Below are 72,089 nucleotides of genomic sequence, written 5' to 3'. Positions count from 1 at the left end.
TCTGAGGATTCTCTCATTTTGTTTTGGTTGGTGGGTTTTGATTTGCAGATGTTGAGTTTGTTTAGGTTTTTTTTTCCCTTTTTCCTCTGCAACTCATTATGAATTCTGTTCTTCATTGTTAAACCTGGTAGAATATTTCTGTAGTAATGTTAAGAAAACTTGCAACCCTTGCATAGGACGTGTCTATTACTTTGTAGGACATAATAGGAGTCTTGTTCAGTCAATAATCTGACGAGCTATTTTATATGTCACTTTACATGGTTGACTGAGTCTGAGGATGGTATTCTCTAACTGGTCACTGGGCAAAGTCCAGTGATGATTTTTTTGCAAAGATATTTCCCATTCTCCTGCCAGAATATCTTAGCTAGGAATTCCACTAAAGCTGGTGCAGGTGCTACACCAAAAGGTACTGTTCATTTTGTTATCTTTAGTTGGCAGAAAATGTATGTCACTCGCATGCATAACAAGCAGTAACCATGACTGGTTGCAGAACTATGAATCTATTAGGCAGTTGAAATTCTTCGTCTCAGATGGAGCAGATTTCATTCTAAACTGTTAAATAATTTCATGACATCCATGTAAACAATTTTTGAATTAATTTTTTTAGAAATGTGACTTACATGTTGCTACATTTACATATTTGTAGATCATAATGAATAATGCACCACAATTGATTATTTTTCCTCTTGATTTACAGCATTATGAAGTTCAGAAATTTTTAATTAACGTTGTGTTTTAAATAGGCTGAATATTGCATATGCCGTCTTCAGTGCAAGTGTACAGAACTAAGTGGTTATATTCATTGCAGTGAAGTAACCACTGGCTCAAAAAGTAAAGGATAAAAAAATCCTCACAACAACATAAGAGGAACATGATTAAACTATAGAGCTTCTCTGAATTCTGGGTGATATTAAAACAAAACTAAAATTGTCATTACTCCAACTTTTTGTTATTGAAGGGCAGAAGCCTCCGATTTTTTCATCCAGGAAATGCCTCTTTCTAGAAGCTGATTAATCCAGTAAAAGGTTACTTACATTTTATTGCCTGGAATGTTACTAAAGGAAGTTCCTATATTTATCTGCTTATTCTTGATCCCATAGAAGTAGCTTCTTCAATAGCCAGAATTGAAATGATATTGGTATTTATCATAAATGATAAATGCTTCAGTATATGTAAAGGAAATTATATTTCTATGTTAGAGCAGTACATATTAAGTTTATCAGAATTGTGGAAACTTTCTTTTTTCCCTTTTCTTTCTAATTACTATCCCACATATTTTATTATATAATATTTAGTATTTAGGAAGCAAGTGATAAGGCTATGATCTTCTGCCAAAGGGTTGTGAAGTAATGAAGAACATTAAGAAAATTGCATGTATCCTAGAAGTACCTGCTCCTAAGATTATTTTGTGCAGTCTTCAACAGCTTCATTTTACCAGTGCTCCAGAAATTCAATACTATAAAAATCTAATTTCCTCTTGGGAAAAAGAAGTGAAGGTGCAAAGAGTGGATTTCACAATAACAGACAGGTTTGAAGATGTTTTACAAGACAAAATGTGTAAAGTTTCCTCATTGTGCTTGAACTTTCTCTGGTTAGTTGTTTATCTTGTAAATGAGCATTGTTTGGCAGAGATCATGAACTGAGCATTTCAATGCAATCAGTTTTATGGAAAATTATATTAAAGTGCAGGAAAATGGGATGCTGAACAAAAAATGTTGTCAGTCTAGTTGTAGTAAATATCCTCAACACTCTCTGAAGTTCTATTTACCATATTCTTATGATGCACATTTTAAGAAATAAAACCCTGTGAAATAGAATTGCATAGCATATAAAAATGGACTTTGAAAAAGTCTCCAGCAAACTGTCATATAACTGTCATAAAACATACAATTGTCAAACTTCCTGACCTAAACTGTCAGGGCTTAACACCCTAAGGGATATTGACTCATAGCCACGGAGGAAATTTCAGGACATTCTTGTGTTGGCTCACAGTGCCCAGTAAGTTAAGAACAGACCTGGAAATGGTACCAGAACAAGAGGACACAGTCTCAGGCTGTGCCAGGGGAGGTTCAGGTTAGATACTAGGAAGAAGTTCTATACAGAAAGAGTGATTGCCCATCGGAATGGGTTGCCCAGGGAGGTGGTGGAGTCGCCGTCATTGGAGGTATTCAGGAGGGGACTTGATGGGGTACTTGGTGCCATGGGTTAGCTGTTTGGGTGGGTTGGATTGGTTGATGGGTTGGACACGATGATCTTGAAGGTCTCTTCCAACCTGGTTTGGTTTATTCTAAATAAAGGTTTATTCTAAAAAATAAAGATGGTTTGACCATCACTCTGGATCGATATTATGGTGATGAGACAGGGCTGAGGATGAAGCTAGGAGGTCATCTTGAAGGTCAGTGTGAGAATTGGAACTAGTGATCACTGAACGGGTTCACCGTCAATTTAACCTGATCAGTTGCTACATACCAAGGCCAGTTTTGCCTCCATGCAGGATAGAGACCAGTTCCAACCAGCACTGGAAACAGAGAGGCCAAGACCAGGAATGAGGAAGACCAGTCATCCAGGGACTAAAGACCATCATCGGGGTGGACAACAGAGAGGACACCTCTTCAGAGACTCATCAGGATAGACAACCAGAGATGTCACTTCTCCAGAGACTCATTGATGATGGACAACCAGAAGAGCCAACTCCCCATCAGAGATCCACTCAGTGTTGGACAAAAACTGATGGGACTCAGAGCTATATTGCTCTAATTAAGACTCTGCAACAGACTTAGTGGTTGTTGTATGGATGTATAACACGGTTTGAAAAAAATATCTGTATAGTTAAGTAAGTTTTTGTCTGCTATAGGAAGCACATGTAAAGGCAATTAAGTAATAATCATTCCCAGCTTATTAAACACAGAACTGCCCAATGGCATCCGGGTGGAATGTCCTGGATAAGGCATTAACAAGCATTATTATATTTCTGGCTTATTAATTTGACCAAAAACTGTATCATCACATACTGTACTCTGTGAATCATGCAAAACCACAAGAGAAGCTCATTGAAGTTTCCTTCCAGATCCACAATTAATGTTACTTTGTTCATTAAACAACTCTGTTTCTTAGAATATAGTCTATAGCTATTTAGGCCAAAATGTCGGTGAGGATCATCAGCTTCTGCTACACATCCATTTCACTGCATATTCATTTATGTACAAATAAAATACTGCATACTCACTGTGCAGTCTGCACTGCAGTTAGCCTTACTTGAATACATTAAGAATGGCATGTGTAAAATCCAATGATTTGTACTAAATATTGCAGAGGATTCTAACTCCTGATATCACAACAGTATTAAATGTCCCTCAGTTTAGTTTTGCTACCTGATATGAGAAGGAAGGTCCAAAGGTTTTTAGTCTGCTCTTTGCAATCAAATGTTGCTGTGTTGTATTGCTTCTCTCTTGTTAGGTGGAAATCTCATTGATAGCAAGGCAGATGCACTGCACAATGTCCGAAATAGAGATGTAGCTCACTATTTGCATTCACTACGCTGGTCAAAATTCTTTGATCAAAATTCTCTGCTCTGAATAAAGCTACGGTTTTATTTTCCCCTCTGTATGTTGCTGGTAATATGTCACTCTTACACATCAGCATATCATACTATTCTCCTACTAGTCACTAAAGACTGATAGCTGTTTTAAATAACCTCTTATTTGGACCAACAATCTGTTTTGAAGCATAGTATCTTTTGGGGTAAATTTCCAGAGTCTCACACTATTATTTTTACCATTTACATAGAATGCTATAGACACAGTTAGTTCACAAGGAAATGTAATATTTTGAACTTAATAGATCTTAAATTTGAAACTTGTAGAAAGAAGAATCAAGAAAGTCAAAATGTGAGTTTTTGTTTCCTGTAATTTAGATGTCTACTGGTACTTTCTTCAGAGAAAAATATTTTAGATTTTCTTAAATACCAACTATCCTTAGTACCCTTCAGTTGCTTTTGAGAAAGGCAAAGCAATTCAGAATTGATGCTCAAATGGTTGCATACTAAAAATTTCTTTTACACTGAAATATAAACACCTCTTGCATAAGAGGTGAGTGGAGAGTACATTGTAACTCTGGCTAGAGTTAAGCATATAATGATTCACTGATTCTGGGAGTGAGATTTCTATGCTCCATCTGCCATATATTACGTTGTTAGTCACTACTTGAGATAGAAATCTCAATTTAATTTGCCAGGAAATCGAACTGCAGGGAAAGAGAAAACCATAGCAGAGATTTTCAGCTGCTCATTCTCTCTAACAAGCTTATTGAATATTTTAATGGGGGGAAAAAAAAAAAAAAAAAAAAAAAAGTTTATAGTTTGGGGGAAAAGAGAAGCAGTAGTATCTCCATTTTTCATATTTTTAAGATATGATTAGCAAAATCCTGAATGACCCAGTCAGCCACTGCCACTAGCTCTTTTTTGAGCAAGATATTGGACTAAAAGGTATCCGGTGAATTCTTCCAATCTATGTTTTGTAAATTCCTGTCACAGTCCATGCTATGAACCAGAATCTAGGAGTATCCCTAATAAGGCTAGTTCAGGGAGAGACTGAAACCAGGCAACAGCCACAAAGATTACTAGAGGGCTGGAACACCTCTCCTGTGAAGAAAGATTGAGAGAATTGAAGTTGTTCAGCCTGGAGAAAAGAAAGCTCCAGGAACACATAGTTGTGGCATGGTTTTAAACTGAAAGTGGATAGATTCTGATTACATAGAGAATAAACTTTTTATTGTGAGGGTGAAGAGTTACTGGAATATGTTGCCCAGACAAGTTGTGAGTGCCCCATCACTGGAAGCATCAGATCCTGGGCTGCATCAGGAGAAGTGTGACTAGCAGGTCGAGGGAGGTGATCCTCCCCCTCTACTCAGCCCTGCTGAGACCCCACCTGGAGTACTGTGTCCAGTTCTGGAGCCCCTATTACAAGAGGGATGTGGAGGTGCTGGAACGTGTCCAGAGAAGGGCCACAAGGATGATCAGAGGGCTGGAGCACCTCTCCTATGAGGACAGACTGAAGGAGTTGGGGCTGTTCAGTCTGCAGAAGAGAAGGCTCCGAGGTGACCTAATTGTGGCCTTCCAGTATCTGAAGGGGGCCTACAGGAAGGCTGGGGAAGGACTTCTCAGGATCTCAGGGAGTGATAGGACTAGGGGGAATGGAATGAAGCTGGAGGTGGGGAGATTCAGGCTGGATGTGAGGAGGAGGTTCTTCACCATGAGAGTGGTGAAACCCTGGAATGGGTTGTCCAGGGAGGTGGTCGAGGCCTCGTCCCTGGGGGTGTTTAAGAGCAGGCTGGATGAGGCTGTGGCCAGCCTGATGTAGTGTGGGGTGTCCCTGCCCATGGCAGGGGGTTTGGAACTGGATGATCCTTGTGGTCCCTTCCAACCCTGAATGATACTATGATACTATGATACTATGAAAGTCTGGGTGGGTGGGGCTCTGTGCAACCTCACCTAGTGAAAGATGTCCCAGTCCAAGACCAAGGCTTGATCTAGCTGGGCTTTAAAGGTACTTTCTAATCCAAAGTATTGTATGATTCTGTAACTACTTAGTAGTAGCCCACACTGCTTAGGACTAACAGTTTTGCACAGCAGAATTGCTTTGGAGAATCTTAACTAAAGAGATTAAGTGATCTAGTTGCAGGTCGGTGTTCAGGACTGAAAGAAAAAGAGAGTGATACATGCTCACTAAGTAGGGGAACACTGTTCAGGAAAGGCAACTGCTGACGAATGACCAGCATAAGCTGCTACCTGCAACTTGCAAAGCAGCTAACTGATTAGAACGATACACTATGCAAAAGGCAGTATGCATGTGTTAATGCCCTGGTGATGTGGAAAGTAAAACCTTCCCACCTGCAAAACAGTGTTCAATACAGCATGCTGTGACTCACCTGAGGATGAAGGTGCATTGCAACTGGAGGAAAGAATTGTCTCCACACCTGTTGAAAATAGAAAGCTGGGAAACTAGTTACAGATGTGGAAGGAGAGAACATAAAAAGAATTTCACAGAGATCTTTGGTAAGGACACATTTTATATGCATTTTAAACTAAGATTTTATTTCTTGTAATGCACACATGAAATTTACATGACATATCAGTTTCTACCTACTAAAGGGTATAGATTAGATTTTGCTCATATCTTGTCTATCCATTTTTTCACTGTGATTAGAGAACTACTCATTTATCTTGTGGTGTCTTTCAGTGAAAAATAATTGCCTGTCCTATGTTTTTGCCATTTTTTTAATGTCTTTTACACCTCATTTTAGGCTTTAAATTCATACACTAAAACCACCAAGCATATGGAGGTATTAATGCATAAACAAAAAGTGCCCTTGCTAGATATATGGAACCTAAAGTATATATCACTGTCTAAAATTCCTGTCTTTGTTTTCCCCTTTTTCATGTTTAACTCGACTAGCAAGTAAGCACCACTTATCCACTCACCCATACTTCCCTGATGGGATGTGAAAGAGAATCAGAAGAGCAAAGGTGAGAAATCTCATAGCATGAGATAAAAACAGTTTAACAATTACAATGACATAAAATGATAATGAGAACAATAAATTTTAATGAAAAAGGGAAAATAAGAGAGAGAAATAAAACTCAACAGAGAGAAGCAAAGCAAATTAAAACAGTTGCTCACCACAAAGTAACAGATTCCTATCCAGTCAGAAGCATAAGTTGGCCCTCCCGGCCAAAGTTCTCTGTAGTTTTATTGCTGACCATGATATCATAAGGTAAGGAAAGTTTCTTTGTCCACTTGGGGTCAGTTGTCCCAGCTGTGTCCATTCCCAAATTTATTTGCACCCCTAGCTTATATGTTGGTGGGATGCTGTGAGAAGAATAAAAGACCTTGACTCTGTGTAGCCACTGCTCACCAATAACAAAAACAGCTCTGCTTTATTGACACTGTTTTCAGCACAGATCCAGCCCAATCCTAGCTACTATGAAAAATATATACTGTATCCCAGCCAAAACCAGCACATCCTTTCCTTTCCTTTTCTCTTATGACCCCCTCTCCTGTATGGAAAATTTTCACTCATATAAGATTAGGTAGGGAATTAGAAAAATATGAAGTTCAAACATATGAAACATTGTTCACTTGCCAAATATGCTGATTTGATGGGCATATATCATCCTGTGGAAGCTTGGTTATGCATGCAAGTAGGAGCTGTCATTCTGTCCTTGCCAACACTTCCTCGCTACCTGTTCACTGAGAGTTGCTTACTTTTATATAGAAGCAAACAGAAATAAGAAAGACTAACAATATTTTTACAAAATGTCAATCCTGATTTTACTATGTAGAATGTAATCTTTGTTTCTGCTGGAAATTAATATTTGCCCAGACATTTTTAATTCACACAAATCTCCAAAGAAGCCCTCTCTTTCTGTGAATATAGATATCTTTGTGTGAACAACTGTATTTGTTCTGGAAATGTCCACCTGGTTGTCCTAGTTAAATAGATGTGTGTCATTTGGGAGGTGGGCAGAAAGCAGGAGAATGTTTTAAATTCATTGGCTTTCTTTGATATGGAGAACTGCACAATCATTTTAATAGAATTAGAAAGGAGAGCTGATTGTAACACTCAATGAACAAAACAAGTCTACTATCAAGGTTTATCTTTTGGCATTTAATGGGTGTTCAACTACCATGGCATGTGGAAAGGCAATGTCTGTATAAAGATGCTTTGCATTTCAGGTGGCACTAAACAATGCAAAGCTGTTTTTCAAATGTCTGTGTCCAAAGTACTGTAAGACTTTCATTTAAATTTAGAGGATATTTTTTGGTGGTCTTTTTAACATGACAAGGAAGCAATTTAGCTGTCTCATTTATTTCTCCCTTTGTCAAGCTACTCATTTATCAGTATTAAATCCTTCACAAACCTCATGCCACAGACAGCATAACATGGTGTCAGCTGCTCTCTGAGGCTTACACTATGGGTACTTTGACTGTAGCTTCCAGAGAAAGGAACTGAGGGAAGAGCCAGGGAATTAGAAGCAATGATGAATGAAAATATTCTAGGCCCAAAGAGTTCTGAAACAGAGCTTCTTTTTACTTTGGACTTTATTTTTAGGGTTACCTACTTTTCTTCTTACACTTTTTTGCCTTTATGCTGTTTTGGTCACATAGCTATGGAAAACTAGTGTGTGACTTAGATATGTCATGGTCTCCAACTGAAAAAAGGAAATTTATAGATTTATGTTAAAGATGGATAGATTGTCTTCTACTTCACCAACTCTTTCTACATCCAACTTTGAAACTCCTGTACGCAAGATGAGTGTGCCACCTTACTGGCTCCATACTCAAAGAAGAGTTGTTAAAAGCTTTGCTCCCCATATATGACCAAGTCTTCTGGCTTGTTCTCTATTTTCAGATCATATGCTGTCTAATCACAGGACATCAAGGAGTTGAGGGCAGTAATAGGCCTCAATGGCCCTGACCTCTGGGACTCATGAGGAGCCCCATCTCATCCCTCCTGGAGCCATCATTTCCTTTTTCAGTGAGACCACAGGACGGCCAGCCCCAGCTCCCCACATCCCTGCCCTGCCTGGACATTGCCTTGCCACCTGGTAATCACCCATACTCCTATATCCAGGCCCAGCCTCAGCCCAACCCTGTCCCCATGGAAGTGCCTCATGTCTGGGGCTGGGACTGCCTCACTGGCCCCCAGCTGCCCTAATTGTGACTGGGGTAGTGGAACAGGCCTGGGCTCGCAGCTCTCTGTTCTTTCATGATCTGTCAGTTTGCACAGTACCATGACAGAAATTTCCCTCCTATTTAAATCTTGAAACCTCAAACTTGAAATCTCTTGGATGTAGAAATCCACTGGCCCTTCACCAGTCAGTATGATGAATTAGCTGTGTGTTGGATCTAGAGACAGTGTAAATATATTTGCATGGACTCGTTTGGGGATCATCTGTTATAAATACTGCTATTGTCTCTTGATTATTATTGGAATTTTTGATGCCACTCCATCTACCTAGAGGAAAAAAATATCTTGATATCTCCAGAAAGAAGCTTTTGTTTGATAAATTGTCACAGATGTACTTGTTCAGAGAAGAAGAAGGAGGAGAAGGAGAAGGAGAAGGAGGAGGAGGAGGAGGAGAAGGAGAAGGAGGAGGAGAAGGAGAAGGAGAAGGAGAAGGAGAAGGAGAAGGAGAAGGAGAAGGAGAAGGAGAAGGAGAAGGAGAAGGAGAAGGAGAAGGAGAAGGAGAAGGAGAAGGAGAAGGAGAAGGAGAAGGAGAAGGAGAAGGAGAAGGAGAAGGAGAAGGAGAGGGAGGAGGAGATGACGACAATAAACACAGTGACAACACCTTATTGATTAGTTGAAGAGAAAAAGCTGAAAGAACAAAAACAAACGTTGCCTTCAATCATTTAAAAGTGATTCAAATTAATTCTCAAACTTCAATGTCTTTCCTTTGGGGATTTTAACAGAGTTTTCTACTTACCCATACCCTGATGTCAGCTACATATTTTCTGCCCTACTCAACTCACTCATCAGTCTGTCGACATTTCTAAAGCATCAGGTGTGCAAATGTATTGTCATTAAACTTTAAGCTTTATTCTGAACTACTCATCATAGTCTTCCCTTATGATCAATAGAAAGAAAAAAAAAAATACTTCTGGAGAGTAATGAGTTTACCCTATTTCAGGCAGGTGCTTTAGGATTAAATGAATCATTCCCTAAATGTATCCATATCTATCCCTTGACAGTAATGGTTAGCTGATTATAATGATAGCCTGCAGTACCTAACTCAGATGTAAGTATACATTCTAAGCATTTAGAATTAAGATGTGGATTCCATCTGAATTCCAAGAGAGTTCACTGAAACATAGGCAGATCTGGGAAATAAAAAATAGCCAACATCTAATGATGGTGTTCATGATGTTAACATCCATGAAGAGTTTGACTGCTTTTGACCAAGTGACATCCTAGAATTTCACGTGCATTTCTTCAGCAAGAATGATAGTTTAAACAGGTCTCCCTATATGCAGTTTCTGTTTGTAGCTGCTAGGGCAATAGAATGAGTTATATGTGAAATAAATTTTTAAGAATTAAAAAAAGAAAAATATCCTGAACTCAAAAGCAACTCAGAAACTATTGGGTTGTGTAGAATAGTGAGATTTTGTCTTTGCAACTGGTCTTTCATATTAGCTTGGATGCAAATTTCAGGAATGTAGTCAGTCATGTCTGTTAACTCAAAACTTTAGTAGTCCCAGGGTTATTTACTTAACTTTTATTAATTACAGAAATAGTTATTTAAGCTTATGGTCTACAAGAAATCAAATTACATTTACCTTTAATGTGATACTTGGACAACTTCCCTAATTTTCAGATTTGACTATTTTAACTGTGATAGCCTAATTTGTCTTGAAATGTGTGTGGCAGGACCGGGCTGATAACCCGTAATGACTCTATTTTCTGAAACAAGGTGTGACAAAACTGGTCTTGAATAGACAGGGTGATAGCCTTAGTAAGCCTGGAGGATAGCTGCTGGCTTGGCAGATGGCTTAATCAAGAAAAAGGGAAGCTTCTGCAGAGGTGGATATTCCCTCTTTCCTTATTTTAAAACCACTGCAGCAGCGCCATGGGAAGGCCAACGGCAGACATTGCACTGAATTGTTCACCTCTCTGCATACCTCACTTTGCACACCTCTGTGATTTTGAGAGACCAACCCCTCCCCATCAAAAGAATATAAAATGACCACAACTTCTGAGATCCACTCCTTACATCCACTAAAAAAGATACTGCTGGGATGTACATCCAGCACTGAAGGACTTGGACTATGCCTGTGAAAATATCCCTGGATCCAAAGAGTGGTGACATCTTCCGTTTTACCTCTTCTTAATTCTCTCTCTTTCTCTTTCTCTCTCTTTCCTCTCCTTTTTCTTCCCATTTTCCCTCTGCTCTGGTCCAACCAAACATCCTTAAGGCACTCACTCTAATAAACCTAACTCATCAGCTTTTTGGTGTCAGTTCACCCTGATTTACTCCAAGGGAAATTTTTGAATCTTAGCATGACCTCTTCACTGTCCAGGGTTGCCTTGGGACACTGGGTCAAGACAATAACCATAACTCACCATAGCAGCACAAAAAGCAAAGATTGAATGATATCATCTTCATATAAAGTGCTTTAATGATGTTTACTTGCCTCTGCAAAGAATTGAAAGCAAGAAGTGTAATTTTAGGTAAACTCATTGACACATGATCATGTTCTGCCAAATCCTTGTGAAACTTTTGAGAAACCATTTTGTGATAACTGAAGTTAATTACCCCATGCTTAACAACCTAGGTCTGATTTCTATCACTGTGCAGTTTCACAAAAATGACTATGAATGGAATTTGGAACTTTTTCTATGGAAAAAAAACCTGTGGCCCTATCCAGATGATATGTAGGTCAATATGTAGAAGATTATTAAACAAGCTTTATTCCCAAATCCATATTTTTTTTATATAATTACTTAAGTCTATAAATCCAAAGAGCAGAATAACACCATGTCAAGGAAGTTGGGAGACCACCTGGTTTTCCTTCCTTCTTTTATTTCCATAAAAACAAAATTAGAGATAACCGTATGACACATACAAAAAGTTGAATCTGAGGATATTTGGGCACCTCACTACAAGAAGGATGCTGAGATATTTGAGCATGTCTAAAGAATAATAATGAAGCTGGTGAACATTCTAGAGAGTTAGTCTTATGAGGAGTGGATGAGGGAACTGGGGTGAGAGGAGACCTCAACGCTCTCTACAACTACCTGAAAGGAGGTTGTAGTGAGGTGGGGGTTGGTCTCTTTGCTCTAGTATCAGGTGATATAATGAGAGCATATAGTCGGATATTGTACCAGGGGAGATTTAGACTGAACATTAGGAGATTTGTTTTTACTGAAAGAGTGGTCAGGCATTAGAACAGGCTGCCCGGGGAGATTCTGGAGTCACCATCCATGGAAGTATCCAGAAACCATGTGGACGTAGCACTTTGGGACACAGTTTAACAGTCATGGTGGTGTTAGGTCAGCAGTTGGAGCTGATCATCCTAGAGGCCTTTTCCAACGAAAACAATAAGATAGCTCGATGGTTTGATAATACATAATCTGCATACTTAAATATTCTTTTTAAATAGTATATTACCAAATTCCTGCAAGAAATTTATCACTGAGCAGCAGTGTAGATTGGATTTATTTATGGCAACAAAGTGTAATTTTCTACCAAGCCCTCCTCTTTCGTATTTTCTTTGTATGTGTTACTGTAGCATGCTTCATTTCTTAGTAGTTACTTTTAATTCTGCCTCTCCTTTATTTATTTTTTTTCTTTTAAAATAAGTTATTTAGGGTAAAGGAGTAAAGTGCAGATAAGACTTAGCTATCTCTATATGTCAAAGTACAGTATTTTTGTTTCTTTTTGTTTGGTTGCTGTCTACACTTATTTAATCTGAAGCTTATAGCATACTAAACTAACCGAACAGAAACAGTTTCACAACACATTCCAGTCACATAACATTCAACACAGTTTCATTTCACTGTATGCAATCATTAAAATCAAGCCATATATCAGAAGCTTATGTGCTCAATCAACTGCCTTTTCAATTATACAAAAAGGATAATGTCCTGAATATATTTGAGTAGGTCTAGATGGTTTTCTTCATTAAAATACATTTAAAAATAAATTGATTGCTATTCCAAAATATCTAAGAGGGTGTACAAATTGCACAATGTTTATTTTTATTTCATAGACTTTAGTCAACATTGCTATTTAAGTGTAAAGAGGGAGAATTAATATTACAGTTTGGTTTTTTTTTACTTTCTCTTTATGCATTTTATAATTGTCTTGCAATTGTTCCTCATAAAAACAAACCAAAACTGCACACAAATTCAATTCACTAACATTAGAAATTAACTTCAGTTATGTCAGAATCCCTAAGGACTGTGCTTTTATAGAGTGTTGAAACATCAAATTAAACTCTGTAATGGCTCACAGACCTCTTCCAAGTGCACAATCTTTATTGTCTGACAATTAAAAGAAATGCAGGATGATATTAACTTTAAATACCTCTGTTACCAAAGGCAGTACTATGCATGATGTTAAATGCTTAGAGTTAGGGGCATACTTGTAATGTTACAATACATATTTGCTTTAGATGCACAGTAAAAATCATACTTCAAAACTGCTAATAATTCTTGTATTTCAGCAAGACAAGAAAATTCCAACTGTATTTCAAGTCTTCATAAGATACTAAAAATGGAGGTATGATTTGTCCTATCTGATATAATGTGCTTTATGTCGTAATTGCAATAGCTATCCCATCTGAAGCAAAGCATTCTTCATTTTTTCAGTATTTTCCAGGATCATGTAAGCACAATATAACCCTAGAAAGTCAATAGATATGTGAAAATTGGTGTAGTTCACAGGATGTAAAGGTCAAAATTGAAATAGATTCTGGTGGCCTTGATTTAGCCATCGCCAGTAGTCTTCTGTGGCACAAGAAAATAACAAGCAGAAATACTGGTTTTGTTCGAGCAGTTTAGATGTTGATCCAAATTAATGGGCTTTTAAAAAGAAGACACCTAATGGCTGAGGTGAAATAGTATTCTGTGTAATCTCTCCTTGTTGTTAACTCTGTGAGTGGGAAAGATGTACAAAGTAGATATACAAAGTACATCTTTCAATACTATCAGAGAATTCCAGGCTCTGTAAATAATTATTTCATTTTTTTTTCATCTGGGACAGAGTCACAGACCAGCCACAGTCTGCAGATCACTTGCGGTTTTGAATCAGCCAGAGCAGCTGACCTGAGCTGGCTAACAGGTGTATCCCATGCCATAAATAATTATTATTATTACTAATCATCATCATCATCATCATCATCATCATCCAGGTTGGAAGAGACCTTCAAGATCATCACGTCCAACCTATCAACCAATCCAACCCACCTAAACAACTAACCCATGGCACCAAGCACCCCATCAAATCTCCTCCTGAACACCTCCAGTGGTGCTGACGCCACTACCTCCCCGGGCAGTCCATTCCAATGGGCAATCACTCTCTCTGTATAGAACTTTTTCCTAACATCCAACCTAAACCTCCCCTGGAACAGCCTGAGACTGTGTCCTCTTGTTCTGGTACTGGCTGCCTGGGAGAAGAGACCATCATCCGCCTGTTTACAACCCCCCTTCAGGTAGTTGTAGAGAGCAATAAGGTCACCCCTGAGTCTCCTCCTCTCCAGGCTAAGCAACCCCAGCTCCCTCAGTCTCTCCTCATAGGGCTTGTGTTCCAAACCCCTCACCAACTTCGTTGCCCTTCTCTGGACACGTTCCAGCAAGTCAAAGTCCTTCCTAAACTGAGGGGCCCAGAACTGGACACAGTACTCAAGGTGTGGCCTAACCAGTGCAGTGTACAGGGGCAGAATGACCTCCCTGCTCCTGCTGGCCACACTGTTCTTGGTGCAGGCCAGGATGCCATTGGCCCTCTTGGCTGCCTGGGCACACTGCAGGCTCATGTTCAGCCTACCATCGACCAGTACCCCCAGGTCCCTCTCTGCCTGGCCGCTCTCCAGCCACTCTGACCCCAGCCTGTAGCTCTGCATGGGGTTGTTGTGGCCAATGTGCAGAACCTGGCACTTGGATGTGTTAAATCTCATGCTGTTGGATTCTGCCCATCTGTCCAGCCTGTCGAGGTCCCTCTGCAGAGCCTCTCTACCCTCCAGCAGATCAACTCCTGTCCCCAGCTTGGTGTCGTCAGCAAATTTACTGATGATGGACTCAATGCCCTCATCCAGATCATCAATAAAGATGTTAAAGAGCACGGGGCTCAGCACTGATCCTTGGAACATACCACTAGTGACGGGCTGCCAGCTGGATGTGGCACCATTCACCACCACTCTCTGGGCTTGGCCCTCCAGCCAGTTCCTAACCCATCGCAGTGTGCTCCCATCCAAGCCATGGGCTGACAGCTTGGCCAGGAGTTTGCTGTGGGGGATGGTGTCAAAGGCCTTGCTGAGGTCCAGGTAGACTACATCCACAGGCCTCCCCACATTCACCAGGTGGGTCACCTGATCATAGAAGGAGATCAGGTTGGTCAGGCAGGACCTGCCCTTCCTAAATCTATGTTGGCTGAGCCTGATCCCTTGGCCATCCTGTAAGTGCTGTGTGATTGCACTCAGGATGACCTGTTCCATGATCTTGCCTGGCACTGAGGTCAGGCTGACAGGCCTATAATTCCCTGGTTCATTGAATCGGCCCTTCTTGTGGATGGGCACCACGTTGGCCAGCTTCCAGTCTTCTGGGACCTCTCCAGTCATTCATCATAAAGAGGGAAGCATAGCAAAGATTTGGAAGGTAGACAGAGACATGGTTATTCATGAATTATGTTTTCATGTTGTAGTGGTGTGGTGCTTTAATCCACGAGCACCAACAATAAAGCACAGCTAACCCAGTCAGAGAAGTGAATGGAGGCTGTATTTCACAAGAAATAATGAAATGCAATGAATATATACAAAATACACAGTATTTACAATATTATATAAGAATTTACAGGAAAGAACACAACACAGGCAAAATCCCCCTTGCAGGAGTATCCTATCTTGGGTTCCCCTCAAACCTCTCTCTCCCTCCTTCCCTTTCCCTTAGTAGTTAATTATGTGAAAAAGGAAAAAGAGAGAGAAAAGGATATTAAAGGAAAATCTTTAGTTCAAAGCAGTTGTTAAGAAAGTTAGTTTCTCTTATCATATCAAGTTTCAGTCCAGGGTCAGTTGCATGCACTCTGGCCAAGAAATGAAAAGTCAGACAGACTGAGGCTGGAGTGAGTGAGAGAAAACGATGTGAGAGATATTTGCTATGGTACATTTCACATCTGACCAATGAAATTTGTTTAGAATTAATCTTTGTTTTCCTTTTTACAGCCAAACATTGAGCTGGAGAATTCTGCAGCTGTCTTTCTTAAAGGCACAGCCTCAGCTGTCACACATGTTTTTCACAGGTCAAGGATTTGATGTAACTTACTCAATTTCTCATTCATTTTGTCAATTTATAAAGGAGCCAAGACCATATTATGTTAGAATGCAGTGGACAGGTTAAATATTAGGGAATCCTTCAGCCTACTGGGATTTTAGAAATATGTATGAATTTCTTATATTTTTGTCTCAAACTGATTTGCTTATTTTATCTAATCTCAAAATGAGAGAGAGGTGGAGTGTAGGGTAGAGAACTGGAAAAATAGGAACAGTACTTTTTTCCTGCTTAATTATAATGCTTTACTGAATCAATATGTTGGTCAAGAAGAATCAGGATGTTGTAGCTCTAGCTACAGTTCTGTTTCTTTCATTGCTTACTCCCTGGCAGCTTGCTGGGGCACTGGGCTTAGGAAAAATGTGAAGAAGGAAAATAAGAACTCTTTGAAGAGATGTTTTTATTCTATGCTGCAATTAACTCAAATCATATGAAATCCTTATTTCTTCTGACATTTCTCACCACAACCTGAGCATAATGATTTCTAACAATATAAAAATTTAGTTTAATTAAATGAAAGAAAATTATTCTGGGTAGCCACTGCAAATAAACCAACCAAACTACCTGCAACCCTGGTAAATTCTTACTTCAGTGCATAGCTAGTTTAATCTTTAAACAGAATAATAGAATTACATTCAGCTCTATGCTAGTGGTACACGAACAACCGTTGTGTTCTGTCTTATTGCTATAGACCAAAACACAAAAGAATTACAAAAACAACACCACAGCTGTTCACAGTGAGACTTAGGGACCTTGACAGCTATGATCTCCACCCAAGCACTGTTCAAGAAGTTTTCTGTTTTCTCACTGAAGACACATTTCTCTTTCTTCCTTCCAGTCTCTTCTACTGCTGTAGGTTTGCACAATCCTTGTCCAGATGATGTCAGAAGCTGATAGGTTTTGACCGAAATCACCTCCCTTTGACATATTACTTTCCTTTTTCATCCATTTATATAAGAAGGAAGAAGAATGTAAGCATATGTGGAGGGAAAGTGCTGCTATGATAGTTCTGGTCAAGGATATTTTCAATGGTGGAAAAGTCTCAACAATAAATAAACTCCACAATTCAAGGTGAAGCTACTGATCATACTCAGTCTTGTTCAGTAACTTCCAGTACCTCATGATAAGGTAATATAAATGTTATATTTGCCATACAAAAAAAAAAAGAGGAAAAAATAATTTATTCCTACTTGGTACAATACCTTGCAGGTTTGGCCAGATGTGAAATGTTATTTCTATTTTTCAGTTATGCAGCCATCAGTTTTAATGTACAAAAACATCTATAAAGATACCATCATGCATTTATAGTGTGTATACGTGTGCACACTTTCCTGAATACAAGTTGCCAACTTGGTTGGCATTTGGTTTGGCAATTGATACAGTTAAGGAAATGGCCCTGCATGATATTTTATCCTCAGGAATGGCCTTGTTTGTTTGCAAGAAGAGGTAGTTTAGATTTTTGAAGCTTAGATATCTATTTTATTAACTTGCTGGAAATAGAAATTACATTGAAAGTTCTAAGTTTCTTGGACTTCAAAATGTATTTTCTTCTTTTGAATCAATGAACATTTAGTGATGTGTTTTGCTGTGCCTACACAGGTAGGGGAGGTCACGAAAAAAAAAATATGAAAGGTAAGGAAAGTCACTGTAATTTCAAGAAAAGATATTGAGGGTAATGTCTGTTCCTAAGAACTGTAATGATTTCCCCAGTGAATAAAATAAGATTACAAATTTTGAGTGTTGATCTTTCTAAAGATCTTTGTGAAATAGATACACTTAAGAGGTTAAAGCCAACCTGCCTGTTTTCCTACAGAAGTGAGGAAAAACTAACATAACCCCTCTGGTCTGAGATAACCAGGCTTGAGATAAAAAGTTTTACTGAGTCTAACAGATAATAATAATGCAATGCACAGCCACCTTACCTAATAATATAATGCACAATTACCTTAGCTTAGCATATTTGCAGGGGAAAATGTGCAGCATAAATCAGGAAAGAAGCAGCATAAAGCAGAAAACCAAGGAACTACACAATTCTCACCTATCTCGACACCATTCCCACAGGGAAGGGACAACACTCAAAACCCATAAAACAAAAGCAGAAACTGGAACAGGAAGCCTCTCATGTTACAATCTGAACTTCAAGCCCCGTAATATGCTGCCTCAGCCAGCACTGTCATTTTGAAGCTGGCATGAGGCAGGATGGTTTTGAGTAATATCATCAAATATTCCGCTTAACCCATGACAATAAACTGATTAAAAAGAATCATTCAAGTGAAACGTAACACACAGTAAAACTGAAATATCACTTCCATTGCAATGTGATTAATAGGTAGCCCCTGAACAAGAGTGACTTGCATTTCAACTTGTGGTTTGGGGTTTTTTTGTTTGTTTGTTTTTGTTTTGGGTGGTTTTTGTCTTCTTTTCTGTATGTTTCTCTTATTTTCTCTCCTTCCTTGTAATCACTAGACTACAATGCAACTTTATTTTAAATGGGAAAATAAGTTTCAGACAATGTGGTAAGTAATGATATTGAGAAAAAGTAGTTTATGATTCCAGTTAGAATAAACTTTATTAGAATAAACCAAACCAGGTTGGAAGAGACCTTCAAGATCATCGTGTCCAACCCATCAACCAATCCAACCCACCCAAACAGCTAACCCATGGCACCAAGCACCCCGTCAAGTCTCCTTCTGAACACCTCCAATGACGGCGACTCCACCACCTCCCCGGGCAACCCATTCCATAGCGCAATCACTCTTTCTGTATAGAACTTCTTCCTAACATCCAACCTGAACCTCCCCTGGCACAGCCTGAGACTGTGTCCTCTTGTTCTGGTACTGGGTGCCTGGGAGAAGAGACCATCATCAGCCTGTCTACAACCTCCCTTCAGGTAGTTGTAGAGAGTGATAAGGTCACCCCTGAGTCTCCTCTTCTCCAGGCTAAGCAGCCCCAGCTCCCTCAGCCTCTCCTCATAGGGCTTGTGTTCCAAACCCCTCACCAACTTTGTTGCTCTTCTCTGGACTCGTTCCAGCAAGTCAACATCCTTCCTAAACTGAGGGGCCCAGAACTGGACACAGGACTCGAGGTGTGGCCTAACCAGTGCAGTGTACAGGGGCAGAATGACCTCCCTGCTCCTGCTGGCCACACTGTTCTTGATGCAGGCCAGGATGCCATTGGCCCTCTTGGCTGCCTGGGCACACTGCAGGCTCATGTTAAGCCTACCATCAACCAGCACCCCCAGGTCCCTCTCTGCCTGGCTGCTCTCTAGCCACTCTGACCCCAGCCTGTAGCTCTGCATGGGGTTGTTGTGGCCAATGTGCAGAACCCGGCATTTGGATGTGTTAAATCTCATGCCGTTGGATTCTGCCCATCTGTCCAGCCTGTCGAGGTCCCTCTGCAGAGCCTCTCTACCCTCCAGCAGATCAACTCTTGCCCCCAGCTTGGTGTCGTCAGCAAATTTACTGATGATGGACTCAATGCCCTCATCCAGATCATCAATAAAGATGATAAAGAGCACAGGGCCCAGCACTGATCCTTGGGGCACACCACTAGTGACTGGCTGCCAGCTGGATGTGGCACCATTCACCACCACTCTCTGGGCTCGGCCCTCCAGCCAGTTCCTAACCCATCGCAGTGTGCTCCCGTCCAAGCCATGGGCTGACAGCTTGGCCAGCAGTTTGCTATGGGGGATGGTGTCAAAGGCCTTGCTGAGGTCCAGGTAGACTACATCAACAGGCCTCCCCACATCCACCAGGCGGGTCACCTGATCATAGAAGGAGATCAGGTTGGTCAGGCAGGACCTGCCCTTCCTAAATCCATGCTGGCTAGGCCTGATCCCTTGGCCATCCTGTAAGTGTTGTGTTATTGAACTCAGGATGACCTGTTCCATGATCTTGCCTGGCACTGAGGTCAGGCTGACAGGCCTATAATTCCCTGGCTCATCCAACCAGCCCTTCTTATGGATGGGCACCATCCATAAGTTCCTTTATTTGAGGATGCTATGTGGTTTGACTAGGTCTTTTTGGGTTCATGTTCAAATTCTTATCACAGTTTAGGCTGAAATTAAATTAGAAAGGGTGGTCTACCTAGAAGAGAAATGAAATATGATAATATATTGTATAGAAAAGACTGAAAACATTAATGAATGAGAAAGGGATTTAATTCTGACATGTAGAAATGTCCTCAGAGATCTTCTCTGCCTCCTTGATATATGTACCTTGTTGCTATCTCAGTTCCTTCATAGGTATTGTTTCATTGATACACTGGTGGATTTCAGAAGTTTGGTCATATTCTCACTAATCACTTGTGGTGGGATGGAAGGGAGGAGGCTTCTTGGCCTTACCCCTTCCATCCCACCACATTTTTTTATTATCACTACACAAAAAAAAGTAACCCAAATAACCATACATGACAACTATGAAACCTGAAATATTGAATTCTAATAACAACTGAAAAAATTATAGCTATTTCTAAACATTTCATCCACAGTGATACATATTTTTGTCCAGGAAACTCCCTGTAACCTCAACAGACTACATTGAATTATTTATATTTGTAGCATCATAACATCAAAGTATCTGGCTTTTGAATACTAACTTACTGTGTTCCTAATGAGCAAGATAAAGCATAATCTCTTTTAGCAAACCATTTTACTGTTTTGTGTTGTGAATATGTTATGCTATATATAAGGATGTTCTGAAGAATTCAGAAAAACCTTACTTCAGATGTTTTATTCTGAGAAATAATGGAAAGTTGCAGTTAAATCATCCTGAATTCTCCAGGCAGCAGAAACATCAAAGCAAAGCGGGGGGGGCGGAATAATTCTGATAGCCATGTCCCTGATTTCCATGATATATATATTTCAGCCAGAATTTAAAGCACTGTGGGTCAGATAGCTAATACCCTAAAGGTTTTCTTCTGTAGCTGAAATTGTAAACATCATTATCTTTTCAAAGGAGTTCAAGGATAACAATCAATAACTTTGTGCATCTGGCACCATATGCTAATTTGCAAGGATCAATATATGTTGCAGTGAATTTGCAGTGATTTTACTGCTAATTTTAAGAAAAATTCTCACAAATAATCCTATACAATTTAAGTTAGCAGCAAATATTTCCAATTTTTCATCATTTTAATGTGGAAACTTAATGAAATGTATAGTGTTAATGAACAATCTACGCTAGAGTTGCTGGTAATGAAAATAAAAGGGTCTGTTAAAGAGATTTGACAGAGACAGGGCAAACTACATTATTACATATAATGACATAAAAATCTCAAACTTATCAGTTTTGAAGTCCTTGCAAGTTACAGAGTTGTCTACTAGTAGAATTCCCATGTCAGTACAGGTGAGTTTACAAGTCATGCAAAGACTTCAAAACTAACTAAAGGACTTCAGTATCCCCTATAATCCTTTATTCATGTGTATATACACATGAGGGAGGCAAAAATATGTCTGAGTTATGTGTGCAAGCAGTTTGAATAGTTTTTATAGTTGAAAATAAATATATTTATTTAAAAACATTTTCATAGATTATTTTTCTGTTTCTAGACATTTAGCTAAAACTGCATGTGCATCACATTCTGACATCTTTATAAAGATTTGAGTAATCAAAATGTCATTTTAAACTAAAAGCAGGGACTTTATAAGAACATTTAAAACAATGTTGCATTAAGTTAGGACAGAAAATGCGAGAAATAAATTTAATAGAAACTAAGTGGACAAGAAAACAGTGCTTAATATTGCAAGATTGTTTCTCTATTCCTGACTGTTCAGCTGATCATTTATCTTTGTGTTTCCATTCTTGAATAGCTTGATGTTCAGTCTCATTAGAGATGAATTAGTCCTCTTCTGATTTGTTTTTCATTCGTCACCATCTATCCAAAAATCAATAAATTCCATTTGCTGAGAATTTGCAGTATCAGAATGCAAAGTTTATAAAAAGGTATATTTTGAAATTACAACTCATATTTCTTTTCATTCAACCTTATTCACATATATTGAACTAATAACTGATGCACTATTCACCTTGAGACAAAGAGATGTGATTTATGTTTGTAAAAATACTCCTCTACAAACAGTGCAACATAGACAAAGATACATAGTTATGGTCACTTTGGTTTTTATTCCCCAGATGAACACTTGAGCAAAATTACATATGAAAGAAACTGATTCTTGTCCACCTAAAAAGTGCCTAGAAAACACAATATATAATTAAAATGTTTCCAATAAGCCTTTAGGCATTGAGGTGACATGAATACAAACAATTTGTTTCTTTTACTGACCATTCAAAGAGTAGGATAATTAAGTCTCCCATGTAGATTGCCATTTAAGTGGCTGGAATTAAGCAGAAGGCAGATTTAATTCTTATTGGAATGTCTTAATACAGAGTAACACACGCCAATGCACAGCAATACAGAAAAAAACATTGATGGGGAAAGTTAGGGCTAATTTCTAAAATTAATTACTGCTTACAATTAAAAAATAGACAATGTATTTCACTTCTTGAAGTATTAATCACTTTTTAAGAATATCTTCTTGAAGATTGTATATTAGAAAATAAGAGAAAAAGAGTATTCATACTGTTTGGGGTTCAGATATCTATGTGCAGAACTTTGGTTTAAGCACTTGATATTAAAAATAATAATTAGGTTTCATTACTAAAAATAATAACAGGTAAATCAGATGTCACACCTACTATAAGATAAAATCCTAGATATAGTTTTCCCCTATTGGCCATTTTTATACACTCTTGTATTTGTCCTTTCCATGAGGATTTTTTTTTTCTTCAATCATTTACCTTTCCTGTAATAAGCACCTTGTAATCCGATGCTAAAATAACCTCCCTAAAGGCAGAAAACTTTTGTTTGGTTAGTCTGTTGGTGATTTTGAGTCTGGTTTAATTACATACAGTAAAAACACAATGATCTTTCATACTGAATAACCTGGAATGTAGTGAACAAATTTCTTTAACAGGGTGGAGCACAATTAGGTAAAAACTGAAAATGTCATCAAATGCTTATGAGGAGCCTTTAGGCTGCAATGGGATTCATTCAGATCCAAGTTTTATAATTTATCTTAAGTATCTAGTCTAAATTCATTTTCTTTCTAGAGTTTGTGAAGAAATGTCAGAACCTGCAAGGAAGGTTCATGCTGATTATATCTGACATCTTACTTAGGAAAACACAAATCATTAGTGACAGCAAGTTTAAATTAGACACTATCTGTTGGATGACCAATGCTAAACGAGTTTCATCTCTTCTTCAGTCTGTAATGGTTTGGCAAGGAATAGGCAAGAGAAAAGCATCAATTTGCTTCTTCTAATTAAACAACACATTTCTGTATGTGAACCAGAATAGATCTTCCATTTGCCTAAGAACAGTAAGACCTTTTTTAAAAAAAAAATATCAAAACAACAACAAAAAAATCCCTGAACCTTATGCAACCTATTGAAACAGCAGCTGAATGGTGATTTCACGATCAAATTTTAAGTGCCAAAACTCTCCTTTATTTCTTGTCCTAGTAACAAGTTGATTAATCCCTTACTAAATTCCACCCACTCCCTTAAAGCATTTTATCAGATGCAGCTATTGTTCATTAGCTTTCAAACAGAGTTAAATCCTGTTATTATCCTTTGAACATCAGTTTCTGCTCAGTGTTTAGAAAAGAGTTTTATAAAGTAACAATGGCTAAGTGCTTCTAATTTACTTCTGTATCTAAATGCATTTCAAACATTTTCAGTACTAGCATAAGTTGAACACAGAAGGGCAGAAAAGTAAAGAGTGAAACTTATAAAACAACAGACAGAATCTTTTATGCTGAAAAGTTCAAGTATATATACAAAAGTAATTTTGCCTCTGTGTCCATTTCCTCTGTACTGTCAGGCTCACAATTTGGCTTAAGATGTGCCATTGTTATTTTTCAGTACGGAAAGTCTAATGGAGGCAGGACAATAAAAAATATAAAGAAAAGGAGAGGTCAGGAAAATTCAGGCAAGCTACTTTCTTTTATAGATTGAACAAGTTTGAAACATGCTTTTTATACTCAGTGATAGACAGAGGCACATTTACTGCAAACAGCCATGACCTCTTAGTAGCAGAAGCTCAATGAAAAAAAGGCACATTTCACTTTTAGTCTACTGTGATAACTTCAGCTAAGAAACTGTTTCTTTTTTTTTTTCATAGGTGGAATAAATCACAGCAACTAAAATCTTCAATGATTCCTTCACAGGTACTGCACATACATTTCACAAGACTTGCTTTATTGAGTTTTATGTAAAATTAGTAACTCATTAAGGAGTTATTAAATTCTGGTCTACTTTCATGTAACACTTTTTTTGTAAATGGAACTTTTATGTAAATGGAATGTGTTCAGAGAAGGGCAACAAAGTTGGTGAGGGGTTTGGAACACAAGCCCTATGAGGAGAGGCTGAGGGAGCTGGGGTTGATTAGCTTGGAGAAAAGGAAGCTCAAGGGAGACCTTATTGCTCTCTTCACCTACCTGAAGGGAGGTTGCAGACAGGTGGGGGTTGGTCTCTTCTCCCAGGCAACCAGTACCAGAACAAGAGGACACAATCTCAGGCTGCACAAGGGGAGGTTCAGACTGCATGTTAGGAAGAAATTCTTCACAGAGAGAGTGATTGGCCATTGGAATGTGCTGCTTGGGGAGGTGGTGAAGTCACCATCATTGGAGGTGTTTAGCAGGAGACTTGATAGGGTGCTTGGTTGCATGGTTTAGTTGATTAGGTGGTGTTGGATGTTGTTTGATGACAGTTGTGTTTATTTTCTTAGGTTTTGCAGTAGCATAAGAGGAATTCTGCATTTGGTGTTTTCGTTAGTCAGGATACTTCCTGTCTTAGTTCAAGTGGCTATTTAAATGTATCCATTAGCTGCTGAGGTATTTAAGGTATCCAAGACACCCATAATTGACACATATGATATGTGACCTAAATGAGAACTGTGCTTTCCTGGAGCACTGGTAGAAAAACATGTGAGAAACCCTAAGGTGTGTTACCTCGCACTAAGTTTAAACAAACAAATCAAATCCTCATTTTCAGCTTCACGTATTTACATGCTGGGAAGTGGGAACTTCAGTGACTTTAATTGGAGCAATTATCTTCCTCTGAGAGTGAGCAAAAGACTTCAGAAATTTCAAGGACTGCTAGAGTCACATGTTTGGCTTCCAGTGTAGGCAGGAAACAGAAAAAAAATTAAAATCTTAAATTAATGGAGAACACTGAGATCCAAGGTTAACTTCAAGACAGTGGGAACTGGCAGTTGTTAACAAAGACTCCTAAGTCTAAGGAATGTGGTTATGTTTCTAAGTGAACTCTCTAATAAATAAATATAATTTAAAAAAGCCAAGCAAGACAGAAAAGTAAACCCAAAACATATGTTATTGCATTTATATTTCTCAGACCCAGCATACTGCTTATTAAATGTCTAGGACAACAGAACCATCTTAGCTTAGCTGGTCATCCAGAAGACTGTTTAAAACATGATAATAGAATAGAATAGAATAGAATAGAATAGAATAGAATAGAATAGAATAGAATAGAATAGAATAGAACAGAATAGAATAGAATAGAATAGAATAGACCAGGTTGGAAGAGACCTTCAAGATCATTGCGTCCAACCTATCATCCAACACCACCTAATCAACTAACCCATGTAACCAAGCACCCTGTCAAGTCTAGTCCTGAACACCCTCAGTGATGGTGATTCCACCACCTCCTCGGGCAGCCCATTCCAGTGGGCAATCACTCTCTCTGTGTAAAACTTCCTCCTGACCTCCAGCCTGAACTTGCCCTGGCGCAGCCTGAGACTGTGTCCTCTTGTTCTGGTGCTGGCTGCCTGGGAGAAGAGACCAAGCTCTGCCTGTTTACAACCCCCCTTCAGGTAGTTATAGACAGCAATAAGGTCACCCCTGAGTCTCCTCTTGGAAGTACATTTTGAACATCCATTAAGTTAGATCCTATTCAAAATTTAAATAAATTCTTTATTTATTATAAAAAATATTAATAACTGTATAAAAGATCATTAAATACTGAGAACTGACAATTTCATCCAGAGGGAAACATTTTTTGTTTACCAGTTTCACAGAATCACAGAAGATTAGACATTGGAAGGGACCTCCAGAGATCATTGGGTCTGTGGTGGGTTGAAATTACTCCCTCAGAATAAAATTGCCAGACCAGGTCATATGGAAGCAAATGAAGCTATATTTGCAAGCAAAACTACAATCTAGAAACATGAAATGCAACAAATATATACAAAATATACAATGCTTACATGTACTTACAATTTGTAAACTATACAAGAATCCCCCTGGACAAAGCCAGGGGGTTACCAACAGCTTCTCCCTCTCTGCTTCCTTTTTCCCCTTTACAAGGGACAAGAGAAAAGAAAAGAGAAAAGCAGAGACTACCATGTTAGTACTTAGCCACAAGAATGCAGCCAAGGTCACCAAGCCAGCAGAAGCAACCAGCTAGTACCTGCTAGAGTGAAGAAGCCAAAAGACAGAAAGTTAGTTTATACAACTAACTTTATGACAGTTATCAGACCAATGGGATTATTTATACCTTATCATTATTTCCTGTTTACATCCAAAGGTAATTTATTTACATTCTGTCACTTTCTACTCAATCTGTGGAAAATTTCCTAGACATCAGCCTAAAACTGCCACAGGGCACAACCCCCCTGCCAAAGCAGGATCACCTAGGGCAGTCTGCACAGGAATGTATCCAGGTGGGTTTTGAATGTGTCCAGAGGAGACTACACAACCTTACTGGGCAGCCTGTTCCAGTGCTATGTTACCCTCACTGTAAAGAAATTTCCCTTTATGTTTTAAGGCTGTTCAGTTTCTTCCAGCTATGCAAAGTATTGTGGCAGTTTAGGTTGTGTGCCTCCTAAACTGAAGCTACAGAGTTAAACCTCCAGTGCCCAGCCCAGTGGATGGACACAGAAAATAGTGTATTTCTACCCATAAATCCTGCACCTTTATAAATCTGGATGCAAAGTCATTGTCTTGCTCTCATGGGAGATGCTTTCTTATCAGGTAACAGTAGAGGAGTATCTCTTTGGCCTGGGGAGGGGGAAGGGGGAAGAAAAAGGGGAAAGGAGTGGAGTGGGGCAGTTTCAGGCCTGGCCAGCCTAAGACCAGCCTAGCAGTGGGGGGGATAGAGGGAAGAAAGAGTCCTGGGCGTTATGGGTGTACTCCAGGTGAGGAGAAGGGTGCCATGGTTTAGTTGATTAGGTGGTGTTGGATGATGGGTTGGGCACGATGATCTTGAAGGTGTCTTCCAGTCTGGTCTGGTCTATTCTATTCTATTCTATTCTATTCTATTCTATTCTATTCTATTCTATTCTATTCTATTCTATTCCATTCCATTCCATTCCATTCCATTCCATTCTATGGGAAGAGTTGGGATTTTAGGTGTGGTATAAGGGAACTCTGTATGCTTTGGTATATGTTCACCACTATGCTTTGAGAATTTTTGTTGGATATGAACTGCTTTTCAATTTAAACTTTCCATCACTATCCAATCCATTTTTGTAAGTGTCATTCTTTTGCTCCTTTTAGGACAATAGAGCATCTGTCCTGCTCTAAACTAGGACAAGTATATCAAAGTGCAGCTTTTTATTTTCTGTCAAATGAGAAATTTGTTAATATCTAAAATTTCCTTTGAAAGCAAACATGCAAATAAACTATCAAACAGTGAAGAAGACTGTATGCTGATAAAGTAATGTGGCTTGATTTTTAATGAAGACAATCCAATAATCTCATCTCAGTGATGTGAACTTAGTTTTTGAAGATGTCTTGCATCTCCAGAAACTGCATACAGTTTTAGTAAAGACATTTCTCAGATAAGTTATTTTATTTTGTTAATGTTATGGAAGCAGAGGTCATTCAGTAAGAATGTAAAGAAGTGCAGAAAATAAAAGTAGATAAAACTAATATGTAATAACATGGATGTCGGTATAAGAGGTCACAAGTTGTGTGTCAGTTTTGGAGCAGATGTTTCTTTATGTAGTAATTAAGGTTTCTACTGGAAATGTGTATGAAAATGTATTTTCTAATCACTGTCATCTCTATGTAAGGGCATCTTATCTGTCCTAGTTGTTAAAAATATTCAGAATACGTAAGTAATTTTCATTTAAAATTCTGGATCTCACATTTAAATCTTTCTTAGTCTGAGAGATAATATAGCAAACCATATTTATAGCCCTGATTCCAGAAACACTTTCTGAACTGCACAACATGTATCTGAACTGATGATTAAGGTTATTTCTTATCATACTTCCCATAATAGGCATCCTATTTTAAAGGATTTTTACACATCAGGATAAAAATCTTACTCAGTTTAAATGTAACACATTTTCATTTTAGGAATAAATGTTTTGTTATTAAAAGAGTTTTGGGTCTTAAGGACAAATATTTGTGGAATGCATTTAATGTAATATTTTATAATAGAATATTTGGAAAAAATAAACTTTATTAATTTAATTTATACATGGTATGATAGTACCTCAATCATATTTTATACTCCAAGTAGTAGAACTGCTTAGAAATAAACCCACTTAACATCAGTAATAATGTGAAGGACTCAAATATCTAAGAAATTCAGCTAAGCAAAACTAGCCAAGATTTCTAGACTCAAAACTAAATTAATATGATTGAGAATAGAAGAAGAAAGATAAAATGAGACAGTTATACTGGTTCTTATTGACTATCAGATTCTTCTGATTTAATGGTTAGCATGTTCTACATAGATTTCTATAGCTAGGCTCCTTTTCCCTTGAATGTAGAAAAATAATCTTGCAATGTGATTCACCTTGCCTGTTTTAAACACCTGCTTAATATGAGTTGTATTGTAAATGTACCTAATTTCCCTCCAGTGACTATATAGGCAAGACAGACTTGGCCATCAATGATATGTGTGTTATACATTGAACACTGGAATTTGGACACATTCGAGGCATGCAAGTGAATTCAAGCCATATGCCTTATTACCATTAAACACTGGAACCAAGATCCTGCAAAGTATATACAGTGTTTCTTCATGTTCCTATTGTCATTAGTAGAAATTTTTGAGCACTGTTTAAAGCGCTATCAGAATGAAAGTAATTCACTTGTAAATAAAACCAATATTGAGATTAAATACATTACATATTCTTTCACCACTCTTTCTCTGAATACTTGAATAAGAATCATTCTTAACTGACAAATATGCACCACTCAAGATTTCTTTTTATTCAGGAGCTTCACGTGTGGGACGTTCATCACAGAATCACAAGATCAACCAGGATGGGAAAGATTTCAGAGATCGTCAAGTTCAACCTATTACCCAACACCACTTGACAACTAAACCATGTCTCCTAGTGCCACATCCAATAATTTTTTGAACATCTCCAGGAATGGTGACTCCACCACCTCCCTGAGCAGCCCATTCCATTGGTCGGTTATTCTTTCTGTGAAGAACTTTCTCCTCACGTCGAGCCTAAACTTCCCCTGGTGCAGCTTGAGACTGTGTCCTCCTGTTCTGGTGCTGGTTGCCTGGGAGAAGAGACCAGCCCCCACCTGGCTATAACCACCTTTCATGTAGTTGTAGAAAGCAGTAAGGTCTCCTCTGAGCCTCCTCCTCTCCAGGGTAAACAACCCCAGCTCCCTCAGCCTCTCTTCATAGGGCTTGCACTCCAAACCCCTCACCAGCTTTGTTGCCCTTCTCTGGACACATTCCAGCAACTTAGTATCTTTCCTAAACTGAGGGGCCCAGAACTGGACACAGTCCTCAAGGTGTGCCCTAACCAGTGTTGAGTACAGGGGCACAATAACTTCCCTAGTCCTGCTGGCCACATCATTCCTGATACAGGTCAGGATACCATTGGCCTTCTTGGCCACCTGGGCACACTGATGGCTCATGTTCAGTCTACTATCAACTAGTACCCCCAGGTCACTTTCCGCCTGGTTGCTCTCCAGCCACTCTACCCCCAGCCTGTAGCACTGCATGGGGTTGTTGTGGTCAATGTGTAGAACCTGGCACTTGGATGTGTTAAATCCCATCTTGCTGGACTCTGCCCATCTGTCCAGTCTGTCAAGGTCCCTCTGCAGAGCTCTCCTACCTTCTAACAGATTGACTCCTGCCCCCAACTTGGTGTTGTCTCTTAACATACTAATGGTGGACTCAATCTCCCCATCCAGATCATCAATTAAGATATTAAACACAATTGTGCCCAGCACTGATCCCTGGGGGACACCACTACTGACTGGCTGCCAGCTGGATGTGGCACCATTCACCACCACTCTCTGTGCTCAGCCCTCCAGCTACTTCCTAACCAACACAGAGTGCACCTGTCCAAACCATGGGCTGACAGCTTGGCCAGGAGTTTGCTATGGGAGACGGTGTCAAAAGCCTTGCTGAAGTCCAGGTAGACTACATCCATAGCTCTCCCCACATCCACCAGGAGGATCACCTGATCACAAAAGGAGATCAGGTTGGTCAGGCAGGACCTGCCCTTCCTCAATACATGTTGACTAGAGTACATCCTTGTGTTCTGAATACTAAGTCTATAAAGGTAACTAATGCATACTGTTGAATGTTACTCAAGACCCTATCTAGAATTATATATGTTCTTATGTATTTTCTTTTGACTAACCTAAAGTAACTCCCTTCTAAGTGTGCTACAGTGTTTTCTTGCTTCACTTTGAAAAATTAACTGAGAAAGAAAAATATAACTGAAGCCTCTCAATCATTCTACTGTAATTAGATAGATATTTGTTGGTATTAGTAGGCAAAGGTGGATGCTTATAGTGACCAACAATACATAACTTGCCCATTACCTTTTGTGAGAAAATAGTCCATTGTAATCAAGAACAATACTTGTGTGCTACAGTTCTGAAAATTTAAGCAGGTGAATCCTTTTACCAGTTTGCAATTTAATTATAAATTAAGAGCCATGATATAGGTATAAGTGAATAATAATAATATTTCACCCCACAGTGAAATAGAACCTATAAATTTCATAAATGTTGTACATACCAACAGTTTAACATATTTTCATTTTAATCAAAGTCAACAATTAAAATATATTATCAGTTTCTTAGAGCCAGAGATTTTGCTTTACTGTGTAGTAACTATTTGAGTTCACATTTAAATGAAATGTATATGAGAGATGGTATGTTTATGATAGTTGATGGATTATGTAAGTAAAACTTCTATTATAGTCAAGTATGGTTAATCTGTAATAAGAATAGAATAGAGGATAGAAAATAGAATAGAATAATTTCATTTTAACATTCAATCTGAATCTAACCATTTCTATTTTTTTTTTCCCATTCCTTCTGTCCTATCATTACCTGAAACCCTGAAAGTCCCTCATCTGCCCCATTTTCCCTCTTTTGCCCCTCAAATCCCAGAGCACCTGGGCTCTGTTGGAGTCTCCTCCCACCCCAGGTGTGGCCACTTGGCTCTCCCCACCCACTCCCCTATTTAATCCCCGCCCAGGAAAGGCAAAAGCCCTAAACTGAGCCCATATGGGCTGAGGGATCCTCCTCTCATCACTGGTGAGTGCCCATGGTGCACACTGGGTGATGGTGGTGGTGACAACAAAGGCCGGGGGGCCTGGTGGCCCCCCGGTTGTTAGGACTAAAATTGATGACTACTCCAGTATCATCCAAGGGGGCTGGCTGGGCCTGGTCACTGGGGCTGAGCCCCTCTGTGTGGTATCTTGGCTGGTGAGGGTCTTGCCACCAGCTCTGGGATGGCTGCAAAAGTAGAATAGAATAGAATTAGAATAGAATTAACCAGGTTGGAAAAAAGAATAGAATTAGGCTGGAGGTTAGGAGGAAGTTTTACACAGAGAGAGTGATTGCCCTTTGGAATGGACTGCCCAAGGAGGTGGTGGAGTCACCATCACTGGAGGTGTTGAGGAGGATACTTGATAGGGTGCTTGGTTGCATGGTTTAGTTGATTAGGTGGTGTTGGATAATAGGTTGGACACAATTATCTTGAAGGTCTCTTCCAACCTGGTCTGGTCTGGTCTTGTCTATTCTATTCTATTCTGAAAAGACCTTCAAGATCATTTGGTTCAAGTCCAGGAGATAAAGAAAGAAGAAAACTTTGGCCACCAGGAATAGAAACTGACAATTAAGAACTACAATCTAACTAGGAGAAAAGAAAGGCAACTCTGAAGAAAACAGTACGATGACACGTTAATACATTTAAGTATAATTTGAGTGATGCAAGATAAAATTGTATACAATAGTACTGAGAAGTTATGGCAAAAGTGCAAACTGAGAAAAATGGTAAGAATCATAAATCTTTGAGTATATGTCATTACTAGAACTTCAGTTCTGTGACTGGAAAGCTATGAATGGTGATTAGCAGTTAAGATGAACCCTTGTTGTAACTTTCCAATGAAAAATAAAAGCATTTATCGAAGATGAGTACTAATCTAATTGAATCACACATCTATTTATTGCTTCCAAAGATCAAGGCTTGTTTTAGAAGTCTACACTGTATTTGAACTGGAGGACTATAGGTGACCATGACACTTTAATTAGTTCAGAATCTGGATCAATCAATTCTTTGCTGGTGCCTGATAGGTCTGATGTATTCAACATTATTGATCTTAGTCTATTCATTCATCTTGTCTCACTCTAAGTTGTTTGGATTCCTTAATTCTTTGTGTTTTCACTGTCATCTCTTGAAACACTTGCATACAAGTCATTACAATAGATCTTCATCTGTTTCATTTGTTCTTCTTCATGACATTCACTAGAAGGCTTGTATTGAAACGCTATTTTAAAGATTATTCATATGTGACATTGAGTTATTTTTATTGATCAGAGGTAATATCTGTTTTCTAGTATTCTATGTGTCCACTACACTTCTGAGGGAATGCAAAGAATATTTTTCTTACAACTAGTGCTGGAGAACAGCAGTTAATGATGCCCTAAGTTTAGGAAAGGATTACTTTCTAAGTGGTCACTGAATCTTCAGTTTGAAATACAATGCAAAATTAAATTCTGCCTCTTCTCTGTCATTTTCTGAACTTTAATGGGATGATCAGAAACTAGTTAGCTGCTGTATGTCAGTGTTTGATTAGTCTCTCATCAGAAAATACTCAGTGCACATGAGCACTCTTCCAAGACAAGTTATATGTGGAAATTAAGAAATGTAGGAACAATTAGTTGAATATTATTTAGATGGCCAGCCAATACTTATTGCCCAAGTCAGAATGTCAACTAACTATGCTTTAAAAGAAGTACAAAACCTCATACCTATTTTCATAGTATCATAGTATCATTCGGGGTTGGAAGGGACCACAAGGATCATCTAGTTCCAACCCCCCTGCCATGGGCAGGGACACCCCACACTACATCAGGCTGGCCACAGCCTCATTCAGCCTGGGCTTAAACACCCCCAGGGACGGGGCCTCGACCACCTCCCTGGACAACACATTCCAAGGTTTCACCACTATCATGGTGAAGAACCTCCTCCTCACATCTAGCCTGAATCTCCCCGCCTCCAGCTTCATTCCATTCCCCCTAGTCCTATCACTACCTGAGATCCTGAGAAGTCCTTCCCCAGCCTTCCTGTAGGCCCCCTTCAGATACTGGAAGGCCACAATTAGGTCACCTCAGAGCCTTCTCTTCTGCAGACTGTACAGCCCCACTCCTTCAGTCTGTCCTCACAGGAGAGGTGCTCCAGCCCTCTGATCATCCTTGTGGCCCTTCTCTGGACACGTTCCAGCACCTCCACATCCCTCTTGTAATAGGGGCTCCAGAACTGGACACAGTACCCCAGGTGGGGTCTCACCAGGGCTGAGTAGAGGGGGAGGATCACCTCCCTCGACCTTCTAGCCACACTTCTCCTGATGCAGCCCAGGATCTGATTGGCTTTTTGGGCTGCAAGTGCACACTGAGAGCTCATGTTGAGCTTCTTGTCCACCAGCGCCCCCAAGTCTCTCTCCTCAGGGCTACTTTCCAGCTAGTCACTGCCCAGCTTGTATTTGTGCCTGGGATTGCCTCGACCCAGATGCAGGACCCTGCACTTGCTCTTATTGAACTTCATGGTTGTCATAAATATGTTATTTTCTACATTGCAATGCTAGAAAATCACAGGCTTACACTGATATGATAATAGAACTTTGTTTCTGATCAATATTTATTATGAACAAGTAATACAATCTGAGTGGAGTTCTACCTTCTGATATGGCACAGTATTGCCTAAAATTTGCATTCATGTTGTTCTGATATCACAATACTTTTTCTTTCCCCTCCCCCCCACCTTTACTTTTCCTTTATTTTCTGTTCTAAATGATTACATCCTTAATATATAAGAATTTCAGTAAAATTACAGGGAAAACTTTCACTCGTATCAGAATCAGACAGCTCTATTAATAACGAGCCTCATTAGGCTACACATAAGCTTTCCTCGTCTACAAAGTGCTACAATATATGTCAATGAAAAAGTCAAGAAAGTAATTATGACCTTATGAGTTCCTTCCAACATAACTCATATCTCAGAAGAGACTGAAGAGATAAGACTTAAAATAAGTATCAAAAGAAATCCTAAAGAAACTAATAAACCATAATGTGTTTGGGAAGGTGAGGGAAAATCAGGCAAGACTGCAGCACAGATATACACTTGTAGTTTTAATGTCAAACAATTTTCAAGCAAAATCATCAGGGATTACACTTGTTTCTAATATAGACATTTTCTATGTGTGTATACATACATATTTATGTTTTCTAAGATTGTATTCCCATCTTTATAATTATGAGTGTTGTCTTCATTTCCACCCTTTAGTAATCAATTACCAAACTATTATATGAACAGGTAATTATGTATATATCATATATATGTAACTTTTATATATAAAGTTCCGCATTTTTGGCCAACAACATCCTGTTAACATTTGGCTGTTATGAGATATAGCATGGTCAATGAACAGAGGGAAAATGACCTAATTTAAATCTAAATCAAAAAATCTGTACAGGATTGTACAGAAGTGCAAGCCCAAAGGAGGCTTAGAGGACTGTATCTGGCCAGAGTTAACAATACTAATAGTAACACTTTGAGTTGAGTTCGAACAAGAAAGTGCTGTGGTTAATTAAATTAATTTGTTTGGGTTTTGGATTTTTTTTGTTTCTTTGTTTTTCTTCAGATCAGAAGATTATATGAAATAGATCTAATCCATGTCAAATCAATCTCATTACATGGGAGGAAAATTGGTTGTGGTGAACTTTATCTGGTCTCATAGTCTAATTTGTCTGGGAACCAGTGATTCAAAAGCCACCTGAGAAAGCACCTGCTCTGCAATATGGACACATGGCCACTTACTGAGAGCCTTATTGCTCTAAGGAAGCAGCCTAACTGCTGCTTCAATTAACACAGCTTTGAAATAATTAAAATGTAATATATGCAAATAGTTATTTCCCATTAAATCCAAGTAAGGAATTATTTTCTTTATTTCACATTGTTATTTCACTGCAAAGAGAAAAGAGGAATTGCTATTTGTTCACCTATTCAACCAGACATCATTTAATTGGAACACAATAGCAAAATGATAATATTATGATAATTAAAAAAGAAACCTATAAAGCCTGTACACAGATGACCACACTTAAAGTGAGGCTTCTTCACCTCAGAATAATTTCTCCATAGTGATGTCCCATTAACTTGACCTCAGTATAGTTGTTCAAGGAAATTAGTACTACGAGAAAAACAGCCTTTGATTTGTTTTGTGTTTCCTCTCTCAAGCAAATGTTTTATAATTAATTTAAATGCAATAAAAAAACCACATGTGTTAGTTGCTGACAGTGACACTGGTCATGAATATTATTGCAAATCATAATTACCCTCGTGTTTATTCCATTTATATGAACTGTGAAGTACAGAAAAAGATTTACTGTTGTTAAATACATGTTCAATTTCTGATTTTCCACTCAAGAAAATTCCATTTTTTTTTCATTTCCATGCTCATATTTCACAGAGTAGATAGCTTATTCAAGAGCAATTTGTATAAAAGCTATTAACTTTCTTCTTCCTTTAAAGAAAAAAACAAACAACTAAGGAATAATGTATTTCGATATAGACTGCTGTATTCTTCTTGATCTTCACAATTTTAGTGTTGTTTTATATTAATAGAGTAGAATAGAATAGAGTTAACCAGGTTGGAAAAGACCTTTGAGATCATCAAGTCCAAGCGATCATGCAACACCATCTAATCAACTAAACCATGGCACCAAATGCTTCATCCAGGCTCTTCTTAAATGCCTCCAGTGCTGCTGACTCCACCACCTCCCCAGGCAGCCCATTCCAATGGCAAATCACTCTTTCTACGAAGAACTTCTTCCTAACATCCAGCCTGAACCTTCTGTGGTGCAGCTGGAGACTGTGTCCTCTTGTTCTGGTGCTGGCCACCTGGGAGAAGAGACTAACCCCCACCTGGCTACAACCTCCCTTCAGGTAGTTGTAGACAGCAATAAGGTTTCCCCTGAGCCTCCCCTTCTCCAAGCTAAGCAGCCCCAGCTCCCTCAGCCTCTCCTCATAGGGCTTGTATTCCAAGCCCTTCACCAACTTTGTTGCTCTTCTCTGGACACGCTCCAGCAAGTCAACATCTTTCCTAAACTCAGGGCCAGAAGTGCACACAGGAATCAACATGTGGCCTAACCAGTGCTGAGTCCAGGGGCAGAATGACTTCCCTAGTCCTGCTGGCCACACTGTTTCTGATACAAGCCAGGATGCCATTGACCTTCTTGGCCACCTGAGCACAGTGCAGGCTTATGTTCAGTCTACGATCAACCAGTACACCCAGGTCCATGTCTGCCTGGCTGCTCTGACCGCAGCCTGTAGCACTGCATGGGATTGTTGTGGCCAATGTGTAGAACCTGGCATTTGGGTGTGTTAAATCTCATACCCTTGGACTCTGCCCATCTGTCCAGCCAGTCAAGGTCCCTCTGCAGAGCTCTCCCATCCTCTAACAGATCAACACCTGCCCCCCACTTGGTGTCAACTGTGAGTTTACTGATGATGGATTCAATCCCATTGTACCCATCATCAATAAAGATTGTAAACAGGATGGACCCCAACACTGATCCCTGGGGCACATCATTGGTGACTGGCTGCCAGCTGCATGTGGCACCATTCACCACCACTCTGTGGGCTTGGCCCTCCAGCCAGTTCCTGACCCAATTCAGAGTGCTGCTGTCCAAGCCACAGGCTGTCAGCTTGGCCAGGATTTTGCTGTGGGGGACAGTGTCAAAGGCCTTGTTGAAGTCCAGGTAGTCTACATCCACAGTCCTCCCCATGTCCACCAAGTGGATCACCTGATCATAGAAGGAGATCAGGTTGGTCAGGCAGAATCTGCCCTTCCTAAATCCATGCTGGCTGGGCCTGATCCCTTGGCCATCCTGTAAGTGCTGTGTGATTGCACTCAAGATGACCTGTTCCATAATCTTGCCTGGCACTGAGGTCAGGTTGACAGGTCTGTAATTCCCTGGCTCATCCAACTGGCCCTTCTTGGGGATGGGCATCACATTGGCCAGCTTCCAGTCATCTGGCACCTCTCCAGTGAGCCAGAACTGTTGAGAAATGATGGAGAGTGGCTTGGAGAGCTCATCTGCTAGTGCTCTCCGCACCCTAGGATGTATCCCATCTGGTCCCATGGACTTCTGGGGATGCAAGTGGCTAAGGAGATCTCTAACTACTTCCTCCTGGATCACAGGGGCACTATACTGCACCCTGATTCCATCTGCCAGCCCAGGAGGCCACTTGTCCAGAAGGCAACCTATCTTGCTATTAGAAATTGAGGCAAAGGAGGTGTTCAATACGTCTGCCTTTTCCTCGTCTTTTGTTACACTATTTCCCTCCATGTCCACTAAGGAGTGGAGGTTGTCCTTGCCCCTCCTCTTGCCATTAATATATTTGTAAAAGCATGTTTTGTTGTCCTTCATAACAGAGGCTAGTCTAAGCTCTAAATGGGCTTTTGCCTACCTAATTTTTTTCCCACATGACCTAGCAACATCCTTAAATATTTCATGGGTTACCTCTCACAGTATCACTAAGGTTAGAAGAGACCTCAAAGATCATTAAGTCCAACCTGTCACCACAGACCTCATGACTAGACCATGACACCAAGTGTCATGTCCAATCCCATATTGAACACCTCCAGGGTTGGTGACTCCACCACCTCCCTGGGCAGCCTATTCCAATGATGAATGACTCTCTCGGTGAAGAACATTCTCCTCACTTCAAGCCTAAACTTTCCCTGGTGCAGCTTGAGACTGTGTCCCCTTGTTCTGGTGCTCTCCTTCCTTCCAAAGATGATACATCCTCTTTTTGTCCCTTAGTTTGCTCAGAAGTTCACTGCCCATCCAGGCTCACCATCTGCCCCAGTGACATATCTTCCAGCAGTCTTGCACAGCCTGTTCCTGCACCTACAAGAATTCTTTCTTGAAGTAGGTCCAGCCCTCCTGGACACCTTTGTTTTTAAGGGCTGTCTCCCATGGTACCTCCTGAGTTATTTCCTTAAGTAACCTGAAATCTGCCCTCCAGAAATCCAGAGTGGAGGTTTTGTTGCTGCCCCTCTTAGCTTGACTGCATATTGAAAACTCAATTATTTTATGGTTGCTGGACCGCAGACAGCCTCCAACCACCACATCTCACTTCAGCCCTTCTCTGTTTGTAAAAAGATGAAGCAAAGCCTTACCCCTGGTAGGCTCATACAGCAGCTGTGATAAGAAGCTATCCTCCAACCATCTAAGAACCTTTTAGACTGCTTGGGTGGTCTATAACAGACTCCAACCTGTCAGCCTTGTTGGCCTTGCCTCTAATTCTCACCCACAGGTACTCAACCTAATTGTCCTTCATCTCTAGTTCCATGGCATCTAGAGCCTCCTTAACGTACAGGGTCATGCTTCCACCCCTTCTACCTCTCATGTCTCTCCTGAAGAGCCTGTAGCCATCAATTAACTGCACTACAGTCATGTGAGTCATCACATCACATTTCTGTGATGGCGACTACATCATAGCTTTCCTGCAGTACCAAGGCTTCCAGCTCTTCTTGTTTGTTACCCATACTGCATGCATTAGCATACATGCACTTCAGTTGGGCTGCTGTCACTTACCACCCTCAGTCTTGGGTGTGGAGAGACTGGTTTCATCCCCTTCTCCCTTCAAATCTAGTTTAAATCACTGTCAATGAGTCTTGTCAACTCCCTTCCTATAACCCTTTTCCCTCTCTAGGGCAGGCTATTCCCATCTGTTGCAAACAGGCCTGGCCTCTTGTAAATCAAACCATGGTCAAAAACCCAAACCCCTGTTGCTGACACCAGTCTTGAAGCGAGGTACTAATCTATTGGCATATCCTAACTAATCCTTCGTCATTCCCCACAACTAGAGGGATGGAGAAGAACACAACCTGTGCTCCCAACCCCTTGACAGACATCCCAAGGATCTGAGGTCTTCCTTCTTTGTCCTTGGAGGAGTTTTTCCTATTTCATCACTGCCTACTTGAGGCAACAAAGGGGATAATAATCTGAGGGCCATACTGGGGACAGGAGCTTGTTCCTTACATCTTTAACCCGGCCCCCCAGAAGGAACAGAGCTCCCTGTGTAGCAGGTGTGGTCTTCATATCGGGCCTTCTGCTCCCTTAAGCAGTGAATCACCAGTAACAATGACCCATCTTTTACTCTTTACTGAGGAAGTTTTAATACAGGGGGCAATTCGACTAGATTTCAGTGACAACTCTAAGTGGGAAGAGCCATTATCATGGCTTCTATTAAACCAAAATCAAAGTGCATTTTAAATGATCTGTTTTCTGCTTTCCACTGATATATTTCTGTCTAAATGTCTCTTTTCCACAGTAAGTTTTGCATTTCAGTATGCATATATTCTCAATAAACATCCCTTATTTACACTTCCACTTCTTTTCACCTTGCCTTCTGACTTGTTGGTTTTTTTGTACATTTTGAAGATATGTATTCACTATTATGTATGTATTTAATATGTGTGTATCAGTGTGTGTCTCTATGTGTATATATACACACACACAATTAAACTAAATTACTATAGAGTTTGCTTGAATGGTTAATCCCTCAGACAAAAGCAAACTCTTTGCACATATATATCAGTAATGCCAGGAAGCTACAAAAGAACTCTATTACATTATTCCACCTGCCTTCATCTTGAGACAAGCTGGATTATTCCTTTGTGAATGCCTGACAAGTAGAATAAAATGTTAATGACCAAACACATTCTTTTTGATGAACATTGCTTTGGAGTTCCTGATCAAATTTAATCTATCTGACCAGCTATTGATCTGACAGCAGATGTGAAACTAACTAAGAGTCAACATTTCCATTTTCTTCAGGATTTAAGCATTAAGTTACTATCTAAAAAGTTACAGCTGTTGCTTTATTACACATGAATATTTCTTGCTTAAATATAAACATTTCCAAAGTTGTCATAACTTACACACTTGACCTGGTGCTTTTGAATCTTTTTCATTCTTATACAGATTCAAAGAAGTCATCATCCAAAGCTAACCATAACCTTCACACTCATATACATATATACATATACATTAGCCTTGTCAGCAACATGGCATCTGAGATGCTGAAAATGAATGGAAGAGATGTTATAAGATATCATTTGCGGGTATGTAGTTTTAGGCTGATTTGATTACACAAGCAATGAAACTCTATCTTGCTGCTGGTTATAGCCTTATGAATATAGAATAATAGAAAAGTCAAATGTCCAAGGGATTGACTACAGGAGATAATGTGGTGTAATCACTGTAGTTCATGAGTGTTAAAGGTACTTAGTGTCTGAAAGATCAATTTTTAATTAATTTCATAAATTTGATGATACTCCCTACTGAGGCTCCTGGAGCCAGAATATAGTGACTATTTAAATTAATGAAAAAAAAACCCTTAACTTTCTGTCTGAAATATAAAGAGCAAAAAGTACCCTAATTTTAGAAATGTATGTGATTTCAAGCTTAAATAGTTTTAATTAGACTTCATGTAAATTGATGTTCAAAGAACACAGCTGAAAAAATGTGAACTTAAGTATGCTTCAAAAATTATTTGGGAAATAATATTCTTTAAATGTACCAATTTCATTGTTCTAACATTCTCTTGTAAGAGGTTCTGCATATTTAAGGATAAAGAAGTTCATAACTGGATGTTTTAAATAACTGAGAGAAGGTAATTTTTCATGGTAAAGTACAAAAGTAATGTAATGACACCAAAGATTCACACTTTGAACTCATAATAACTAAACAAACAAAACCAAACAAAAAAGTCTGATCTAAACTCAAAGTTTAATACTTAATTGATACTTCAAGACTGTCCAGATGAGTTTCTTCCAGTTTGAAGCCATTATCCCTCATTCTGTCACTACATAACTTTATAATAGTCCCTTTCCAGCTTTCCTGTAGGCCCCCAACAAACACTGGAAGGTTGCTATAAGTTCTCCCTGTATTTTTCTCTTCACCAGGCTGAAAAACCCCAAGTCTCTCAGCCTGTCTTCACAGGTTATGTGCTCTAGCCCTCTGAACATCTTCATGGTTGTTCTCTGGACACAGTACTCTAGGTAGGGTCTCAGATGATCACAGAAGCAGAGCAGAGGAGGAGAATCACCTTACTCATCCTGCTGGCCATGCTTCTCTTGATGTACCCTAGGATACAGATGGCTTTCTGGGTTGCAAGCACACATTGCTGGCTCTCATTGAGATTCCTATCAACCAGAACCTCCAAGTCCTTCTCTTTAGGACTACTCTCTATCCATTCTCCACCCAGCCTGTATTTTCACTTGGGAAAATACACAGTCCCAAGTGCAGGACTTTGCAGTTGGCCTTGTTGAACTTCATGAGGTTGCAAATGGCCCACCTCTCCAGCCTATAAAAGTCCCTCTGAATGGCATTCCTTCTCTCCAGTATGTCAACCACACCACACAGCATGATGTCATTGGCAGACTTGCTGAGGGTGTGCTTAATCCTACTCTCCATGTCACCAACAAAGGTAATAAACATCACCAATCCCAGTATCAAATCTCAGAAATACCACTTGTCACTTGTCTCCATTCAGACATCAAGCCACTGACTATCACTCTTAAAGTGTGATCATCAAAATAATTCCTTATCCACTGAGTGGTCCGCCCATAAAATCCTTGTCTTTACAAGTTGAAGGTCAGGATGTCATAGGTGACAGTGTCAAATGCTTTGCACAGTTGCAGGGACATCAATCACCTCTTCATTTTTCATGTGTTTTAGCAGAGTTTCTAAGAGGATCTGCTCTATGATATTGCTAGACACAGAGGTGAGACTGACTGACCTGTACTTCCCCAGGTCTTCCTTTATTCCTTTTTTGAAAAAGGGAGTTATGTTTCCCTTTTCACCATATTGACATGTCTTTTCAATTGTGATGGAAAATGGCTTGGCAACTTCATGAGTGTATTCACTCAGGATCCAAGGATGAATGCTGTTTGGTCTCATGAGTTTGTGCACCAACAGATTCTTTAAGTGGTCTCAGACATGAACCTCATTTACAGAGTTAAGATTTTCATGTTTCCCAGTTCCTGCTTTTACATTCTGTTATTCAGGTGGTGTGGTTGGATCCATTGTCAGTGAAGAAAGAAGCAAAAATGTCATTAAGCACCTCTGCTTGCTCCTTATCCCTGTTTCTTTCTGGAGCAGGACCCACCTCTTCTCTCATCTTTCTTTTCTTGCTAGCTTTGATATCCCTGGTCAGATTTAATTCTGTCTGAGCTTTAGCTTTCCTCTGGCTACTCAGACAAATTCTCTGTACTTCTCTTAGAATACTTGTCCTTGCTTCCACCCTCTGTTTTTTTTCCCCTCCTTTTAGATAGAATCCTATGGCCTCTGTGATCCATGTAGGCCACCTGACATTTTTGCATGCCTTCCTCTTTGCAGGCGCACATTGTTCCTGGGCTTCAAGGAAGTAATCCTTGAATATTAACCAGCTGTCTTGGGCCCCTCTCCCCTCCAGAGCTTTATTGCATGGTATACTCACCAGCAGATCTCTGAAGAGGCCAAAGTCTGCTTTTTTGAAGTGCAGGGTAGTGAGCTTTCTGCTCACCCTCCTTTTTGCCTTAGAGATGCTGAACTCCAACATATTGTGGCCACTGCAGCCAAGGCTTCCCCACCAGATTCTCCTTGTGGAGGAGAACAAGGTCCTCTATTCACCTTTATTCACTGACTATCCAGCCACTCAGAGGAAGAAATATCTATGCTGGCTTTCCTAATCATGTTTCATCTTTCAGAATGGCTTACAAGACCTTCCTGGGGAATGGGATGGGTCTCACCAAAATGATGTTCCCCAGATCCTCCTTCTTTGCTTTTTGAAGACATGTATGATATTTCTTTCGTAGTATTAAGGGGCCTTTTCCAATTGTCATGATCTTTCAAAGATGATCACTAACTTCCTCTTGGTGCTGACATGTAGGTGAAAAATGTCTAACAGGTAATATACTTGATGGAACTTGTTTATCTCCAGCATTAGTGTGGCAGGATACCTACTTAGGAAGTGGATATTATCACATGGACAAAGATATTTCTTACTGTTGTTAGAAGTCACATTCTGATAGCATTTTACATTGCCTGTAGAAATGCACAGGTTTGCTTTGCCCGCCTGATAGTGCAAACTCTCAAATCCTATATGGGCTTTTTTGGCCTGAGCTCCTTTTAAGTTCCTCAGTGGTAAAATGACCACTGCCTTACTTGTAGATGAAGCCCTACAAATACTATGTTAACTGAAGATGTGATCCTGTCATAACAGACAGTGCTTCTATGTGTTCACTAAGATGAGGGAAGATTATTATGGGATTTCTAAACACTGTTAGGAAACTATTAAAACTGAAGCAGACCTCAGAGGTAGAGGGAACAGAGGACATACTCCAAACAACTCACTTCTGTTGAATACCTCAGAATGCTGCTAACTAGCTCTAATACTCCCTTATCCCCATCTCCTGGGGAAGTTTGAAAGTGTCAATCTTAGGATCCATTGGAGTGGGTAAAACATAAAACTGGAGAAGTGGCACCTAACATTTCTTGTAGTTTGAGACCTGGATGTTTGTCATATTCTTTAGTTGCTGGAATGTGTCCAGAGAAGGGCAACAAAGCTGGTGAGAGCACAAGCCCTTTGAGGAGAGGCTGACAGAGCTGGGGTTGCTTAGCCTTGAGAAGAGGAGGCTCAGAGGAGACCTTATTGCTGTCTACAACTACCTGAAGGGAGGTTGTAACCAGGTGGGGGTTGGTCTGTTCTCCTAGGCAACCAGCACCAGAACAAGAGGACACAGCCTCAAGCTGCACCAGGGGAGGTTTAGGCTGGATGTTAGGAAGAAGTTCTTCACAGAAAGACTGATAGGTTGGGCTTGATGATCTCAAAGGTCTTTTCCAACCTGGTCTGGTCTATTCCATTCCATTCCATTCCATTCCATTCCATTCCATTCCATTCCATTCCATTCCATTCCATTCCATTCCATTCCATTCCATTCCATTCCATTCCATTCCATTCCATTCCATTCCATTCCTCCAATGTGCTAAAGTCATTCCCTATGGTGTACCACTGTGTTGTGCAGCACTGTGTTGTCTTGAACACAATCTTTGGGCTACCTCACCCACTAGTTTGTGTTCTAGCTGCTAATTTGCTTTTTGTCAATCCCGTTGCTATATTCCTGTGGTTACTACTGCTCTTGAAGCTGCAACTTCATAGGTATTCCCCATCAAACAGGAATCTGTCATTCCCATGTCAAGGAAGCCATCTGAGGTTGAAGCTGTGCTTACTTTCAGGCAGAAGGCAGTATTAGGAGAAGCACCCCAGCTTTGTCAACAGTAGACAACGCTGTGACAACTTATCTAGTCATATCTATGTCAGCAGTGGGATCAAACTAGGTGATCTCCAGAGGTCCCTCCCAGCCCCTACCAATCTGTGATGCTCCGTAACAGCTAGTCCCTGTGCAGTGTGTACATTAGGTTACTAAGAGATGTGGGAGGGTAACAGTCTTCTCAAGTGAGAGGCTGAGAACAAGAACGTGTCAGGGAAAAAAAATCAGGCTTTACATTTTACAAAATACGTAGGATAAAGCAGCATGACCTAATGAATTTGAAACTTGATTGTGTTGTTTACAACATATAAAATGACTGTACAACTTACCTTGTCCTTATCTGTTTTCCTTGAAAATTTATTTTCCCTATATTTCTTCTTATTTTTCTTTTAGCTAACAGATCTGCAGAAAAGTAATGAACGACCTTCAAAGCCTCCTTTCTGCATGCATGATACCATTTTCATTTCCACTAAAAACAACACCGACCTGTGGAAGATGAGAGCCCAAATGAGTAAGCATGAAACTGGCAGAGCTGACAGAAGAGGTGGAAAATGTGAGCTGTGTTGTTTCTAGACATAACATTTCCTTATGCCTGACTGCAGCACACACCATTGTCAACAGAAAGTATAAAGAGTTGGCAGCAGCATACAAGAGCATTTCCCAAAGCTACTACTAATAATTTCAATACATTAATCACAGACAATAATAGACAGTATCTTCAATCTGAATAGACATTTTCTGGGCATTCAAAAACTCTGAACAAAGAAATGAATGCTACCAAAGAATTGTGAAATACAGCACCACAAAAGAAATGCTGATAGAGAATATTTTTGTCCTTAATTGTTCATGGATTGTATGGTCCGTTTATTTCTGTTAAAAAAGGTAAACATGATATTTGCTCATACAATTACAGGAGTCCTGACAAAAATAATTAATTTTTATAGAAGTCAGACTAGTTCTTACATTACTCACAACTGAAAATTTATTTGTAAATAATTAGTCAATACAGATAATTTCACAGTAAATTTAAGTCAGTGTTAAAGGAGACTTTAGTTAAACATGCTTGTGAAGAACTCTTTTTGGAAGACTTCATTCTTCATGTCATACATGAAGAGCACAGAAGGCAAAAGGAGTTTTCTAACTAATTGATGAGGTTTAAATCAAGTTGAAGACTGAATTGCACCTATTCAAGTTGCTTGTACTTAGAAACAGAAAGAGATCTGTAATTAAGTTCTTCCATCAGTACGTTATGATTAAGCTACAAAAAGAACAGTCATTTAATCTATTAGTAAATGCTGTCACGAAACCTTTTTCCTCTTCTCAGAAAGATTCTGTCAAAAACTTCTTTCAAGAACTGTATGTCAGTCTCATATTGTCTGTTTTTCCTTTATTTGTAACTATTCCTTTATGTATCTAGAAATTGTCTACAGTTATATTGTAATTTGTGTCAGGATTTCCTTTTGTTGTGGTAGATATCATATCCTTTTCCAGAATAACTATGTTTCTCTTTATACAATAACTTACATTAAACTCTGTGAACCTGCACAAACATGTACCTGTCATGGCAGGCCCAAACAGCCCCAGTACAAACCCAGACAGACACTAAGGTGTCTAGACATGGTTTCTCTCTCCCTCCTCCTTCCTGCAGAAAGCCAGGGTAATGCTGGAAAAGGAACAAAGGGGACAGGACCATGCATGTCTGGTAAACAATCCTATATCTATGATAAGGGCATGTGTTCTAGCCACAGCCTGGCAGAACCCTTTCCCATTGGGTAACTATGTGCTGGTTTCATGCCCTATTGGTCCAATCAATCCTGGGCAAGATTTATATACAGGTTGATTTCTAGTTGTCTGTGCCTTGCGCTTGCCTTGCGCTTGCCTTGCGCTTGCCTTGCGCTTGCCTTGCGCTTGCCTTGCGCTTGCCTTGCGCTTGCCTTGCCTTGCTGTTGCCTTGCTGTTGCCTTGCTGTTGCCTTGCTGTTGCCTTGCTGTTGCCTTGCCTTGCTGTTGCCTTGCCTTGCTGTTGCCTTTGCCTTGCTGTTGCCTTGCCTTTGCCTTGCTGTTGCCTTGCCGTTGCCTTGCTGTTGCCTTGCCTTGCTGTTGCCTTGCCTTGCTGTTGCCTTGCTGTTGCCTTGCTGTTGCCTTGCCGTTGCCTTGCCGTTGCCTTGCCGTTGCCTTGCCTTTGCCTTGCCGTTGCCTTGCCGTTGCCTTGCCTTGCTGTTGCCTTGCTGTTGCCTTGCTGTTGCCTTGCTGTTGCCTTGCTGTTGCCTTGCTGTTGCCTTGCTGTTGCCTTGCTGTTGCCTTGCTGTTGCCTTGCCTTTGCCTTGCTGTTGCCTTGCCTTGCTGTTGCCTTGCTGTTGCCTTGCCGTTGCCTTGCTGTTGCCTTGCCGTTGCCTTGCTGTTGCCTTGCCTTGCTGTTGCCTTGCCGTTGCCTTGCTGTTGCCTTGCCTTGCTGTTGCCTTGCCTTTGCCTTGCTTTTGCCTTGCCTTTGCCTTGCCTTGCATGCTTGAACCTGCTTGGACCTTGTCTGGCTTGAAACTGCCTCAAGTTGCATAGTCTTGAGTTGCCCTGTCCAACACCTGGGATAAAGCCATGAGCATGGCTGTAGACAGGAAGGGGTTGGTCTCTTCTCCCAGGCAACCAGCACCAGAACAAGGGGACACAGTCTCAAGCTGCACCAGGGGAAGTTTAGGCTCAAGGTGAAGAGAAAGTTCTTCACCGAGAGAGTCATTTGTCATTGGAATGGGCTGCCCAGGGAGGTGGTGGAGTCACCAACCCTGCAGGTGTTCAAGAGGAGATTGGACGTGGCACTTGGTGCCATGGTCTAGTCATGAGGTCTGTGGTGACAGGTTGGACTTGATGATCCTCGAGTTCTCTTCCAAACTTAGTGATACTGTGATACACACTGTAACCTATGAGAGAAGCCATGAGCTTAGGAGTTGGAGCCAAGCCTGCTTTCCCTTGTGACCAGGATTTTGCCATGACTCAATTCACCCAGGACAAAGCACGTGCCTGTCATGATAACATTGTTGCCCACCATATGCTGAAGCCAGACCAGCTATCGAAGACCATGTGGCATTCCTGCCAGCAGCCTGCCATGCCTGATGCATGAGCACCCTAAAGCCTCTAATACACAGCAGCACTCCCTACCTGGGTACAACCAGCTTTGAATAATTAATTCATTCTCTTTGACATAAGTATTTTTGTCAAGTCTCCCCACTCATTGTGGTCGAGTGCCATTAAGCTCCCAGGGTATTCTCTTTCTGTTAGTTCCTCCCAGTTTGGATGAAATTGTTTAAATTGTTATACTTGCCCAATTACTGTACATTTCCATTGTACATATATTTTAACTGTACATTGAACCTTTTGATACATTTGACACTTTTCATATTAATAAAAGGTTATTAATATTTTTATTACTATTTCCATATAATTTATAACTAAAGGAAATATTATATCCTTTTCAATAATACCTCGGTGTCCTTAAGTGTAAATAGATGGTAGTAAAATTACATTCAAAAAATTTAAGATTCTAAATTAAAATGCACTTTATTTTCCTGGAGTATAAACTGAGTAGATGTAGCTGTAATGCTCCTGGAGACATATTTTACTCTGTTATATGTCTTCATTTTCAATGGTAGGAAAAGAAAAATGCATATAAGTGGAAGCTTGAGGCAAAGCAAGCAGAAATTCACAATGAAGCTGACATTTAAGAGTAGATAGCACAACAATAGAAAATATAATCTGTTCATCTTGTCAAGATGATGAAGCAGACCTACTGATGATTGAGTAACACATATATTTACAAAGCCCATCACATCAAAACCTAATGGAATTGGAATTCAGTGTGCAGCTGCAGACCTATAGCATCATTGGTATTACAGAGGTATGTTGGTATAGCTTGCATGAATAGAATGTTGTGATGGATGGAGGAATGCTGTTTAGAAAAGACAAACTAGGAAGGTAAAAAGAGAGGCAGTTCTTGATGCAAAAAGATATCTGGAATTCAAGCAGCTTTCTTCTGGGACAGGTCATCAGACAGTCAAGAGTTTGTAGGTAAAGGTTAGGAGGCAGACAAACAGGTGTGATGTCAAGGTGTATACCTGTATAATCAAGAAGAGTAAGTAAATGAGGCCTTCTTCAGACAACAGGAAGAAACCTCACAATTCCAAGACATGGTACTCATAAGGTACTTGAGCCCTCTGGACAGATGCAGAATGAGCTGGGTACAAAAAACACCTGGGAAATTTCTTGATGCAGGTGCTTCATGAGCTCCTTTGAGAGGATTTTTTGCTTAACCTGTTGATGCTCAGAAGAAAGTACAAGCTAAATACCTAAAGGTCATAGGACAGCTTTGGTCACCAATATTGTTAGTCATAATTGTGGTATCTGGAAGAGCAAGTCTGTTGAAAAATCTTTTTGAGAAGATATAGGATACTCCCCTGGGGGACCAAGGGGACTTGGAGGACTCACAAATTTTTGAGTATTACATCCACAGAGAGCTGGGACAGCTCACAAATACAAAGGCAAGCCAGTATGACTAAACAAGAAATTCTTAACTGAGCTTGAATTGTAAAAGATACTAATTATAAAGGAGAAACAAGGATGAGCTACTGAATGGAGCCAGGAATGTCAAAGCTCAGCTGGACTGAAAATTGAAAAAAATATGAAAGTTAACAGGATTGGTTTCTGGAAATGATTCAGCTGCTAAAGTTAAGAAAAGGTGATCTCAGTCCCCAAGAGAACTTGGGACACAGCAACAAAAAACATGGGAAAGGCCAAGGCAATCAAACACTGAAACAGGTTGCCTAGAGAGTTTGCGGTCTTTCCACCCTGGAAGATACTGAGAACTCGCTGAGCTCAAAGAAACCTGCTCTAAGGGGACCTAGTATGAATAAGATGTTAGACTAGATGGCCTCCTTAGGTCTCTTCCAATATACATGATTCAACTAAAATACTTATTAATGTTTTAAGGAATTAAGAAGAAAATAAAATTAATTAAGTTTGGATTTATTACTTTTTTACCTAACATATATTCTTTAGTTTGTAGACATACAAGCTTGTAATAATAAGTGTTATTTCAATATAGATATTCTGAATGAACTACATGTACCATTATCAAAACAACTTGAAAGTAATAAAGAAGAGGTCATCAACCCATTAATGAAGTTACATATTAAAGAAACGGTACTTTTGCTTTGTTTTCCTTTGCAAAGTGCTGCTGAGAATACATGATATTTGAAAGCCATCATCAGGGAAATTTAAACACATCTATATATAAATTTTGCTTGTGTCCTTGATGATATTTCCTTTATTCCATATCTTAATTACAATATTTATAGACTAAGAAAAAAGCCTAGTTCACTTTCATATTAGTTAGTTTGGAATGCTACTTTAAATATTCAGTATTGGTATGGAAACTTACTACTAAAATACAGACTTATCTCTCTCTATATTATTATTTTTTAATATGTGTGTATATACATATGCAGAAACCTACGTATGCAATGTCAATATACTGGAAAACAGTTTATCATTTTAATACCTAAGTTAAACAAAACTGGGTTTTAATGTTAAAAAACATTAAAAAATCAAGTGATGTTTTGAAATATTTCCATTGGAAAAATGAACATCACTTTTTAGTAAGCATGTCCAGAGAAGACGGATGAAAGTGGTGAGCGGACTGGAACACAAGCCCTTTGAGGAGAGGCTGAGGGAGCTGGGGTTGTTTAGCCTGGAGAAGAGGAAGCTCAGGGGAGACCTTATTGCTGTCTACGACTACTTGAAGGGAGGTTGTAGATAGGTGGGAATTGGTCTGTTCTCTCAAGCAATCAGCAACAGAATAAGGGGACATAGTTTCAAGTTGTAGCAGAGGAGGTTCAGGCTGGATGTTAGGAAGATGGTCCTCACAGAGAGAGTGATTTGCCATTGGAATGTGCTGCCCAGGGAGGTGGTGGAGTCACTGTCAAGAAAAGACTGGGTGATGCACTTGATGACATGGTCTAGTTGATTGGATAGGGCTTGGTGATAGGTTATACTGGATGATCTTGGATGTCTCTTCCAACCTGGTTGATTCTATGATTAGGGATTTGTCGAGGGGAAGGCCAGGCCTTCTCCCCCCCCATAAAGTGAAGGGAAGAAAAATTGAAAGGGAAAAAAAACCACAGCCGGATTAGCAAAGGGATTGTGTGCTGTATTTACAAAGCAGTTTAGGAGATGCAGGGGAATATACAGAATTTATAATATTTACAATATATACACAGAAATATACAACAAAGTCACACAGGAACGAGATTCCCTCCTCCGCTGAGGAGGGTTCCCCACCCCTTTTCCTCAGAGAGGATTAGAAAGAGAGAAAAAGAGCAATTGTTAATTAAAAGCAGTTATATGGTTAGAGCAAGTGTGTTAGCAGAGGCCTTATCTGTTCCAAGGTCAGTCTGGCCGAAAGCTCAGAAGCTGTGAGCTGCGGGAAGGAGGGGGGAAGAGTGCAAGACTGAACTGAGACAAGTCCCACTGGGAATCAAAACTGAAGGCAGTGTTCTGCTTTTCCACCAATGAAATTAGTTTAGACCTGTCTTGTTTATAAAACACTCGGCCATGGTGTCCCTTTGTTAAAGGCACTGCCTCAAACGGTCACAGGTTTTTTTCAGACTAAGAAAGTGGTTACACACATGTACTCTTAAAGCTATTGTTCTGGAAGTAACAGAATAATTACAGGTTTCAATTTGCTCCTTACGTTAGCACTTCTCCCTTCCACAAAGACAAACAGTGGATGGTGCTTTCTATTTTTATTCCTTTGTAGATCATAGAATCCAAAAGGTTGGAAAAGACCTCAAAGATCATCAAGTCCAGCCTGTCACCCAAGACCTCATGACTACTAAACCATGACACCAAATGCCACATCCAATCCCCTCTTGAACACCTCCAGGGATGGCGACTCCACCACCTCCCTGGGCAGCACATTCCAACAGCTAACAATTCTCTCAGTGAAGAACTTTCTCTTCACCTCAAGCCTAAACTTCCCCTGCCACAGCTTGAGACTGTGTCCTCTTGTTCTGCTGCTGGTTGCCTGGGAGAAGAGACTAACCCCCTCCTGGCTACAATCAGCCTTCAGATTACGTATCTGGTTTATGAATTAATTGAATTGCATTCCCTAAATTAATAATATTGTACAATAAAATAATAATATTGAAATTTCTGATACAGAAATTTTCAGGATTTCTAACCCTTTTTTGTATGTTTTAAATATTATTTGTTAAACTGTTTTTGCCTCTGCATTTTTATTATTTTTTCACAGTAATAATTGAAATTATTTTATAACACAATTATGTCAGAACACAGTAGAACTACTGAACACTATAAATAATAATGGACTAATGCAAAGGATATAAACCATATCAGTAACAGAAGTGTTAGTTTATAAGAAAATGTTGGAATTGCAACACAAGCACAAGGGAGGTTTTGGCATTTTCTTTTTAAACATCACTGTAGGTATGAATTTCTTTATCCTTCTTTATAAACAAACCTAATAGGATTTAAATTGTATTGTGAAAATTATGACATCCCAAAATTATTCTTGAATAGAGCATATTTGGTTATGATATAATTTACTGTTTCTGTAGCACCTTTTTGAGTGTTTGATACTAAGAAAGTCCAGACTCTGAGATAGCAGAGATGCTCAGCGGTGCTCTTCTAGATGTTTTACTGATGGTGGTGGTGATGATGATGATTTCTGCTACATATTTTCTGGATAGTAAAATGAATTTTAGTCTGAATTCTCTCTCCATTCATCCTCCCTCTACAAATATCTGTGGTATGATTCCATTAAAAATCTGAGAACCACAACACACAAAACCAACAAATATATTGAGCTTTTGTGATAATGAACCTAGAAACACTGCATCAGAGTTAGGACAGAAGAATAAAGAAGCCTAACACTTCTGAATCAGGGCATAACTGAAAATTTGATTTGCTGGGATTTCATAAGAATTAAAAGTTCCTTGAATTCCAGTAAATAGAATGGTGAAAATAAAAGGGATGCAGGGCCATATAGTTAAAGCTCTGGTCTAGCAGTAAGAACATGAATTTTGATTCTTGATCATAGATAAAGAATAGAATAAACCAGGTTGGAAGAGACCTTCAAGATCATCGCGTCCAACCTATCATCCAACACCACCTAATCAACTAAACCATGCAAGCAAGCACCTTATCAAGTCTCCTCCTAAACACCTCCAATGATGGTGACTCCACCACCTCCCCAGGCAGCCCATTCCAATGGGCAATCACACTCTCTGTGAAGAATTTCTTCCTAACATCCATTCTGAACCTCCTCTGGTGCAGCCTGAGACTGTGTCCTCTTGTTCTGGTGCTGGTTGCCTGGCAGAAGAGACCAGCCCCCACCTGGCTACAACCTCCCTTCAGGTAGTTGTAGAGAGCAATAAGGTCTCTCCTAAGCCTCCCCTTCTCCAGGCTAATCAACCCCAGCTCCCTCAGCCTCTCTTCATAGGGCTTGTGTTCCAAACCCCTCACCAACTTTGTTGCCCTTGAGCAAAGGACGCTTTGATTTCGTGGCAGTTTATGCTGGGTGCCTCCTATTCCTGCCACATACACCTCCAGTATCCTAAGTGTCCAGCCCAGTAGGTGGGCACAGGAAGCTGCGTATTTCATACCCATAATATCCTGCACCCTTTACATCCATTTGCAAAGTCATTCTCTTCCTCTTTCTTCCCTCTCTGCTCTCGTGGGAGATGCTCCTTATTGGGTAATGGTGGGGGAGTTGTCTCAATACCTCTTAGGATTGTCTAGACCTAATGCCAGGAGGAGAAGGGGGGCAAGGCAGTCTCAGACCTGGCCAGCCTAGCAGTGGGGGGATGGAGGGAAATGGGGGAAGAAAGAGCCCTGGGGATTTGGGGTGCACCCTCAGGTGGGTAGATGGGAGTGCTGGGAGGTTTTTGAGTGTGCTGGAAGTGACTCTTTATGATTTATGGTATTGTTGTCTCTCTGCTTGTAGCTTCTGTAAAACGCTAATTGCTTTTCCATTTAAACTTTCCATCACTTTTGCAATCCATTTGTGTGAGTGTTATTTTTTGCCCCTCTCAGGGGCAAGAGAGGATCTGCCTGGCCTCAAACCAGGACAGATTCTCAAAGTATTTAGATATAAAATTGCCAAATTTAGAGCCCATATAATTTCTGAAAATTTTTTTCATTTGCTTCAGGTCAAACATATACCATGCCTTTATCTTCTTTTACTTTTTACTTTGTCCTTGCTTTCTTTGATCTTTTTTGCTCACATATCGTGAAGAGACCTCTAAGTGACACTTCAGTACAGAAATAAGTCATAAGGTAACTGTGAAGGTTTATGCAATGTATTCGCTCACCTATTCGGCCTTTTAATTTTTTTTTCCCTCTTAGTAGAAAAGAACCAAAAGTAGAAAAAGAAACAAAAGTTGAAAAGGAGACAAAAAACAGAAGCCTCTTACCAGACAGTAAATTTGTGTATCTAACACATCACTTGGTCAGATCTTAGAAAATAGCACTCTGTTCAGGTTCACTAGTCAGAAATCAAAATAAGTCCTCCAATTGCATCTGCTTATCTTAAACTGACTACACAGTAAGTAGATATTAACTAGAAAGGCTTTACATCCATCTCAGGTTATTTAATCTCATTTCAGTGCTAGGACATTTCGTTGTAACTACAGGAACACTTAAATGGCAGAAAGAGCTTTGACTTGTGTCTCCTTGCCCATTTGCGTACCCTAATGTGACCGTTTGAGGTCAACCCTCAACCCTCGACACCTAAGTAACACAAAATCCTAATAGGAACTCTCTCGGAAACACGGGAAACAGTTCCAATCTAAGAATCATGTTCCAAAGAGATCTCTGATTTTATCTTCATGATCTGCAAGATTTTATCTGAGATATCTGCAAGAAACAACAATATTATAATCTGACCTATGGTTTATCACTCTAGCTATTGTGTATTCCAATCCAAGAATTTAACTGTATCCAGACAACTTGCATGATAAATTTGCTTTTGGTGAACTGTGTGCCTGCAGTCAGGTGCCTTTGAAGTTTTGCAGTTCTGAACATTGTAATGTCTAAGTACTCTTTCTGGATCTCTTCATTTACCCTCACTTCTCAGGAACAAAAAAAAAAAAGAAAATAAAATGAAAACAAAAAAAAAAGAAAAAAAAAAAAGAAAGAAAAAAGAAAGAAAAAAGGAAGAAAGAAGGAAGAAAAAGGGGGGAAAATGAAAGTGAAAAAAGGGAAAAAATAAAAGAAAAAAAAGTCACTGTAATGACCATGGAGAACTACCTCCAGGACATTTTAAAAGTTTGTTTGGTTTATGTTTTGTTTTGGTTTGTTTGTTTGTTGTTTGCTTGTTTGGTTTTGGTTATTTTGTTTGTTTGGAATTTTTGATGGTATGTTTTTTGTTTATATTTTGGTTTTGCGTTTGGTTGGTTTTGATTTTGGTTGTGGTTTGTTTTGGTTTTTTTTGGTGTAGAAGAATAAATTTTTTTAGTTCATGATCATCTCTGAGAGTAAAAGATGGTCCCATCTTCCAATTCCACAGAAATTGAGTGACATGTCCTATGTAGAAGTTACCTGCATTTCTGAGAGGGGAAAAAAAAAAAAAAAAAAGGCATTTTTTTAAAAAAAGAAGGAACAGAGGTGAATGTAAAATCTCTTTATAAGTAAGAACAAATTAATGCTCCATAGGTAAAACAAAATAAATCACTGTTTCTAACTTTTGGTTTGGCTTTGGCCATTTCCCCTTTGCATTTCATTGTTATGAATGTCAACATTTATTTTTTAAAGAGTTTTCAATGGTGGTACCTCAACTGAAGCAACAACCTGTTCTGTGACATCAACACTATTTACTCCACAGTTAGTTACCATGTTACAAACAGATGATTATGACTAGCTGGAGTCATAACATTGTTAGTGAGAAAGCTCTTAAAAAAATTGACCTGATGTTTATTCAAACATCTTTGGTATAAAAAGATGATGATGGAAAGAATAGTCAAAATTTATTCTAAATGTATTTCTTATTGAAGTCCTTTGGCAAGCTGTAACTGGTCTCTAGAAAGAGTGTATATCATGCTGTCATGGTCTGAAACCATCCAGCAGTCAAACACCACTCGGCCACTCACTCACCTTCCTCCAGCCTAGATGATGGACAAAAGAACTGGAGAAGTAAAGGTCAGAAAACTTGCAGGTTGAGATTAAAATAATGTAATAATTGAAATTATATAAAAGAAATATTGCTATTATAATAATTACAATAAAATGTGCAAATGAGTGATATACAATGCAATTGCTCAACACCTACTGACCAATGCCCAGTCTGTTCCTGGCTAGTGATCCTGGAGATGAGAAAATCCCAAAACCACAATCCTTGGAAGAACCCCAGCTTCACAACCCACCCTCATCTATATAGTGAGCATGATGCTTTTCGATATGGAACATTCTGTTGGCTATTTTTGGTCTGTGTCTCTGGATATGCTCCCTGCCAGTTTCTTGGGCATGTGCACACTAACAAGACAAGGGACGTTGAAGCCCTTGATTTCATAGCAACTGTGAAATACATCAGTATATTGTCAACATTCTTTTCATATTAGTCCTCACACTGAATTCAAAAGACAGCACTGTTCTATCTACTAAGAAGAAAAAATCAGCCATATCCCAGCCAAAACCAGATCATAGTTTTTCTGCATAGCTCTCTCTTCTTTATCAACTTACAGTCTGAAAACAAATAAGTCTGTTTACTGTATTGGCATTCAATAGGAAGTTATTCATTTTAATTTCAAGAAGGAAACAAGCAAGCAAACAAACAAACAGACAAACAAAACAGAGGCAAGGTGGCCAAGCAATTCTCTTATAATAAATAAAAAATGAATTTGAACACCACTAAAGTAATGAATGTAATTTCAAATTACTACATTGTGTCTAAACATATGTCAGTTTCCAGAACCCATTCTAATATAGAATGGAATATTGAGGTGTTGCTTCTGGTGTTTGTTGTTGTGTTTTGTTTGGGTTATTTTTATTTCTTTGGGTGGTTGACTGGTTTGGTTTTTTTGTGGGCTGTTGTTTGGTTGTCTTTTTTCAGAGTAATTTTTAACAGTAGCAGAGGCCAACCAATTTCTTATTGACATTTTTCTTTTTCTTGCATTGTCTTCCTTCATTTCCTTTTCAATCAGTTTGTTTCACCTGTCATCCCAAGAAATCATAAAACTTTTAGGTCCCTGCAGAAATTGCATGCATATTGTGAATGGATGGTGATGAAGACTATGAGTGATTTAACTGAATGATATACTGGAAATCGTGAATCACAGTGATGTAGAGAGGATTGTGGTATTTATCAGTGTTTCCACAATATATACCTCAATACACAGGAACATAATGAAGAATAAAAATGGGGATATTGTTCAGGTAGGAAAATATCTTACCCACTCGAAACTGTTTACCAGAGGTGTGTGTAGGCCTTTGTCAAAAAAACAATGCAAACCAAAAAAGTAATGCTCTCAAAGCAACAAAAAAAAAAAAAACCAACATGCAAAATCCCAACATGCTAAAAAACCAAAACAAGCCCAAACTAAACAAGCAAACAAAACAAAACAAAAAGACAGCCACACACATCTCAAAATTCCTTATGTAACATTTGTTTCTATATTTATCTTGAGCTATGGAAAACAATTCCTAATATACATAGTCAACCCCAAATTTCGTTAATTACCTTGATCATACATTTGCAATTTCTTCTCAGTTCTTATTTTAATTTCTACTCTTATAATGGTGAAAACTCATAGGATTGTAACTTTCAGAATGGGAGATGTAAGTCACAAGTTTGTTTGGATTTTCCTCACTATTGGAATGGATTTACAAAGGGGACTATTGAAAATTAATTCATGCACATTTCCAGTTAGAATAACTGAATTTATAAAGGCTTATATTCTGAATTTCAAGGTGAATAGATTGGTATAAATCTGCATTTGAAAACCTAGATAATTTTGACAAACTCTAAATACTGGGTTTGTAAGACTCAATTCTTCATAATATGCAATAAAAGAATGTGTACGACTGTCAACTACATTTGTGAAATGTAGAGAAACTAATGGCTTCAAGGACAATTTAACACATAGAATATTGTTTTAAAAGAACTGCCTCATTACCCTATTCAAAGAATAGGGCAAAGACACTCTCATTATTTTTCAAATGGAAAGAGATGTTGCAATTTGTGCCAATCCTACTGAAGTACTGGTGTATGTGAAAATCTTAAGTGATCACAAAATTTACCTGCTTGGCCAGCAGGATGCAGTCATATCTCAAAATCTCAGTATAAAGACAGAATTATGCTGTACTATGTAATATATATAAAGAAGGAAGCAGTTACTTTATGCTATCCATATGTCATCCACAGTTAAGGGTGACTGAGTATGTCATTATTTTGTTATCAGGATTCTAAAGAGTAACTGTGCTTGGCAAACATTTTGCGACACTTCTCATATATATTGTTCAGCATCTCTTTCTTGGGTCTGAATCTCCTCTGCTTCCTTAGTATCACATCAGCTGTCTCCTGTTAAGAGGCAGTGAAAACATAACTCAGACAGTATCTAGAATTAGGGTAATGCATCAAGTGTTTACTGAGCAAGACTGTAATTTGTTGTATTCTAATGAAAAGCATCACTATGACCATTTCATTTTTGTCTCCTCTTAGCAAATAATATTCACTCAGATAATAATACAAGAAATGGCTAAAGAAGATTACTATCAGGAGCTGTACCTGCAGTTCCTGGGAGAAACATTCTGACATGAAGTAAACAGGTTCTTGTAAAAAGACACATGTAAATCAACAAGATTTCTGTATTTAAGGTAATTTTTAAAAAGGTTAAAAAAAGAGGCTACTCTTTCCATTTTAATGTTTGCTTCCATTTATTAGATATCTGCAAGAAAAATCAAGATTTAGAGTGGAAAGAGAATCCAAGCTTTCCTAATTTCAGTGCTCACAGGAAATTCAAATATACTACTGAAAGGTGCCTCTCTGCATTTTCACTTTCCCAAAGTCAGAAGCAAAGAAGTTCCTGAGTGTGTGGTTAAAAATAATTTCCTACTTTAATTAATGTGGTCAATGTTGACATTGAGTAGTGCTTAAAAAACCCCAATAGATTAGCTGCTTTCTGTGACATTTAAACTTGCCATATACCATAATAAGGTAAAGAAGCTTCCCCCGCTCCCCCGCCAAACACAGATTCTTAATGCTCTCAGCACTCTGTTAATCTTTAAACACTTTGAGAAATACAGTGACAGAGAAACAATCCATACAGTATCTGAGGGCATCAATATTAATATTGCTTTATATAAGCTGAAAATTCCTTAAAAAAGGCTTATGTATGATGACCAAAAAGACAGCATTCTTTCCACATGATAAAATCAGATTGAATTAATCAAAAGATGGACTCTGATTCTGGCACTAGACAGATTCCAACACCAGAAATTCCAGCACAAGGGAAAAATACGTTGTTCTAGATTCTTCCTATTCTCATTGCCCTTAGATCACTTTCAAATATTAGCCCAAAGGAATTCAAATTGCCCTTTGTAATCATTCTGACTGGATATCAGCACTTCAAACTGACAATATCTAACACAAGTGTTATGTTTTATTTTCATTATTAAAATGAAACATCAGCATGAAAAGGATACAAGTATGAACTTATCTCAAATTGAACAGACAGTTACAACATTCTCTGGTTTTATGGAATTTATGTTCACCTTCAGGAACAATAGAGCAGTTTAATGGAGTCATATTTTTTCTTAAGGGACACATCAACTGCAGCAGCTTTGATTTGATGTCAACACTTGGAGATATAATGAAGACTAATGTTGACTAAATGTCAAACAGAAAACATTTAGAAAGCTTGAAAGTGATCAAAAAAAGGTCTTCCATTGCTTTGTGAGGTACTTCTGAGCTTTACAGTTTCTCTTGTGGATCTTTAGTGTTATCAGCTTGCTGAGCCGATTGCTCATATATGTCAAGCTCTACACTGGCGTATACACATGCATTTCTCAAATACCCTAAGTATCTCAAGAAGTAACAAAGAGCTATATGATTAGGCAGCTGAACTGAATGACTCTCAGGTATTTTTTCAGAGCTCAGGCACTTTACATAAGGATACCTGCATTTGCATATCCACATTTTGCTGTCTGCACCAGTCTTAAATGTGCCCTGATCAATTTCTCTTCCTGTTATTGTTGTCTTTTCAAATAATTATTTCTAGTTACTCTCTAAAACATTACGTTTTCTTGTACAGTCTTTGGTAAAGTCTCCATCTTTCTTACCAGCCTCCTTTCAGTAATAAAAGCTTTCAATCAGATATCTCTTTTCCAAGCTGACTAACCTCAGCTTTTGGCTTTTCCTCACAAGTGATGCTCCATCCCTCTGATGACTTATGTGGCCTGACTTTTGTGGCCCTCCTCTATATGCAGTGCAACAGGTTCATGTATTTCTTGTGCTGCATACACCAGAGCTACATGTAGTAGCTCAAGTGGGGTCTCACCTCAGTAATGTAGATGGGGAGAATCACCTCTCTCAACTTGCTGGTCATGCTTCTTTTCACAGTATCACAGTATCACCAAGGTTGGAAGAGACCTCAAAAATCATCAAGTCCAATCTGTCACCACAGACCTCATGACTAGACCATGGCACCAAGTGCCATGTCCAATCCCCTCTTGAACACCTCCAGGGACAGTGACTCCACCACCTCCCTGAGCAGCCCATTTCAATGATGAACGATTCTTTCAGTGAAGAACTTTCTCCTCACCTCAAGTCTAAACTTCCCCTGGTGCAGCTTGAGACTGTGTCCTCTTGTTCTGGTGCTGGTTGCTAGAGAGAAGAGACCAACCCCTTCCTGGCTACAGCCACCTTTCAGGCATCACCTTTGATGCAGTCCAGGATAAAGTTTGCTTTCGGGGTGTTTAAGCACATTGATGGCTCATGCATATCTCTGGGCCATTAAAAATCACTTGTCAGATGCAATGTTAAACAGCAAAATTCTGTTGATTATCACAGTGCAAACTCAATCAGGATCTTACAACTACTGATATCAGCAGTCATCTCTTTTCATACAGAAACAACATGAAAGATAATGTAACATGAAAACAAAGTGCTGCAAAACTAATAGGCAGCATCCAGAGCAAGGCATATGCCTTACTGACACCTAAGTGAAGTGTATTAGATATTTCCTCAGTTGTTAAAGTCTTTAGCCTCCAAAGCATTGCAGATGAGTTTTCAACTTCAAAATTTACTGATTGCTTAGAGATGTATTTCTGTATTTGTTTCAAACACTTTGTCACTGATATAAGTAGTTCAGTAGTCTCTTTTTCTACCTGGAGTCTAATGGGACATAGAAATCAGAGCTTGCTCTGATGAAACCTTTCCAGATTTCTAGTCTACTAAGAAATTTGGATAGCTTTTTAGTAGGGACATTTCTGGTCTTTGGGCTAGTAAGAATGAATAAAAGCACAGCAGTGGGCAGGTAGGTTGTTCAAGAGGAATGACTACTGCTCAGTGATCATCATCTCAAAGTGATGTTGCCTCAAAGAGCATATTCTCACCACCATTGCAGCTCCAGTTCAGTGAATTCTGAGCTGTATTTCAAGTTAAGTAATCATCTGAAGTAAGACACCAATGACTTTAAGATGAGTCACTATCAAATACCACTATTTTAAGCACTTTCTGTGCTTGGAAGTTGCATAAAGAATATACCAACTTCAGGTCCCTTTCTGTTCTGTATGCCTACAGATTTTGCCATTATTATGTACTCTCTCCTCTCTTCACCCTATAAGAAATGTCTTAATTAAGATCAGGTAACTCTTAGGTGTCCATTTTCTTTATTATATCTAGCAATTTATTCAACTTAACAGCTATAACGAGCTCTGAACTGCTTACTTTTGTCATATGTTTGGTCTATATTTCGTTCTCTGTTTCTGTAGTTCCCCAGTATTGTGATTATATTTAACATGTAATCTTCCACCAGTACATACAATACTACTACTGTCCCCAAAGACAGTCTGTCCTTTGCCCACTCCTGGATCTCAGGAAAAGTCCTCTCCAATGGCCTGACTTCAGGAAGAATAAGATTTCTTGTTTGTCCTTTTCCTTTTCCTTTTCCTTTTCCTTTTCCTTTTCCTTTTCCTTTTCCTTTTCCTTTTCCTTTTCCTTTTCCTTTTCCTTTTCCTTTTCCTTTTCCTTTTCCTTTTCCTTTTCCTTTTCCTTTTCCTTTTCCTTTTCCTTTTCCTTTCTTTTTCTTTTTCTTTTTCTTTTTCTTTTTCTTTTTCTTTTTCTTTTTCTTTTTCTTTTTCTTTTTCTTTTTCTTTTTCTTTTCCTTTTCCTTTTCCTTTTCCTTTTCCTTTTCCTTTTCCTTTTCCTTTTCCTTTTCCTTTTCCTTTTCCTTTTCCTTTTCCTTTTCCTTTTCCTTTTTTCTTTTTCCTTTTTCTTTTTCCTTCTTTTATTTTTTTTTCCTTTTTCTCTTCTTTTTTCTTTTACCTTTTTCTATTCAGGGGAAATTATTTTTAGATCTACAAGGTCAGTTCCACTGCTTTGAACTTCCAGTTAATGTAATATCTGAGAAATATCAGAGAAAAATATTGTCTCCATGGATCAGGGTGTATAATCTTTCCATCATCTGATGTGCCACTGATGATAGACATACACATTATATTTGTGTCTCATAATGATTTTCTCAATCATTATGAGATATATAAAGGAACTGAAAGATTATTATTTTTAATGAGCTCTGACTGTAAATACCAGATTTTAAATACTCCCAACTATTTTTGCCTGAAAATTGAAAAAGAGAGAAAAGAAACTAAATGACAAAACTACAGGGGTTAGAAAATTATCGTTACTGTAGTAGTGGTATATGGCATATTCATCTCAAAGAAGAAATGAAAGGAACTTCCATTAGTTGACTTTTCAGGACTCTAATCAGTCACTAAACACTCATGATTTTCAGCATGAAATAAACAAAATAAAAGGATCCAGTCACAGCAACAAGCAAATGTTTATAGCTTTAGCAGCTGATGTAATGACAAGAGGATACTTTTTTTGTCAGTAAGTCCAGTATCCACATAAGTAATTGCAATGGAAGCTCTCAACACCCTATCATCCATTTCAGCTTCTGTGTTACTTCTGTGCTGTAGGCAAGTTTAATAAAACAAGAATGTAGGGATTTGAATTAATTATATTTTAAATAGTTAAATATTTGGTTACAGATTAGGTCCATTCAGTATTCCCCATTGTTCTATTAATAGTGTTCTGGTCTCTTTCTTGAAAAAAAAAATCCAAGGAAAAAATCAAACCTCAACTTTCTTTTTGACTTACAGCAAAGTCTCAAAACAATCCCACATGGATCAGAGGACTGTCTTACCTGAGAAAAATTGCATAAGCCTTTTGCCAATGTCACCTCAATTATACAGTCGTCACTGTTTTCACAGTAGGACACAGAAGGTGGTGATTGGTTTGCTTTCCCCAGGGTTCATTTTTCAACTGTAGAGTTGACATGGATACATCTAAAGTGATTGGACTAAGATGCCAGTTTTCTATTGGGAAGTGAATAAAAAAATTTGCTACTACCAAGTATGACCTTAGTCATCCCCTCACAGTAGTAAAAATTATTAATCTTATGAAGTACATACAATCCTATTTTTGTCTGTTCAAACTCTTATTATCATGTGTATTTAAAAACTATTGCAAAATGAAAGTTCCACTCCAACATAAAATCTGCAGTGTGTACTGTTGACACCATCTATTTCAAATAATCATGAAATTAACAGTACTTGCAATGTTGAAATTAATTTTAAATAAATATATGTCATATTTAATCTTTTCCAAGTCTCAATAGACAGCTGAATTTCTCCTTGTCCTCTGAAGTAAGGGCAGACAATATGCAGGATACACTAGGGTTCAGGGAAAGAAAGGGAATGGATAATACCCTACTGCAGCAAATATCTCACTCTGTGCAAAGCACTAAATTGTTTTCTTGTATTTCTGAGACTATCTGTGACATCAGATTTGAAAACAATATAGCTCATATCTTTTAGGTCACAAACAATGTCACTTTTAGAAAGTTTTAGTATAGATAATTAATATGCAGGTAAGCTTAAATTCTGTCACTAGCTAGTCAGGCACAATTTACCCTTGGTGAAGCCATGTTGGCTGGCTGTCTCTAATCACCTCTCTGTCCTCCATTAGCTTTGTCATCTCTGTTTGTTAATCTTATTGAGCATGGAGGTGAGGCTGATTGTCCAGTTATAGCCATTTCAAATAGAATGAGTTTTCTAGGCTTTAGGTAAACAGATCAAACTCATATGCTGGATGATTTTTTAAATTAGTCTCAATTAATATTCAACTAATGTAGAAAATATTTCCACTGTTTGGGGCTTTTTTTGGGTTGCTTTTAAGTTGTTTTTAATCAAATTTCTCCAAAGGATTGGAACCATAAGTATTATAAAAGAAGAGGATTGAAATCTTCAGAAACTCAGACTTCAGCTTCCTTTTTAGTAAAACAAATTATTTTTTCTTATCCTATTTATTTATTTGTGCATTTCATTCAATTTTTATTTCAAAATTTTCAAGGAAATTTGATTACTATTATTATTTCAGAACAAGGGCTACAAAACAGTAACATAAATTATTGCATATTAGCTTTTTATCATTATTCATCTTGATTGCTCTAACCTTGAGCTTTACAAGCCCTATAGATGAACTAAATAAGACTTGGGGAAGTAGGGAAAAGTAAAAAATAAAAGGATAAATTCTCAGAAAATCCATAACTTGCTAGGCTATCCATTCCACTTCATGGTCCAAATATGCTCAATGTTACAACATTGCAAGGCCTGTGGATGTAGTTTACCTGGACTTCAGCAAGGCCTTTGACACTGTCCCCCATAGCAAACTCCTAGCCAAGCTGTCAGCCCATGGCTTGGACAGCAGCACTCTGAACTGGGTTAGGAACTGGCTGGATGGCCGAACCCAAAGAGTGGTGGTGAATGGTGTAACATCCAGCTGGCGGCCAGTCAGTAGTGGAGTCCCCCAGGGATCAGTGCTGGGCCCCATCCTCTTTAACATCTTTATTGATGATCTGGATGAGGGCATTGAGTTTATCATCAGTAAATTTGCTGATGACACCAAGCTGGGGACAGGAGTTGATCTGCTAGAGGGTGGAGAGGCTTTGCAGAGAGACCTCGACAGGCTGGACAGATGGACAGAGTCCAACGGCATGAGATTGAACACATCCAAGTGCCGGGTGCTGCACATCAGCCACAACAACCCCATGCAGAGCTACAGGCTGGGGTCAGAGTGGCTGGAGAGCAGCCAGGCAGAGAGGGACCTGGGGGTGCTGGTTGATGGTAGGATGAACATGAGCCTGCAGTGTGCCCAGGTGGCCAGGAGGACCAATGGCATCCTGGCCTGCATTAAGAACAGTGTGGCCAGCAGGAGCAGGGAGGTCATTGTGCCCCTGTACACTGCACTGGTTAGGCCACACCTTGAGTCCTGTGTCCAGTTCTGGGCCCCTCAGTTTAGGAAGGATGTTGACTTGCTGGAAGGAGTCCAGAGAAGGGCAACGAAGTTGGTGAGGGGCTTGGAACACAAGCCCTATGAGGAGAGGCTGAGGGAGCTGGGGTTGCTTAGCCTGGAGAGGAGGAGACTCAGGGGTGACCTTATTGCTCTCTACGACTACCTGAAGGGGGGTTGTTGTCGTAGTTTGGGCTGGCTGCCCTCTGCTACAGGGGTGCTTCCTGTGTGCAGAAGTCCAGCCCAGTGGGTGGACACAGGAAATTAGGTTATTTCCTACCATGATCCCTTGCACCACTATAAGTTTTGTGGCGGGGTCTGGCACTTCCTCTTTTCTTCCTCCTCCGTCAGCCGGTAACATGGGGGAGAGATCTCCTGGCTTTGGGCCTGGCTAGGCCCAAGGCCACGGGGGGATGGGCAGTCTCAGATCTGGCCAGCTGAGACTAGCCTAGCAATGGGAGGGGGAAGAAGGAGCCCTGGGGGTCTCGGGTGTACCCTCAGGTAGGGATAGGTTTCTCTGGGTCTGTTTTTTGGGTCTCTCTCTCTCTCTCTCTCGTCACTGTATTTTTAGTTTTTTGTTTTTTTTCTCCTGCACGCACTCACTGTTCCATTTAAACTTTCCATCACCTTTGCAATCCGTTTGTTTGAGTCATTATTTCTGCGCGTGGTGGGGAGGGGGTCTGCCCCAACCCATTACATTTTGGCGCACCAACGTGGGGCTGGCTGCTGTGCCCACTCTGCAGATCGATTGCAAAGGATGGAGAGTTTAAATTCAGTTCTGGGTGTCAGTTTGGGTTTGGCAGTTGGGGGCTCAAGTGATGTTGCCGGGGCGACCGTGTAAGTTCTTGTGGATTGTGGGGGGATGACTGGTGCGCTGCCGGTGGCACGGACCTCCTGCTATTTCAGGCAGGGATGGTTCTCGACCATCGGCATCGGGGTACCGCTTGAGAACGCGGAACCTGCCCCTCCTCCGCGGCGGGCAGTGAAGTGGGGGGAGGGGCAGCAGCGAGCAGATCAGAGTCAGGTCCGTTCTCGCTGCGGGGATAGAGCCAGCCGCTGCGAGCGGGCAAGCCAGCTCCCGAAGCCCCGGGGGGCCGACGGGGACTCCAGCTGGAAAGCCGTTTTCAAGGGCTCTGAGAACGCGCGTATGGCTTTCGCTGGAGAAGCTGTTTGAGTGTCCGAGGGGTGGAGGTGATTTTGATTCTGCGCCGCGGCGGCAGAGGTGGGCGGAGCCCTGCTGCAGGGCGAGCGGCGCCGGCGGACCCGGCCGTGCGCTCGGGCTGCGGCGGGCCCGGCCCTAGTCTCTTCCCCGACTTTTTCGGACGAGTTCCGAAACTGGCGCCGAGCACCTGGCTCCACCTCCCTTCTTCTCAGTGAGCTGTGGTGCAGCCCCTCCCTCTCCGGGGGCGGGGTGTGCAGCCGGATGCTGTCTTGCCTTGGTACGGGTACGCCTAGTGGGGGGGCAGAGTACCTCGGACAAGCATCCGTGTAGTGGGACCGCAGTTGGAAGCGGTTGATTGCGGCACCCTGGATGGATTGAAAAAGGCAGTCGTGGGTTGGATGGTTTCGACTGGCCTGCCCCAGGGGTGGAGAATATGCCGCCGAGTGATGATCTGTGAAAAGTAGAGGCTTGGCTGAGAAGTCGTGAGGCTGTTCCAGGTGACCAGGATGCCCAACGGATCCATGGAGAACTTGCACCGCAGGAGAATGAGTTCTGCATCGCCGGGAAGTTCCATTGGATGAAGGAAGAAGAACTGGAATGGACAGACACTTGAGCATGACTGAGAGACTGAGTGGACGCCCAGATGAAGACACGGACTTCGCCGGACATGTCATCAGTTTTCTGATTTGATGATGTGTTTGGGTGCAGGCATCATGGTTTGAAATAAAGGGGTGGCTCCTGTCGTAGTTTGGGCTGGCTGCCCTCTGCTACAGGGGTGCTTCCTGTGTGCAGAAGTCCAGCCCAGTGGGTGGACACAGGAAATTAGGTTATTTCCTACCATGATCCCTTGCACCACTATAAGTTTTGTGGCGGGGTCTGGCACTTCCTCTTTTCTTCCTCCTCCGTCAGCCGGTAACATGGGGGAGAGATCTCCTGGCTTTGGGCCTGGCTAGGCCCAAGGCCACGGGGGGATGGGCAGTCTCAGATCTGGCCAGCTGAGACTAGCCTAGCAATGGGAGGGGGAAGAAGGAGCCCTGGGGGTCTCGGGTGTACCCTCAGGTAGGGATGGGTTTCTCTGGGTCTGTTTTTGGGTCTCTCTCTCTCTCTCTCGTCACTGTATTTTTAGGTTTTTTTTTTTTTTTTCCTGCACGCACTCACTGTTCTATTTAAACTTTCCATCACCTTTGCAATCCGTTTGTTTGAGTCATTATTTCTGCGCGTGGTGGGGAGGGGGTCTGCCCCAACCCATTACAGTTGTAAACAGGCAGAGGTTGGTCTCTTCTCCCAGGCAGCCAGCACGAGAACAAGAGGACACAGTCTCAGGCTGCACCAGGGGAAGTTCAGGCTGGAGGTCAGGAGGAAGTTTTACACAGAGAGAGTGATTGCCCATTGGAATGGAGTGCCCGGGGAGGTGGTGGAATCGCCATCACTGGAGGTGTTCAGGAGGAGACTCGACAGGGTGCTTGGTTACATGGGTTAGTTGATTAGGTGGTGTTGGATGATAGGTTGGACACGATGATCTTGAAGGTCTCTTCCAACCTGGTTTATTCTATTCTATTTTTCTATTCTATTGATTAACCTGTTAAAAACCAGAAAGATAATGACCATATATACATTATAGAGAGGAAAATAACCATGGGTGCTCTACTAATTTTGAAAGAATCCATAGATAAGCAGAAATGAAATGTGGAAAATAGTCATAACTTCAAAAATCCAACCTCATCCAAGATACAGAGATAACAAATTATGTTTATTTAGGCAGGTAGATAACATATAGTTCAATTATATCTGTGCTCTGCATGTTTAACTTATTCAAATATTAGCAACAATTGTGACAGACAAAGCAAGCAGTCCAAACACATGAGTTCAAATATTTCAGTTAAAAGTGAAGACAGCTAGTAAAGGTAATGATCTCTACTTTCAAATAAATTATGAAGGAAATATATATTCACAAACTGTAGAAGAGGTTTCCTATGCCTTTAATCTAATCTAAGCAAACAAGACTGCCTTTCCAGCATTAACTGTCATTAAACATACTCATCTTCAACAAAGATTAGAGGAATATTTTTTTCTATGGCATTATCCATCTTCCTTCAAAGATTCATCTCTTGAAGAGGAGAAAATATAGAATAATTTCCCAGAGGTATGAAACAACTATAAATGATTATTCAGAGAGTAAATGTGTTTTATGGCTCCAGCTTTCATTAAAATATCATGTCAGGTTACCATAGGATACCTTTATCACAGCTCTCCCTTTAGTCTTCTCTGCCTGGACCTTGTCTGCTCTTCCAGCAAAGGACTCTTCGTATCTGTAGAGAAGATCAGGTCAAGTCTTTGATGATTAAAATGCTCTAGAATGATTTATTCTAAAAATGTATGCAGGCTTAGAAGGTTGTAGAACTGCCTGGGGAATTATGTGAAATGCAATAAATGCAATTCAACATAAAAATTCCCCTTCCTGCTCTAACTCTATCATTTCAGAAGTGAAAACAAACAAACAAACAAAAAAAAAAAACCCAAAACAACCAAATGAAACCAAAATTAAACCAAATGAAATAAATACAAATCCAAAATATGGAATAATATTGTCAAAAAATACAGTTATAAATATTTTTCTAAATTTTCTCTTAGTCTTCATCTTCTCTTGCTCTCATCCATCTTCTTTATATATTTTTCACGTTAATGACTTTATCCTAATTTGTTTGGTTGTTTTTCCTTTCTTATTTTTTGTTTGTTTTTTAGTCACATTGACATGATTCGTGGCATCCCTACTTATAGAAATAAACAAAAATAGACAAGATCCATTAGAGATTCATCAAAATAAGGCAGAATCTTGTAAACAGTACAGTCAAACTTGAAGCAGCAACTAAATATGTGCACTTCAAATTAAAGGTTGAAGTTCTGTAAATTACATGAAGATGATGATTCTTTTTATAACAACCCATAGTGTCTCATAAACCAAAAATGTTGCTTAGACTCTCCTTACAATTTTGAATACAATTACAGCAAGGTGTCAATTACTGTAAGGTGTATATATACAGATATATATATAAGGGTGATATAAAGGCCAGACACAGCCAATTCCCATTGGCTCCAAATGAGCTACTGCAGGTCACAGCATCCAAGATGCTAATGCCTTGGGGAAAGTATGTCTAAGAATAGGAATTACATTGCACAAGTAGTGAGCAGTGAGGAAAACAAGCAAACAAACAAGCAAAACCAACCAAAAACATGAGGAAAGAAACAGCTATGAATACATCAAAGCCATAGAATGATGATGAGGACATGCTCCTGGTGTTGAATTTGCTTGCTGCCTGTGGAGATTATGATGAAGCAGATTATCCTCCTAAACCTGAAGGAGGACCATGATGGAACACATACAAACATTGCAGCCTGTGGAGGATCCCACATTACAGTAGATGAATGCACCCTGAAGGAAGCTGTGAGAATGCACATTGGAGCAGGCTCTAGGCAGAAACTGTAACACTTGTGGAGGAGCCCAAGCAGGATAAGATTTTCTGAAGTAACTATGTCCAGTGCATGTGAGTTCATGCAGGAGTAAGGTCAGCAAGAGTGATACCATGGTTAGAACCTATTACAGACCACCTAACCAGGATGAAGGGGTAGATTAATTATTTATTTTTTTTATAAGCAGTTGAGAGAGGTTTCACAATCATTACCCCTTGTTCTCGAGGGAGACTTCAATTTCTTGGATGTCTGCTGGAAATACAATCTAGCAAGGAGACAACAGTCTTGGAGGTTCCTGGAGTGAGTGGAAGATAACTTCTTGATGCAACCGGTGAGGGAGTCACCCAGTGAAAGTGCCCTCCTGGATGTGCTTCTTTTGTACAGTGAAGAACTTGTGGGGGAAATAAAGGTTGGAGACTGTCTAGGGCTCAGCAATCATGAAATGATTGGGGAAGCAAGGAGAGGGGTTAGTAAAACTGCCACCTTGAATTTTCATAGGGCAAACTGGCCTGTTTAGGAGACTGATTGACCAAGTCCCTTGAAAGGCCATCCTGAAGGATATAGAAGTCCAGGAAGGCTGGTCATACTTCAAGAGGGAATTCTTAAAGGCCCAGGAGCAGGCTGTCCCTGTGTGCTGAAAAAAAGGTCGTTGGAGAAGGCTGAGGTGCTCAATGCCTACTTTGCCTCGGTCTTTAGCACTGGATCCAGCAGTTCTCTGAACATCCAGCCTCACGAACTAGGAGGTACAGGGAGGGGAATCAGAATGAGGTCATCAAAATAAATGAGGAAGTGGTCAGTGACCTACTACACTACTTAGACACACACAAGTCTATGGGGCCAGATGGGCTACATCCAGCGGTGCTGAAGGAGTTGGCAGATGTGCTCACCAAGCCACTTTCGGTTATTTACCTGAAGTCCTGGCTAACTAGGGAGGTCCAAATGGACTGGAGGGTAGCAAATGTAACACCCATCTACAAGAAAGGAATAAAGGAGCATCCATGAAACTACATGTCAAAAAGGATATATATTTACTTTATTATAAATTATATTGCAATATTAATAAAAATATTAATAACCCTTATTAAAATGAACATTGTTCAATTGAAAAGCAGTAACAATTGGCATCCCTCACAGGTTCTTATGGGGATCAATACTATTTACTTTCTTCAGTGACACAGAAGGTGAGATTGAGTGCACTCTCAGTAAGTTTGTAAATAACATCAAGTGAAGTGGTGCAGGTAACTGACTAGAGGGAAAAGGCATTGGTATCCAGAAGGGCCTTGACAGGCTTGAGGAATGGGCCTATGTGAATGTCATGATGTTCAACAAGGCCAAGTTCAAGGTCCTGCACCTGAATCTGAACAGTCTGTAGTATAAGTACAGACTGAGGAAGGAATGAATTGAGAGAAGCTTTGGGAGTAGGACTTGGAAATACTGGTGGATGAGAAATTGGACCTGAGCCAGAAAAGTGTGCCTGCATCCCAGAAACCCAATTATCCTGAACTGCATCAAAAGAATTGTGAATAGCAGCTTGAGGGAGATGGTTCTCATGCTCTGCTCTGGTGAGACTGCACCTGAAGAACTGTACACAGCTCTGGGGTCTCAGGTTTGAGCAACCTGTCTTAATGTTAGATGTTCCTTCCGTGGTATCAGGGTTGGATTGGATGATCTTTGAAAGCCCCTTCTAACCAAAACATTCTATGATTATATGATTGCATGATTTGCAGGGGGGCCTGGGGTGAGTAATAAAACAGAAGCAGAGAAAAGTGTGAGGAGGAACAAATAACAGAGAGCAACTGTTATGGACTCACCACAAATATCAGTAACCATCCTCCTGCACTACTCAAGGGGATAAGGCAGGAGAGTCAGGAATGAAGTTAAGCTTAGGAGGAAGAGGAGTTAGTGGGTTTAGTTAAGCCTTTGTTTCTCTCTGTCCAACTCAATTGGCAGCAAATTAGGCTGCTTTTCCCAAGTCAAGTCTGTTTTACCTCTG

The 72,089-nt window shown here is 39.8% G+C and overlaps 1 protein-coding gene across 1 annotated transcript; it reads right to left on the bottom strand.

Annotated features, from left to right (window-relative positions):
• Window positions 1-46,735: 46,735 nt before the first annotated feature.
• On the bottom strand, window positions 46,736-47,395 carry LOC137451437 (anti-sigma-I factor RsgI-like). Its single transcript, XM_068158902.1, has one exon. The coding sequence runs from the start codon at window positions 47,393-47,395 to the stop codon at window positions 46,736-46,738; it is 660 nt and encodes a 219-aa protein (XP_068015003.1).
• Between the last annotated feature and the right edge of the window lie 24,694 nt (window positions 47,396-72,089).

The sequence above is a fragment of the Melanerpes formicivorus genome, unplaced genomic scaffold, assembly GCF_026170545.1.
Source record: "Melanerpes formicivorus ecotype bairdi unplaced genomic scaffold, bMelFor1.0.p_v2 SCAF_44, whole genome shotgun sequence".
NCBI classification, from domain to species: Eukaryota; Metazoa; Chordata; class Aves; order Piciformes; family Picidae; genus Melanerpes; species Melanerpes formicivorus.
This window is presented reverse-complemented; position numbering and strand designations above follow the sequence as displayed.

What these genes read in the sequence shown, in the direction of transcription:
- LOC137451437 (XM_068158902.1), bottom strand. Translation starts at nt 47,395, where the DNA reads ATGCAAGGCAAGGCAAAGGCAAGGCAAAAGCAAGGCAAAGGCAAGGCA.